General features: G+C 34.5%; 1 protein-coding gene and 3 non-coding genes across 4 annotated transcripts; all 4 read right to left on the bottom strand.

The window, feature by feature from the left end:
• Positions 1-17,366: 17,366 nt before the first annotated feature.
• LOC117685989 (uncharacterized) lies at positions 17,367-55,420 on the bottom strand. Its single transcript, XM_066087434.1, has 6 exons — positions 55,085-55,420; positions 50,645-50,699; positions 47,647-47,760; positions 46,419-46,532; positions 26,712-26,939; positions 17,367-17,581 (listed from the first exon to the last, which is right to left on the bottom strand). The coding sequence occupies exons 1-6, from the start codon at positions 55,394-55,396 to the stop codon at positions 17,367-17,369; spliced, it is 1,038 nt and encodes a 345-aa protein (XP_065943506.1). The 5' UTR covers positions 55,397-55,420.
• Positions 51,006-51,078, bottom strand: Trnat-ggu (transfer RNA threonine (anticodon GGU)). The gene has a single exon. It is a non-coding gene; the product is annotated as a tRNA-Thr (tRNA).
• Positions 51,265-51,337, bottom strand: Trnat-ggu (transfer RNA threonine (anticodon GGU)). Its single transcript has one exon. It is a non-coding gene; the product is annotated as a tRNA-Thr (tRNA).
• Trnat-ggu (transfer RNA threonine (anticodon GGU)) lies at positions 51,524-51,596 on the bottom strand. The gene has a single exon. It is a non-coding gene; the product is annotated as a tRNA-Thr (tRNA).
• Positions 55,421-72,089: the final 16,669 nt, after the last annotated feature.

Below are 72,089 nucleotides of genomic sequence, written 5' to 3'. Positions count from 1 at the left end.
CTTTCATTACGTATACATGTATGATATGTAAAGGTACACTTGACCTTCAAATAACATCTAGCTACTATAATTACGGTACTACTATTGAAACGAACAAGAATCAACATATTTTTACCCTTTTATTGTATATATATATGCGTCAAAAATGTAGAAATACATGTAAAAATTAAACATTTTTCATGAAATTCTTATATATATATCCATCTCCAGCGTAACCCTGGTGTGTTTTAATTTTATTTAAATTAAAGGTAGGTATATCATACTTGCAGGTCCTACTGTTTATCAAAAGGAGACTAGAAACCAGAATAGATAAGATATTCACTAAATATGATTGTTAACTTCCATTTCATGGAAACAAAAAAAACACATGCAGGATGGCATGTCTAGTTGTGAATAAAAATGCTACAAATCATCCAATTTACCAAAAAAGAGCAATTTCTTAGCATCAGTGATGATTATTTCAAATATGTGTAAGAAATGACCCAAGAAAATTGCAACAAGTTTCATAATATTAGGTAAAATATTTCAAACTATAAATGCTTTTTCTGACAATCAAAATACGGGGAGTGTAATACATGTAAGAGTATTTCTAAGTGATTTGATGCTTTTATCATGGTAATATTATGTAGATGTATGTAGTACTGAATAAGGTTTCTTATTCAAGGAGGTTGAACAACAATTGATGTTTAAAAGATTAAGTTAATATGTTTTAATTACTAAAGGAGAGCCCCATGAATCTGTGTTAAATAGAGGAGTGGGGAAATGGTAGGTTCACTTAAATGGCTATATTTTTCTTAAACCTCAATGGAATTGGCAATATGATGCATATTTTTCTCAGAATTGCATAAGCTTTCTAATTTCATCTTTTCATAGAATTTTAGTGTAAATTAAAGAGAGCAAGTCAGACAGTTTTGAATAATAATGGGAGTAACTCCCTCCTAAATTATTATTTTTTTTTAAATAAAATATGTTTTAAGATATTAATTGTTCCTCTTGAGTTGGGAATTGTAACTTATTTTAAAAAAGTGTTCATCCCACAGGTACTTAATTAATACTAAGGAAGTTTTTGTCCCATGCTTTTCCTTTATGAAAAAAGTCATTGCCCCATGCCTGTTAAATGAACTGGGTCCCATCATTGTGATAAATTTAAGGTTCTCAAAAATTATAGCTAATACAGCCTCAAAATATTAGATTTGCTCATCTGACTTATATTGGAATCATTATTATATGATTGACATTTATTAGTCAAGATTGCAGTTTTAAAATATTTACTGAATGGCGGATCAGAGGCTAGAACCCATTAATTTCTTAAATAACATTTATTTATCATGCAGTTGTATTATGTTGGTCTCAGTGGTACTTTTATGAATATTGTGAGGTTATACTACAAACACTTAAATGTTTATTCAATAGTTATGTTACATATTAAATTTTTCCTAATACTCTACTCAACAATGCTCAATGAGCTTAAATAAAGCTCTGAATACATACCAGGTACATGTATTTTTAACCAGTGAACCCTAATGTTCAACAATCTCTCTCTCTCTCTCTCTCTCTCTCTCTCTCTCTCTCCTAATGAATGATTTTGGTTTGTTTCAAAGTTAATTATGAACATAATTATATATACGGGGTATGTTCTAGCTCTTTCTCTCTCTCTCTCTCTCTCTCTCTCTCTCTCTCTCTCTCTCTCTCTGAAAGTTTTTGGCCATAGGTTTTAAAGGATTAATTCTGATTTTTAACTTGCAGTTACCTATATATGTAGTACTTAATTATTTCTGATCGACTTCTTCTATTCATTGACAAGATGTTTTAGTAACTAAAAGCCTTGTATTTATGTTACTCATTATTTACTGAAGTTGTTGTCTTTCTGGGCAGTCATATGGTATATCATGTACATAAATTGTTGTTTGACAATACACGTATTAAAATGTACATGTAGTAGTGTGACAAGGACTATTCATAAAAGCACAATGTCTATTCTAGATGATGTAGATATACTAGCTGGCAACCTATGAAAATATGCCCCCATGTACTTCATGTATATATTAACTCATTTTATTAGCAAACAGCCGTTAGAACATGAACTAAGATGGCAAATGGATATATCCACATTAAATACTCCTAAATTAAGAACATACAAACTATCAAAGGGAAATGTTTGCCTAGAAAATAACATCTCAATGAACATTTCTAAACATATTGTTAGCTAGATCAACAATGGCACAGTTTCGGTGTGGGGTATATAGTCCTAATACTACCCCTGAAAATAGAGACTGCACAATTTCAGGGTGAACTTGTCTAGACTCAGAGTGCACATGAAAACTCTGTAGACAAAATACATGTAGAGGACACATTCCAATTTCTTCTAAAATGAACTTAGATTACAATCTCAGAAAAAACTATATCAAATTGTTATTTTTCCAAATAATCTCTCTAATTTCTCTAGTTTCTAAATTCAAACTCTCATTTGTAATTTTCCAAGACAAGCTGCAAATTTTATTCATTCTGCATTTTAATTAAGACAAATGAAGTTCTTGCCCATGCATAAAATCATAACTTAGTGTTAACAGTGACTTATCATAGGTCCAATGGGCAGGTGTTTGATTTATGTAATTGTATACTACTCAGTTGTAAAAGATACACATGTCACAATAATGAATGATTTACTTACTTACATATAACTTAAATCATTCAACGGACTTATATAAAAATTGGTAAGACTATCTTAGATGACCAGCTCATTCAATTAAGTTATTCAAGTTTTTACAATCATCATATGGTATATGATATATATTACATCAAATTAATAATTTTTGGTAAAAATATGCTTTGCATAAAGACATTTATAATTGATAATTTTATACACATGTATAATATTTTTGGAAGAATATAAGTTGACATATTAGTTTACTTTGTAATAGGAGTAGTAAAATAATTTGACTATAACGACAGAAACGGGTGCTGGAAAAAGTCTCCACCCTCCCCCCCCCCCCCCCAAATGAGAGAATGCAACAGTGCACAGTCTATAATAGACATGATGCCAGACTATATAATGTTTTTTAAAATGTTGCCAATTGTACTAATGACAAAATTGAAATATGGATCTGTTCATATTACTTATAAATATTTCCTTAAAATGAAAACAATACAAGTGTAGTTACAAAACTGTATTTAAACTTTATCAATATAGATCAATGCATATATAGTTTTGTGAATGCAATGATTTGTATTACATTGACTATATATGATAATCTACTCTTTCAACATTTTATTACTTGCACATTCATTTTATTTATAATATCATTTTAATAACTTTTAAATATTGTGTTGAAGTCAATTACAAATAAGCTTTACATGTGCCAGCTGTGTACATGTAGCATTAAAAGTCTTTGTTGTGTTCATTATGAATTTCTCATAGATAAGTCAACTGACCAAGGAGACACATTCTGTGTATACCTAATTACTATCCCATTGTCCTAAAGCATCTACCAATTCACATGGCAGTATCTACAGGTGTCAGTCTGTGTATATTAATTAGCACCCTATTGTTCTACAAAGAATGGAGATATACACGTGTAAGACACGTGCGAGCAGATACCAGATTGAACAGAAACACGTGACACAGGTGAACTCGCTGTAGGCTAAAATTGGATGAAGAAAATAATTAAGAACATACATGTACTTACTGCTCATGATAGCAAAATTATTCCCCTCGTTTGTCTTCACTCCACTTCCGAGTTTTGGAAACTGGCTGTGAACCAGTTTATCAAGTTGCATGATAAAATGGAAATTTGGCACATACAAGGAGTGAATTGTGAATCTTTATATTAATTTTGGATTGTTTTTCATCCATTTTTAAGGTTCTGCGTTCTTATTTTTTTTTTTTTACTGGAAGTTCAGAAGCGAGATATTTTTACCGAACACTTATCATTAAGGTCTTCCGTCTCTACGAAATCAAACACGGTTTTTATTACGTGAATGTAAACATTATTAACCAACTTTTATTCGTTACTATCAATATTAATGAATTTTTGAATTAATTATTCAGATAGCTTTTGGAATAAGATATTTATGTGGATCAATGCGACATATATCATTTTAAGTAAATTGGTAGTTTTCTTGCCAGTGAGACACCAGCGTCCCTGGTTTTGCTAAGCCCGTTACAATGCCATCCCGAAACGAAGATTATTATATTCACATTTTGCCAATCAATACAAATTTGCGTAAGTTTTAAAACACTGTTAATTATCGGGCTTCTTAACATGTATTAAACGGGTTGCCACAAATTTGGGCTGATCATTCAATTAAATTATTTCGTGTAAAACCAAGTTAAATGCAATACATGCATGATTTTGAGAATCATTTTCAAGAATGAACAAGTGCTTCGGCTATAATAAAAAAAATATAATTGGTTTCTAATTAGAACATATAAAGGATAACGAATTTCAAAGCTAATGCTAAGCTGAGTATCAAACCGGCAGTGACAAAACGCGTATCATTGACCGGACGGACCCCCTTGAAAATTTAAATTTACATAAAAAAAATATCGAAAATATGCCTCTGACCTCCTGGCAAACTAAAATGCCACTCCGAACCCCCCCCCCCCCCACCTCCCCAAGGAAAAAAAGCTGGATCGGTGCATTCCATGTCAGGCGGTGATATACATAAATGTCCCTGGTAGTACTATAAAACATCAAAAAGTAATTATTCAAATTTTGAATAAAGAACCATAACAAGGGGTGAAATACTCTATATTTTTAAGAATATATTATTCCGAAGAAAAAATTAGCTTTACTTTTATTGATTTTCAGTTTTTTTCCTTTTTAAAAAGATAGCCTTACCTTATATTTAAAAAAAAATGCACGTACAATTAAAGCGCGAGTGGCGCAGTGGCTGCGCGGAGGGCGATATAAGTAGCACTATTGTATTGACGTGGGATCAAATCACGCTCGCGGCACTGATTTTTCTCCAAAATTTCTTCATGACTAATACAAGTTTATAATTGAGAGCAAAATTAATCACAACTTGAGAGAAAACAAAAATCTAGACAAAAACACTGACTTGTGTGCTGTGTACACAATGACCTTCTCGATATACATGTACATGCATAACGACATGAATATTAAATATACACAGATAAACAAAGCAAATATATAGGAATTGGTGAATAATATATTTACTTATTCAGCATCACAAATAAAGCTCTATGAAATGGAGTATTTATGGCATGAATGCTAGCAGTTTGATATTATAGAAAATTATTTGTTGTACTTACATAATATAACTATAATTAAGGCGACATATTTAACATTATTTTATTAATTTGCTTATTCAACATGCGGAAGAGAGGTTATGAGATCAACAGGAAGTAATTACCTTAAAAAGCATTACAAAATAAATTCGATTTTGCAGTCAAAAATTTAAAAAATTGATATAGCTCTGATGTTTTGACGTATCTAGTTATTTAAAGTATTGTAGCTTTAGAAATTTGTATCCGTAATTATTTTGTTACAATCAAGTTTCTTTTTAAAGGATTTTGGCTATTCTCGTCGGCTTTTTTACCGATGATTACGATATCTTAAATGCTTGCATGGACAGATTGATGTTCATTATTCAGTTGTTGATTACATAATCTCCCTTCACACACGATTGACCTGAGACGATGGCACAGGTAAAATAACGAAGCTACTGCTCCAGACACGTGTGTGTCTGGGGTATGTATACACATGGTACACGAGTCTGGTGAACAAAGAGGAGGTTTCACACCTCTAGACTAGTAAATTGATTTGTGTATAATTAGCTACTCGATTATTGACAGCTAAAACAGAAATCAAATTAGACTGTGTAAAATAAGCATTCATTAGCTAATACACGGGTATAGTCCGTCAATCAGTGGTCAAAGAATCATGCATGAGACTATCAAAAAGAAACTAATGTTCAAAATATGCCTTAATTGTTACTTATCTTTTAAAAAATGACAAAACTCACAATTCAGCAATTTAAACCTTGTTTAAAAAATGCAATCAAGTAATAATGAAGTAATAATTTCGGAAGTAATTACGTCCCTGGTCTTAATTTCTTGTCCAATAAAGAACACCTTTCTTTCGAGCGCTATAGTCAGCAATTTAACTCCAAATAGCTTAATTAAATTGTTATACTGACACTGAATCATTATTAAAACTGAAAGAAACTTTAACATATCTTGACAAAGGATGTAAATAAGTGTAAAATAAAATTCCATTATCGTATTTTCAAAGAAGTTACGAGACACACTTCATCATGCGGCCATCTTGGACTTTCTCCTTGATCCGTTAATAATCCCTCGATTGTTTGTTAAAATGTGCATGCTATTTTGATTGTTATAAGTCCGAAATCAATATTAAAATGAATAATCGGGCAATATTGATGTAATTTTTGGGCAGGTAGCATCGTTTTTGACCCCCCCCCCCCCAAAAAAAAAATTAAAAAACGATGCTACCTGCCTGAAATTACATCTCAGACTAATCCAAAAAATCTTGACAAGCAAACAAAAAAAAAGGGGGACATTGAAAATCTTCTATATCTTTATCCGTGGGGGAGGGCGGGAGCTGGCGTGGTATATATCTGTTACTTCAATTTCACTCTTAATTTCCTTAATTAATACTTACATACTCCCCCAAAAATGAGAGGGGGGGGGAGGCTCCATGATAATTAAATTTTTTATATGTAAACATGGTAAATGCAAGCCCCCCCCCCCCCCCCCCCCCGACTGATGCTTCGTGCCTGAATTTTATGTCTCATACGAGGAATAGACCCCCACGTCACCTTTTACAAAACATATGAATTTATCAATATCATTATTAATGTCATGAAAAAACATCCGAAAAATGTTTGAAAAATAGGTTTCTTATAACAATAGTGCCTTGATTGATTGTCAATTTGCTACATAGAATACACATGTGATGCAAAATGTGTCACAATTATTTGACTAAATTCATGAAGCAAACGTTAACAAGTTTCCGAATTCGGCATTTTTGTTCGATAAAATATGGGTTTAAACTCAAACAACAGTATATTTAGTCATTCAGTGTTGATAAGGAAATTCAAAAAAAAAAAATGTTCAGATATCGAAAAAGCAACGCAAGAAAGCAAACAGTTATCATACGATATTCTTGTTTCTCATAATTATTATAGTAGTTGACCCCGTGACGCCACAGTTCATCCCGCGCCAAATCGGCTTGATTAAAAATCGTTCTGAAGGTGTGAAATCGTGTTTTCCCCAAATATCTCGAAAAGTACTTATGCGACCGCAGTAAAATTTTCAGGATGTTTTTACACATAGATCTCCATTATATCAAAAATTGACCGCACTATACATGTAGGTAGTCTAGATACCGTTTGTCCCTGGTATACTTTAAAGCAGTACTTAAGCAAGCAAATAATGAGAGAGAGAGAGAGAGAGAGAGAGAGAGAGAGAGATAGAGAGAGAGAGAGAGAGAGAGAGAGAGATATTTCAAAAAATGAAACATTTGGAAAATGATTAATTCATTTATAATTTAATTTATAGGGAAATAATATTGTAACCAGTAAATTGAATTTTAAACAAAAATTTCACTTTTGTGTTATCCTAGAACAGTACATCGCGGATTTAATTACAGGTAACAAGTCTTAAACATCCGGGGATATAATTACATGTATATACAATACGAACCACCGAGGGGTAAGAATATTAATCAAGGTGACAGTCTGGCAATTTATAATTACGTGTTGATGTTTGCAACATTGCCACCTTTGGTCTTCTGTACTATGTATGTGCATGTATTTTTAAAATACACTTATTTGATCTACTGTTTGCAGGTAATATACACAAGTACAGAAACTCGCTCAAGCTGAGCTCGGTGCAACCAACCTATAGAAATAGCGTTTGTGAAATTTATTAAACTTAGCGACAATTTGAAGTCTTGTTACCTTCTTACATGTATCAAAACAACAACAATCACATTGAAAAAAAAAACCAAACAGTCTCACTTTAATGACTTAATTAAACTACAAAACTTGATACAGTTATTTTAGCATGATTTTGAAGTCAATATAAAACATTTTTTTTCCCAAATGTTATATTTTACTCTCTTTTATTTAAAAAAAATCCGTTCAATGGGTAACAATGCGGCGTAGACAATCGCCGTTATTGACGATGTGGTGATGTGGTTCTTGTTCTGTGCACCTGACTCCATGAAACATGATATGAGATTGTCTTAGTATTCCGAATTCTTTTAAAGGGGGGGGGGGGGGGTATTTAACAATCGGGTTCGTAATTCAACATAATTATTACACTCCAAGATGGAAACTAGGAACATCACTGGGAACATTAGTCTGATCATCAGAGTTGAGAAATGAATACATGAAGTTTATGAGCATTAGATATGAAAAAACGTCATCATTGGGTAAACATTTGGTTGCTTACAATCTGCATAAGGTATTTTTTAAGCGTTGCATTAGTACTGCACAGCAACAAAGGTCATTCTTATCTGCTGAGGTAAAGAACCGCACCTGTTAAACGCTCACCATCTATACATCATTGTGCCAAATATTCATCTCTTTTCGGGATGGATTTTTTATACACTGATTTTAGGTGGGAAGTGTCTATGGTAATTACAGGAAAGAGCTATATAATATGTAATGAAATTATAAGTTCTTAAGAGATAGATAACAAGAAAGTCTAATTAGATGGATTAAAAATGAAGAACCAAATAATAACTATTAATTGAGGATTAGAATCTGCATTTTATAGCAAACATGCACCTACAGTATTTTGGAAAATCAACACAATACATTCTCTCATGCCTTTAAAAGATTAATATCAGATGAAAACATGAAATGTTTGTACAGTTCTTGATCCAATCAATTACTATGAGACAGAGTTTAATGTTATGTGCAAATTAAGGTGAAATAACAAAAGAAAATAATTTATTATGAGAAATCATGAGAAAAATATCTGTGATATATGGGAACATTTATCCTATGTGAAAAATCATGGGATATATCCCATTTTCTTTATTTTGTGGGATATTTTGTCCTATATGGGAGAATTAATCCCACCTTTTAACAATTATGGGATTTTTTCTCCCACATGGGACAATTTATCCCACAGTACTTTTTCTCCCATGGGATTTTGGTGGGGTTTGAGATGGGATGAAAAATCCCACCAAAATCCCATGGGATTTTGATATTTGAGAGACAATTATAAGAAAACTAGAGCAATGTGTACATTCATGCTGACATGATAGGATCAAAGTAAAATGTCCCACTAAGATATATAAACAAAAGTAAGCTATGTCCAACGGAAATGGTAGCGAAAAGCCCGGACCTTGTCATGTCCGGACTTAAATGTCGCACTGTTTTTAATCTTCCAAGTGGAGCAGAACCCCACCCCGTTAATCATTATTTGAAGAAACTTGAATTTTCACTACCAAAGGATGCTTACCCACAAGTTCACCGTTTCAATTGATTTTGGAAATAAAGGGTTTTATTAAAGTCTCAATACATGCCTATTAAAAACTTAAATAAAATTTTTTATTTAAATGAAATTACACTCAAATATTTTTCAAAATTTTGTACCGAATTGAAATTGATAACTTAAATCTCTACGACAGAACCATTCCTCTTGGTTCCTCTTATCTCCGTGTTTGCTTCGAACTTCTTCTCTGTAAACACGGCGGCAAGGACCTCTGGGGTGATTGACAAGACGGTGTCTTTTACTTCAATGAGATTGCTGAAAGATATCACCAATTCAACAAGCATTCTGAGAGTATTGCATAAGCAATACACGTCCCCTACCGGTTTGTAGAAATTTGTGAAAACAATGCACTGTTATGCATAATATCATTTCTGACCGTCTCAACAGACCAACCCGATAACGAACCCGATTGTAATAATACAAAAAACAAAAAAAACCTGCCGATTAAATTTACAACACAATGCTTCACACTATTTTAAAGAACTTATTTGTTTGTTATAAACAATAAAAGGAATGGTCCAAGTAATGCACGATATCATTACTGACAACATACTTTCCTCGTTTATTTGATACACACCGAGCCCGATAACGAACCCGAACATTAAAAAAATTGGAATATAAACAATTATTTTTCTCAAAAATATGTCAACCAGACGCTACAAAAGTGTAAACTTGATCTGTAGTTTGATATTTTGAAGCTGCTCAGCAAGTTTCATATCATTCGTCAAACGCATAAAGAAAAAAAAACAGTGGAAAACTGAAGTGGGACAGACAGACGGACGGACGGACTGACGGACGGACGGACCGACAGACAGACGGACTGACGGACGCAGAAGAAAGCTATAGTCCCCTCCGGTGAAAACCGGTAGGGGACTAATAAATTATGTTGAACAAAATCTTTGAATAGTGTGTTTAATAAATGCAAGGTAATTTTGATGGGAAGCTTCCTCCCTGGTTAAGCAAATTATGTAAATATATAACAATAAGTAATCATAACTTTATGGTGTATTTACTGGTGTTTTGTTGTTGTTTTTTTTTTGGTTGCTGATGGGTTTTTTCAAATATTCATAACGATCCAAAAGTATTAATCACAATTGTTGTTTTTCTCCATCAATATTAATACGGAATGATTGGAAAGATTTTACCTCTCAAAGGAGACGGACTCGACCAGTCCCTCAAACGCCTCCACCTCGTCGTCTTCAAAGGTCACCAGCTGCAGATAAAATAGGTTGTGATGTATAACGAATAACCTTTTAAAATTACATTGTTCTTTTTCAACCGCATTTATTGTGCTTAAGATTTGGAGTTATACATGTATTTGAATATTAAAAGATGAATAAGGTATATTACCTCAAACACAGTTGATGGTGTCGAATTGTAACATCGGTGACCAGCAAAATCATTTGGTCGGATGCAAACAATATTGAACACCTCTCCAACTGGGGCGTTTGGGGATTTGGCGATCCCTCCCCAGAGGGTAAGACGGGCTGTTCTCCTTTCATACCCCAGCTGGAGGTCCTGCCTCTCTGTAGACGTCGTTGTGTAAGACATCTCTGCAATCTGCAAAGATAAAATTAAAAATGATAATTAAAACATTCAGTCTTAAAGAAATTGCAATGGCGTCAGAACCGGAGAAGAGAAGGGACTAGGAGAACTTATCCACTCCTCTCTTTTGTTGCAAGGTAGACATTTTCATAATTCATGTAAATGAAAGCAATTATTTTGTAGAAGCAGGTTAAAGAGGAGTCACACTAGTCCCTTAAGATTTTCAAAATATAGTTAAATCGTTTTCCTTCTGCGAAAAAAAAAACAAATTAAGAAATTTGGGGTCTTACATGTAATTATCAACTTTTTGGAAACTCGTGGTTTTTCTTTACATTAGCCTGATTTATGCGGCACTTGTCCTCCTCCTCATAAACAGAAACCGTCTGTGTTGCTGCATCCATCTGACGTAGAGACCGTTATGGTGAAGGGTATCTCACACGTCCTGTTGAGGGTCCAGGCTGTGTTTGTTCTACATCAACAGAACTTTGCTTTGGCTGATTTTTCTACATGTTAATAAAAACCAATATAATAACATTCTTAATCAACTAAGAAACCTAAAAAATGTACAATTACATACTATAGCTAACATGATTTAAGAACCTCTTTTATTAATATCTTTGTTGCAAATTGCTGATTAAAATGTAAAACAGGTATTACCTCTGCTGGCAAGCCATGGCTCCGGTAAAGATACCTGTTGTCGGAGTTGGGTACATATACCTCAACTCCGACAGTTGCCCCCGTCACGACATGCAGCTCGTGTGCCTATATGAATTTATTACACGTGTAATATAAATATGCAGTCTTAAATAACTTTGGTTGATATGTTTTAAAAGTAATTGTCTTAATATACTACTTAAAATTACAAACCATGGTGAATAAAGTGTTTTTCTCCTACGTAGCGTTTTGGTGATGAGAGACTGCTTCAGTCTCACAAACCCCGACTTCACCTTCAGTGGTTTTAGGGACACCATCCCTTTCTTAGAAACCTTTTCCTAAAAAAGGGTACATATATGAATTGTAATGCATTTGTGTATTTATAATGACAAACTTTACGCAGTTCATTGGAAAAGGAAGGGGGTGATAAATGAATACTAACGATTTGAAATATTACATCAATATATTACAACATGTTATGAAAAAATTATATATGCACGATGGTTTGAATAGATATATTTATTTATTTCAAGAGATCTATATCAATGGCAACAATTTGAGAAATCTTTATAGAAAATTTGTTTGAAAATCTAGGCAAAAAAATAAACAAAAATTGCCGTTTAACAGGAAGTTGACATCCGAATGGTACAAACATGAATCCTACCATATGACATGTCTTAACAAATAGTGGTAAAATTTTAAGCATCTGCTATGAATTGTTGCTGAGAAAAATGTAACAAATTGTTTTTGTTTTTGTCACAGACTGCCACAAAAGGGTAAATTAATATCACCCCATGTCCTTTGTAGATGGGTTATGAATATCTATAATGACATGGTATCTTAAAATAATGTAAGTGTTGATGTAGTGGGGTACCTTAACTAATCCAGTTTTTTGTCAGTTTCGTTTTGATTAGAACCTCGTCCTAGACCATTAATCTACTACCCCAGTGGAATTTCACTATCCCACATTCATAAAATTAAATTATTCCAAACAAGGATTTTTCAACGAAAAACATCTCAAATCTAAGCATTTAGTACAAAACATTTTAATTGATTTATTCATACCGTGCCATCAACAAGTGAGCCTATTTCTGCTGTTAAACCTTTACCATCTGCTCTTTTGTCAGCTTCTTAAGCTGCAGCTGCTTGAGCACGGAACACTCTTTACACTCAGTGAATGTTGTTCGCTGAAAGAAATGAAAAAAAATATATAAATTAAAAATATTGTAATTTTTCTAAAACTGCGATAAAACTTTATTTAATTTCAATATATCAGATTAAGAAACAGGTAAAAGATACAATTTATTAAATACAACAAATATATATGTCAAGGGTTTGATTTTCTCATTCATAATCAAAATTTTGATGTTTCATTTCAAGAAAACAACTGAAATAAATTATTCAATTCTAAATATTTAATCATTTACCTCAGAAGCCTTCATGTCTGGACAGCGTTCTTTCCATATTCGCTGAAAATGTCGTAAGGAAAATGGATTACTGTACTCATCATGATAGTCTTTGTATGCATTTTTCAGCGTCATACAGGAGTCTTATTGTGGCTTTGTCAGGTATTTGCTCCCCCTGTTTAGTTCCCAGAGATGAAAGGTAATTTGCCAGGTCTAAAACCATTTAAAGTAAAAAAAGTAAAAAAATTCTTCGCATTTATCTTTAATGATCGTGCGCGTGATATAAATACAAAATATCTAGGTATTATGATACTGCAAGTATTCAAAATGCGCCATAACCCAAAAGGTTTGTTTAATTATTCAAGAATCGCATATATCGAATATTGCCGAAGAGAGCCATTATGTGTGGATCTACTAGCGATTTGTAGTTATCTAATTCACAAGCTGTACGTCCCTGTATGTGATATACTTAATTAAAATGAATATAAACGTTTTTTAGTATGCCAATTTTTACTTGCGCAACAATGTTAAGGACGTTGTTAAAATACGGCCGGTAAACGATATTTTTTAAATCATCGCAAAAATACTTTGACCTGGAGAATTTCTTAAAATCTGTGTTACATTTATTGAAAACGATGTTATACATTATTTTTTATGCATTTTTGCTTATGTCCATACTTCATACCAAATCTAGAGGTATAACCATACTTCATCTTATTTATTATAATCCTGTTTTCTTGTATGTCTGAATTCATCATAAACTTTAAAGACTTCTCTGCATTACCTTGTCAATAAGAGCAAGACATAATGTTTGAGAGAATTCAAATTAAGAATTTACTGTGAATGATTGTGCGGTTAAAATTTTAAATTATTAAGCTGAATTTATCTTGATTGTTTTAATTTTTTTAGCACGGTGAACTAATACATAAGAACATCGCAAGCTGAATTTATGCATCCTACTTCCACGGATTGGAGTTACGCGTCTTTAAAGCTATCGTTTGAGATGTGGAACAACCCAAAATGGTTTTTGTTTGCAAAATGATGAGTAACTAATCCTGGATTTATTTTCATTAAAATACTTCTGATGTAATTCCTTCAGGCTGCATAGCAGATTTGTTTGCGTCTTATATCTAGTAATGTCTAAAACCTTTACAAACAAGTAATTTTTGACCCATATTCGGCATCAGCTGATCACAGAATACTTGTGTATCGGTTTTCTGACTCCTCAGGAAGGATCCAAGAAGGATACTATGACGATGGGGAGCATGGAGCGGGCAGGCGCTTACTATACTATATGAAAACAAATCAAATGCAGGGTATAGCGGTGGTCATTACACCACGGGGCGGTCACACGCAACTGGGTCCCGAGAGATTCAATATTATGGAGGAACATGTGTGCGATGTTGCTAACTTACTGGATCACCTATAATAATAGGTTTCAAATAAATACAATCCTTGCGAATATTTATATCGGAATAAAAAATACTTCATATTTTTCTCGTACAATGTATTTATTTACACGTGTGAACATTATACCAAATTTCAAATGAACAGTTAGTCCACCTAAATTTTTTTGCGGATTTATTATGTTCAACTAATTTATTCCTTTTTAACTGCGCATATGAAACATCCGGTTTGTGTTTATGGACACTGAAATTGCAAAAGTTGACGTTTACCTTCAATCGCATCTTCCCGGGCCTATTCGGCAGGATCGGAAAAACACTTCGAATGTATTAACATCACCGGATGTTAGAATTTTATACAAAATGGAGTCGCTTCCCATTAAATTAAGTATCGGCTAGACAGTGTTGTATGTTGCTTCTATGTAATATGTTAGGGTATATCATTTATTTTAATGAAGTCTTGCTCACATCTCAACAGATTGTAAAATGTGTTGTATTTATATCAAGTTTTATAAAAAGGGGGGTTGTCATAGACGCCTAGGTAATACATTCGAGGTGGTTTTTTTCGAGCTTGCCGGAAAGGCCCAAGAAGTTGCGATTGGTTTACCTTTTGTCATAGTTATTTTGAGCATGTCTATAGAAAGGTATTCTATCTTCTTCCAACTTTCTCTTCTTTCGCCCTCTTTGACAGTACTGTTTACCCAAAATTTGATTTGTTTGAATTACTTTATTGTGTTCCACGTTTGCGATTTTAATTGCAAGTTAAAAAGAATCTGTTGATAGGCTCATGTCGGACGTTAAGATACTTTCTGTAAACTGAGTATTACATGATATTATATCATATTTTAAGGCAATTAAATACACTGCAGGTTTTGAAAACCAAATGAATGAATTTAATAACAGATTGGAACTATGGCAACATTTATTTACATGAAACTCTCTCTCATAAGTTGTTTTTAATTTATATCATTCATTTAAAACTTTTTTGTTTTTTCATCATGAATATTGTTCTTGTGTATGAAATAAGTAAGTTTATTCTTTAAAAAAAAGATCGGAGTAACATTCCTCCGAACGACATTTAAAGATTTTCTTGGACAAAGCTAAGCGACGGGTTAACGGCTTTCTCAACCATTATATCATTGTAACATGTATATCAATCATTTTATCTGGTGTTTTATCCGAGTTCTAATCAATCACCATTCCACAGTTCATTTGTCAATATAAATAAAATGTTCTATCGTTAAAATGACAGATGCCCTACGTACCCGGTTCTACGATAGAATTCGTCCCTTATACTCGCTTCGTAGCAAATAAAAAATTATATCGCACTGTCTTAAATACATACAATGTTGCTCTTTTATAATCCCATATTACCACATTAACTGTTTTTGCAACGAAATCACTGCCACTTTTAACATCACGTTTAAAATTCGCTGTTTATGGTCACCATGTTAATGATACAATCCGAGACATTTCGAGTACGATTTCCGACAAAATGGCAGGCAGATTCAAACGTATTTTTACAAAATGCCTTGGTACGACTCATTTAATAGATATTTTGTGGATTAAGCTACATATGCATGTTCATAAAGGTTTGTAATGTATAAAAATTTGTTTTTCCCATGCAAATTTAGTTTTAATTTTTAATTTAATATCGACGCGAAGCTTCGCGGCTGCTACTGCAGTGTCCGGAAATATCCGTCCCCGGTTTTAATTTTAGTTTTTATTTGTTTGTGTCCGCCCAGTCTATCCGCACAACGTTATTTTTACAGTTGGCGTGTTTTGTCCCCCCATGGAGTAAGTTCTGTTGCCATGTCTTCTTTTTGTGTATTAAATGATCGAATACTCTTTAAATATTGTGTACGCTGTGTGTAGTTTGTAAACATTCTGTATATTTTGCATATTTTGGCATTTCTATCAGCTTTATTTGTAAATGGGTCATCGTAAATATGGCGAACAATTTCAGTCATTTTTATGTATAAACGCAGCAAATGGTTTAGAGTAATTTGTCATTGTTTTTATCCTAAAAGTCTGTTAACGATTCCTAACTACAGATTTAATAAGACTAGTCAATATTGTCAGTATTTTATTGTAAAATTGTGTATTGATTTTGTCTAAATGTGTGTTATCTTATTTGTATTTTTTTACTCTCTTCCGAGAGGTTTCTGCTAAAATAAAGCATAAAACAGTACAGGGGTTGTAGGGACAACAGTGATGAAAAAGAAATATGGCGGACAGTGCCTGTTTACTAGCGGTGTTCAGCTTTAAAAAGCTTCAGGTTAGCGACGGGTTGTACCGAATTCAAAATTGTTTATATTTTTAGTTTACAGAATTTTAAATGTTATATTATCTGCACGGGTCAATCAAAATAAGTTCTGGTTTCAAAATGTCTTCAATGATTTCAAATCGAATAGACTCCATTAGAAAAAAATTATATAATTGCGCCCATATAATTTATTATTTTGTTGTGTAAATAATTACCATGCCCTAATTAATGTTCTATTAAAAGAAAACAAAATACACCATAAATGCAATTTATTGACACCACAGTAATTAAACAGAATTAAACCAATAGGTACTGATCAAAGTTATTTAAAAAATGTTGAATTAAATATAAAGGTACATTAACAAGCTTCACAGTTAAATCCAATGTAAGTTGCATTATAAATAAGTCAGACATGTAACATTAAAAGCAAAAACATATAGAGGTATAAATAGGGCAACAGCTGTAGAATTTGAACTTGAAGCGATTTGAAAAGTCACATTAAATAAGAACAGATAATCAATTCCTCAGGATACGCAAACATATACATATATCTGAAGTCAGCAACATTTCAGCTTAGTCATCAGCTTGAATGAATATTAGCCAGGGACGCCAAACACGTCAACCTCACAAAGAACGAGATGACTGGTTGTCTTGGAGATCTTAACGAATCTTCCCTGTAGTAATGTCGGACAGTCGATGACGACCAGCTGTGACGCGGTACCGAGACCAGCAAAGAAACCACAGGTAGTGTTGACGTCTGATTCTGTCAGCCCTACAGTGACGGTAACATCATGCAGCCAGTGTGAAATATCTGAATAAAAGTCAAATTACAGGTGTAAACTAGATTCTGTAATCTTTTGTCTTGTATGGTCATAAAAATAAGCACAATATAATTATATATAAATATAACACAGGAAAAACCTTACCGAAGTGTTTCCCCTAGATTAAACTTCCCTGTACTTGTTTTAATTTTTATTGTTTTGCATAATTAACTCATACAAAAAGGCTCATATTGAGCAAAATATGATTATTTTGTTTTTAACGTAAAAAGAAAAGGTTGAAATTTTCTGTGATAATTTTTCAAGAAAAATGTGATCAATAAGAATGATTTAAGTTTGACGAGATCTTGCTTTGGCGATTCTAATATTGTTACGGGTCACAATTACAATGACTGTACCTTATATTGACAAATAAATTTGTTGAAAGTCAATATATGTTAAGCAGCTTAATTGTAGGATGTGGCAGGAATAAGTATGCTAATTCATTTTCTTCAGCGGGTTAATTTTTTTTCTGCAATGATGGCTACCTTAAGAACCCGCATGAATCTCAAAAAAGATTTTATATTATGACACAAACATATTTACATCTATCTTTTAACAAATTAATAAATTGATTGTAAAAAGTCTGACGTCATCTTGATTGTTTTGTGCAGTCCGTGGTATTACGTAGGTTGCTGTACATGTAGGTTTCGACCAATCGATGAACATGTGCGTGTAAATTTCAATATTGTTGTTTCTATAGAGTTATGAATTTACTATTAGTTTTAATATAGGGAAAAATACTTGGTGGATGTAAATATATTATTATCGTTGTAAATCCTTGATATTACGTGCTACTTTCAACTATCTTGATGACTACGGAAAACTTTATAATGTCGTAGACTTTTGTTACTCTAAGCAGTCTAATTGAGGCCCCACTATGCATTTGCCCTATAGTAATCACTCTATCATATTCTCTGCGGTGACTTTACGTCAAGTTTCTATGTGAAAGCTCACTGCATAATCCTCGTCTTGACTTATTTTCTCCTCTTTAAGTTACTTCCTGTATACTACACCAATAAATAATCCATGTTTATTACAAAGAAACGAAATGCACGAACTGGATTGCTTAAGTCAAGGGTTAAGGTCAAGGCAAATCTTCTCTTAAATGATGTTTGATATTTTAGATATTATATGTAATGTTTTCTATGACAATCGTAGGAAACAACCTAGACGTAACGCTTTTAGATTTCAATAATTTACAAAAGCAAAGATCTGAATAGCTCACATTATTATAACTACTTTGTAATAACAGCCTTATAACCTATAACTAATAGCATATAATTTATAAATTAGGATATCGTGCTAAACCTGATATTATTTCCACTTTATGAATCTAACTGTATGTTTGCTACAAACCCACCGCCATTTAAAAGTTCTTATATATTATGACAATGTGTTGAAATTCTACTAAGAAATTTTTACTTTTTTTACTTGCATTGCGTAGTAGCCAATAAATTTATTATCAGTAACTTTACACTAAACAATCGCGCAAGAGTGATTTCTGTATACAAATGTGTAAACTGTCTGCAGAACAAACAGTTATGGATAATTCCCCTCCAAATATTGCCAAATAAAAAGGCTGTGGAACTGACTTGAAATTGATTTATGTTTATAACATTTATCAAAGCTCAGGGGCTTTATCCACCCCCTCTTTATCAACTATTTACAAATTATTGAACTGTCTTGTATATGGTTTAATCCTTATCCCTTAACCATATAATTTTTTGATATCCCTTACCCATATATATTCCCGTTGATCATGTCAAGACGCAATTCAGACATATCCCCTTAACCTGGGGTCATCACCTCACCCTTCACCCACCCTCCAACAAACTCAAAAAGACTAAGTATCTTGAAAACATGCATTCTTCATCAATTATATTTTTTTTCTGGTTTTATGGCATATCAAATACTATGTATATCATGATCCTGTGAATGGTTTTGACCCTCATGAAACGGAAAAAAGGCTGACTATCTTTAAAACTGTTGAGATTCATCTTACCGCCTACACTGTAGCCATATATATTCATGTGTTTTTATGTCGGGGGCATCAAATGGTGTAATCCCGAGGAGTTGCCAAATAGAAAATGATAAAATATTTTAATGATTATGAAGATCCACATGTCTATTAATCCATTTTTACTTATATTTCAATATTGATTCTTCAGATTGACAATGATTAAAATGAATCCCACCACATGACATACCTAATCAAAAAATTAAAATTTCAAGCATTAAATTACGGGGAAAATGGAACATAAATGTGTTATAGACAGACAAACACAAATACATTCAAACACACAGACAGACGAGTATATGACGTATACTCCCAATCTCATTTGAAGCGGGGGTATGACAATTCCAATCCTATTCCAAGAGATGGTTTTGCAACTGAAATATATTTTGTTTTTGAAGAAAAAAACCCTACAGTATTGATTATACCCAACCTAACACCAGAGTAAACACCATCTGAACCCTGGGCTTACATTTGAGGTTTTCCTTTGATTTACTATAGGTTTACTTCTTAAGAATTTGTGTCCACTTTGGGTTTACTCGGGATTTGCGATTGGGGTCAACTAAACGGGGTGTTGCTAAAACGCGGAACGGAAAACGGAACGGAACAGAAAACGGAAAATCTTATCTAATGTTATTTACTTTATAGATTTGTGTATCATGCTAAAACAAATATCCTTTGTCTAATATTTAATTTTTTTGAAAGATTATCAATCCGAGATTATTTATTCAAGAATAATTATTTCCCCAAAATCAACAGTACATGCATTGACCACAATACCCTGTCCTAAAATATCATCGATTCACATTTTGCTGCATAGCTCGATATTTTTATGTACCTCAGGGTTCAAGCGATGTTCTTTCAGAAGCATGAACATTTTTCACGATTTCTTCTTTAAAACGTCCTTTCTAGCTCATTAGGTTCAATACACAGCTGAAAATAAAGAAGTCTACAGGGTTTTGCATTTCAACTGACCCGAATGATAACGTTGAAAAATTGTGCGAGGTATTCTGAATGACCTACGAATGGAGAAAAGATGTCAACATTTCCCATTATAAATCTCCGTAAGAAATCTGTTTTCGATCCTCTGAATTTTTCCGATTAAAAAAAATGATAATGTGTCAATGAAGTTTTCTTGGATATTTCCCGTTTCATCTGAATTAATTGCATCTTTCACAGGTATGTATATTTTGGTTTTAAAAATCGTCCAAATGTGTTGTATAACTATTAATATTTTGGGATCAGCACACCATAGTCCCTATTTATAAACGGAAAATAAAACCAGGCAACGTCTAGATCTCTATATTCAGATCTTATGTATATAGCTGCAGGAATGAACAACTGTCAAGTAATGCAAACGTATTAAAAAATTGCACCGCTTAAAATACTAATTTCACTAAGTACCGGGTATTATTAACGGTACAAAATGTAGAAAACGCACGCCGATATTAGAGGAAAAATAAAACATAACATAAAATCCACAACGATATTGGTCCAATTAAAAGATGACACTTTGTGGTAAAATGATATTTACAATAGCGGGACATGTTTGCAAATAGAAGATACAACAAGACTTCGTAAAGATGATCATGGATTTCGTCAGTGGTACATGTACTTTTATATAAACACTTTGAAAATAGTAAGATTTTATATAATACGAACAATTTAGATATCCATGTACTCTCTTGTATTCCTACGCCAGAGTTTAACTTCGTTCAACCAAAAGCTCGGCTGTCTCCGTAAATCTTCGACAAACATAGAGGCTCTCTTGCTTGGCGGAGATTAACGGAGACAGCTAAGCGTCTGGTTGAACGAGACTGGAGTTCAATATCAATATTGCTTTGATCCATACACTTTTTAGAATTGTTTCGATTGTTAATACATAGTTTGAAATCTATCTTTAAATATTACACAACATGATTCATTTGGGGTTTCTCTTAATTCTTGTCTGAAAAGTCTAATTATTAAAAAAGTGCGTAATTTAAATAAAAACTAGAAACTAATTGCCACGCAAGATAAGTTGATTTTAAAATAAATGATAATCGATTAAGTCAACTCCCGTCAGTACTTTGATTTATCTTACTATCCTACTGCCTGTAATTCCCGCCCCTTGTACATGTATATTATGAATACACATGTACCGTCTGCTTTCTGATCGGGGTTTACTTTTTGTGTCCACTATGGGTTTACTTTTGGTTTACTCTAGTAAACCCGGAGTAATCTCAGAAAGTAACCCCAGGGTTTAGTTGGGGTTTACCTTCTGTTTGGTTTGGTCTGATCGATACTGTAGGATGGGAATAAAGGTGTATCATTCTAACCGTATATAGTCAATAAATATAACTTGAGTATATGTTATTGACCCCCCCTTAAAAAATTCTGGAACTCTACCAGACACCAACGATCGTATCTGGATAAATCATTTATAAATTCTTTAAAGTTAGAAAATTTGATATTGTTTATATTTTTTTTTAAAGAAAAATTGTCATTTTTACCAGTTAATATTAAAACCACCATTTATATTTCATTAGAATTTTGACCATTATGTTAAATATGAATGTTCGGATTTTTTGTTGTTTGTTGTTGTTGTTGTTTTTTTTTTTTTTGGTTTTTAGCTCACCTGAGCTGAAAGCTCAAGTGAGCTTTTCTAATCACCTTTTGTCCGTCGTCCGTCTGTCCGTCCGTCCGTCTTTTCACATTTTAAACTTCTTCTCTAAAACCACTTTGTCAATTATAACCAAAGTTGGCACAAAGCATCCCTTTAGAAAGGTGATTATAAATTGCAGAAATGAAAGACCGATCTTTATTTAAAACGGAGAAAATCTTCTTCTTGAACTATTGAAGCAAATTCAACGTAATTTTGCAAAAATAATCCTTATGGAAAGGAAATCATAAATTGCAAAAAATTATTGGCGACCTCTGTTTCAATTTTGAGTAATTAACGAAAAAAAAAATAGAGATAATCGCTGTCAATCAGTTTATAATTTAATTCTGGTTGTAACGCGGCATTTGATTGGATACAAAAAATTAAGTTAAATTTGTATAACCTGGTTTGCACGTCACAAGACACGTCACAATGCACTAACGTCAAAAACGTACTAATCCGCTTGACGTTACGTTTGAATTTTGAACAGATTAATATCATTTTTAAAGGTAAACGGACTCAATTTGTACAGCAAATTACAGAAAATTAAATTATAAGAAATGAACTCAATGTCTACCCAAGTTATACGAGTATAACCTGGGTTGGGGCAATTTACGCTTTTTTTATAATCCGCTTCGCGGATTATAAAGCGTAAATTGCCCCAACCCAGGTTATACTCGTATAACTTGGGTAGACATTGACTTCATTTCTTAAATAACTTCGGGTTCGGTATTCCATATCGAAATCGAAAGTTCATTGTGTAAGGCAGCCAAGTTTGAATGTTGACGCATGGTAAACGGGTCAAACTGACAAAGATGTATTTGCTTGTTGTGCAACAGTTTACATGCGAAGGAATACTTGAAACATGCTAAATATATTTGTGCCAATTTAGTGAAGTCAGTTGAGATTCAATCTTTCGATGCGTTGACCATTTCACTCCTGACCGTGGTTTTACGTTGTTTTGAATTTCGTTTATGCTTTTTAACTTGAGAGGAAATATTGCCTGTATTTTGGGATTTTATGTAAATCAAATATAGACTTCGGTAAATCAGACAGTTAATATTTCACCTGCGCAAAATTAGCATAATTTGATGCACGAACAGCATATCATATTATAAATACTATACATTTTATTGGTAATTCGGTACTATCTCTACGTTATGGTTGATTATAATACAACGTGTTTGGTTAAGATGCTCTGCATTTTCAGACTAAACGGAGATTGTTTTTGCTGCTAGAAATATATAGGTATATATATATTATGAAAAATAAATTGTGCTCTTTCTTTGTTTTAGTGCATGTTTCTTCTGTTTTAATTGTTTATTTACAATTTTCTCTTTACTAATCATTTTCAGCTGAGTCAAGTTTCGAATTATAAGCAAGATACAGAGCTTTGCTCCCAGAACTAAGGTCATGCTTTTATTCATTCTGAATAGGAAATACCAAGTTTAAAAATCTTAAGTTGAATGTAATTAACTCATGTGAACAAAAAATTGACTCAAACCAAGCAGAATTGTGAGTTCTGTATCTTTCTTATAATTCTATGATTGATGCTGAAATTTTGATTTATCAATAGAAATGTCTCACTAAACGTTAAATACTTGTACAGAAAAAATTAAAAGGATAATATGCTATAACAACTTTTTGGAGCCACCTTCTTATGCGATGATTCTACACCAACTTTGGTGGTTATTCAGACACAATTAAATTAAAACAATCTCTTTAAAACAGTTTAAAACATTTCTGTTACGGGGATAAATCTATTATCGCTATTCTTAAGAAAAAATTACAGCGGAAAATCATCTTGATTTGTAGCCATTTTTTGATGTGATCTTGAATAAAGATGAAAATAAAGTGTGGGCCTTAGTAAAATAGAGCGATATGCCTGTCAATACATTGCAGTCTGAGGCTCATTGAGGGGTTGGGGTTGGGTTAGACCTTATCAGAAATCTTGACAAGCAAAAAAAAAAAGAATTTGAGTGTGGCTATGTCTAACTTTGCAAAAAAAAAAAGGTGTGTGTGTGTGTGTGGGGGGGGGGGGGGGAAAGAACCCCTTACCCCTCCACCCAGTTCCGACGCCTATGCATTGATTATACATGTAATAGCTCTTTAACATATTACATGACAACATTTTTCATTCGAGTTTATTCATCGATCTTATTCATCGATCAAGTGAGTAAGGTTATAAAACATAGCACGAGTACACGCCTTGTAAACAACAATCGTTTATAATGTGGAAGACCAATTAAATATTTGAATGTTTTTAATTGAGCACCTTGAGGTACACTTTTCCTCTTTCACATATAGGAATCTTTTTTAATAAAATACAATAACTAGCAAGTACAATGTAGTTGAAGATGAATATGTACCTATGTGCATATTCTCATATATAATTTGATTTTTTTATAAAGTGAGGGGGCAGAACTGAAATAAAGAGAATTGGAAGTTAAGAGTGTACCTCTACCAAAATGTTGTTTTCTATCTTGCATAGGATCTTATTTTTGGTAAAAAAAAAAAAGGGGGGGTTTAATGTCATATAATTGAGTGTAGGAAAACTAGACACGATCTCGTTGCGAGCAACGAGGAGGTCTTCCGTCCGATTTTCAGAACGTGATATGACGTCATGGACTTTAACTTTCGACAACTAAACATGATTTCGAAATAGGAGTTGAGTACTAATGCTTTTCTGTAATGTTTTTATAAGTTCTCTTACGTTGCTTTTTTAAATACTTGCATTTCTTCCAATAAAGATAGAAAAGATTAAACTTTTTTACCTCTGGCCCCTAAAAACCCTTGTTAGGTAATGCATGAGAAAATCAGGATATATAAACGTATTATACTTAATTTTGCTTTTATATCCTATTACAAAACATCTCTCAGTAAACGACTATATAGATATCAGACTTTAGGATCATCTTGATCCTTAATTTGAAGAGTCGTTCCCTTTTTCTTGATAGCAAATGAAAGGTCTTTAAATTTTAAACATAGTCTTTGGAAATTCCTTACTGCTCATGAAATATATGTGAAAAAATGTTTTAGGGGCTGATCCATTATCGTCCCTAGTTTGAGGGGCCAGCCTCTTTTTCTTGAGTTCAAACAAAAGATCTTGTAACTTAAAATATTTTTTATTCTACATGTCTTAACAACATATTTGCGAGAAAAGAGATAAACTAAGAAAACCAAGCAAAATTACAACACTTTTTTATCTCAATTTTCGAGCCCTATCGAGCTCCGGCGTTTTTTGTGGTAGGCTAACTTGAATGCTTTTGTGCTTTCAAACAATTTTTTGTCTATCATCCCTGAAATTTTGAAATCGATATCGTTTGTAGTCTATGAGAACACTCTTGGACAAACCAACACCCTAAAAATCCTTAAAATGACAATATCTCAAGAACGGATATGACGTCATCAACCAAAACAAATTCCGATAAGGTTCAGGACATAGGTAGTAAGATCTGAAAATTTCGTGCAAATCGGTCGAACCATTTCTGAGATATCGCGTGCACAAAAAGTGTTAAGAAAAAAAAAGAAGAAGAAGAAAAAGAATCCGAAGAATAACAATAAGGTCTTCCGTTGGAAACGGAAGACCTTAATAAGTGTAAAATTTGGATACAGTTTATTTATGGTATTCTTTTTTTGTTTTTCTACTGAGGTGCCATATGGCACAATATCCTTTGAACACCTATATAAAGCCATTGTTACTCAGGTGAGCGATGTCGCCCCATGGGCCTCTTGTTTTTATTTGTGTGTTTAAAAAAGAAAATTTATCTTGAGGGAACTAATGTCATTTTAACTATTATTTACTTATCAATATGACAATTTTTCAAAAGGTTTTTGTGCATCTAACCGATATCCCATTTCATAATTCCAAAGAAAACTCAGTTCTTTGAGTTTTTGGAACCATTTCTTTTGTAAAAAAAAAAAGACCCACCTTTTTTACCCTAAGGGTTAAAATAAAATTTCAATGACCTTATACATCAACAGGACGCCTCCAATTATATTCCAGGAGTTGGTTTGGCCTATGCATAAACTAGTTAATTTATTGAAACCACATTTTTTTGAAAACAAAATAAACGTCACTTTTCGGCATTTAATTAACCCCTTGGCCGAAAATTAAATTTCCGAAACCTTATTGCACATCTATAGGACACCCTAATCATGATTAACATAGATACTGTGTAAAATAAAAGAGGAATTTAAAGAGTTTTGGATATAACAAAATAGTAAATCAATATTTTGGGGGCTTCATTCGATCGAAGCTATGAACCAATTAACTAGAATTTAAACAACATTTTCCTCTACATTTGCTATACTTCGATTCTGTAATGTTGTTGTTAGATACGCTTACCTGTGTTTAACTGTCTATTTATTTGTTAAGTATTCTGACAGTTGTGATGTTATACATATATAAAGTTTGGATATAAAAACAAACAAGCCTTGCAATGTTGTTTCTTTTTAAACTTACCTATTCCGTATCGGTCTATTCCGCTATTGAGTATTCTGACAGATGTGATGGAGTACACAGCCAGTAGATCCACCCTCCACCAAGGACTTGTGTCACCAAAAAGTGTGAATGTACACTTGTCTACATAAACGTCAGTTCCTCTGTTGCCATCCACTGCATACGTGGCGTTATGGTCAAGATTTGTTGATGACTGTTCGGCAGGTTTACCTAATGCGATGTTCGGCAGAACTGTCAACGAAATAACAATAAATAATAATATTTGCGTGATAAAGATATGGGGATATAATTAACTACAATAGAGAAATATCTGTGATAGTTGTTCTTAAGTTATTAAACTGAACTGTAAATGTAATATTTAAGCAATTTACTGCCGCAATGGGTCCATATATTAAATAGTAAGATGACGACTGTTCGGCAGGTTTAACTAATGCGATGGTCGGTAGAACTATCGACACTAATACAGAGAAAAATGTCGATGTCTAGTGATTACGTAACGAAAATACAATACAATTTAAATATGGAATGAAGAAACAGTTTGTTAATCAAAAATGAAGCCGATCTGCAAAATTTTGTTTCATTTCATTTCTTTGGAGATATTCAGCTATAGACTTAATATGAAGTCTTTCATAAATGACTTCATATTAAATATGATTTTAGACATTATTATTAAAATACACATACAAAATTATTTAGCATCAACACTATGTCAACATCTATTCTACAATTTACTGGCATTAGAGTGAAAACTTTATGAATCTGGGTTTTTTTAATGGAGGGTAATTGTGTTCAAATATCCAGATATGTCAACTTGTAAATCCGAATATGCAATCATGTTGGTGTGTGAGCCTGAGTATGAATGAGTGTAATTTTGATCGTGTCACCTATAAAACACAGGAATAAACACTTTAGAGTTGACCGCGCAGGCCTTCAATCGAATGTTTCCTACAGATGCTTAATTGCAGCTGTAAAATGCTGTCTGTTATTTACATGAATACACACTTTCTATCTGTAGTCTCTGCATTTGTATATCAGTTTTCCGAAATAGCATGGCTGACATGTTACAAATCAACAAATGTAAAGTCTACAAGTTTGTCGAATATTGACATGATCATATTTGGAAACAGTGACGTCAACAATAGGAGGTTAGGTGCAGGTAAAGGCATGCTGTTATCGCCGGAATGGGGACAGAATAAATAAAATAAATTATATATTACGTGGGCCTATAATTGGTATTATCTCTGAATAACATCCTTTCTTGGGAAGTATGATTTTTCGGAAAAACAAATTATGAGCTTGTTGTACATTTTGACAAGAGAATGTATAAAAAAAATGCGAGTAAAGAATTCGATCGGCTTCAGATATCTTCTAAGAACTAGAAAAAACTGCATAAAATGACTTTGTTTTAATATACATGTATATAGATAAAAAAACATGCAACACATTGTTAAAGTCTAGACCTAGGTTGAATTAAGAAAATATCTCCAAAAGCTTCTAATCGCTACCACAAAGTTCGGACAAGACCCCTCCCCCTCGAAAAATTACACGGAGTCGGCCAACTAGTTAATTAAATAACTTAGTTGCAAAGTACTCGACAAGGAAAACAAAATATTTAAAGACATTGGTTTTAAATTTTGATTACTATGAGAAATAATAAGCAAACCCCCTCTTTGAAAAATAAATAAAAATTCCAAAGTTAAGGTTAACTGTCGTGATATTAAAAATGTGTATGAATTATTTTTAAAAATTATTCATTTTGCATTGTTAGCAATACATAGGGAAAACGCGTATTTTGCTGGTGAATATTGACCTTTTTTTTTTATTTCAAGCAATTATTACGGGAAAAGAGTATGACGTTCTGAATGTCAGTTCGATACAGACTCACTTATTGATGTTTTTTGATAAAAAAATTTCCAGAGAGCTATTATAATACAACTTTACAGCCACTTGTGAACATGAACTGTTTACCATAAAGCAGCTACTTAATTTTGAAAAATATCGTCAAAACAGTATATATTTTAAAATATCTTATAATTACAAGAATAGAATTCCTGGGTCCCCCGCCGGTCAAGCTGTCTAGTATCGAGTCCATCGACCAAGGCTGATTTTGGAACTTGACCAAGGTATTAGTGGTATAAACATTTAGTATAAATTTAATGAAAATCCGTCAAAATTTGTAGGCATGAGAGCGCTTACAAGGTCAATTTTTGGATAAAACGGAGTCATTATTGCGGTCAAAGTCCCATAACTCCAACAAAAAGTATCGACCAATGCTGATTTTCGAACTTGACCAAGGTAATAGTGGTATAAACATTTGGGATAAATCTAATGAAAATCCGTCAAAATTTGTAGGCATGAGAGCGCTTACAAGGTCAATTTTTGGATAAAACAGAGTCATTATTGCGGTCAAAGTCTCATAACTCCAACAAAAAGTATCAACCAATGCTGATTTTCGAACTTGACCAAGGTAATAGTAGTATATGCATTTGGTATAAATTTAATGAAAATCCGTCAAAATTTGTAGGCATGAGAGCGCTTACAAGGTCAATTTTTGGATAAAACAGAGTCATTATTGCGGTCAAAGTCCCATAACTCCAACAAAAAGTATCGACCAATGCTGATTTTCGAAGTTGACCAAGGTAATAGTGGTATAAACATTTGGTATAAATCTAATGAAAATCCGTCAAAATTTGTAGGCATGAGAGCGCTTACAAGGTCAATTTTTGGATAAAACAGAGTCATTATTGCGGTCAAAGTCTCATAACTCCAACAAAAAGTATCGACCAATGCTGATTTTCGAACTTGACCAAGGTAATAGTGGTATATACATTTGGTATAAATTTAATGGAAATCCGTCAAAATTTGTAGGCATGAGAGCGCTTACAAAAAAGTGTGACGGACGGACACACGGACGCACGGACGCACGGACACACGGACGCACGGACGCACGGACGGACGCCCGGCATTTCTATGTCCCCGCACCGCGTTGCGGCGGGGGACAAAAACTCTACCAGTTCATATACGCTCTAATTCATCTGACCAACCCCGTTCCATACTTTTAGAAATCCAATTTCCGAAGAAAACAAAATCATCATTACAGAAACGTAAACATACTAGTAGTAGTTTACCCTGAATTTGAGCTTTAATTAACTAATATAAAACTTTTATAAAACCCTGACTCTTTTTTTTTTTTTTTTACAGTTTTAGATTCTTTTATTATCTATCTTTCACTTGCACAATAAAATCATTTTGATATTTAAAAAAGTATAAATACATGTGTAGTTACATAACGTTTTCAGCGAAAATTTACCAAGTCTTTGCAAGTCATTTAGTTTTAACTAATTCAGAAAAATAACAAAAAAAAAAACAATAAAAGAAAAACTGTCAATGTAACAGCAAACCGGGTTTTGATTGTGTGTGAACAGTATCCATAATCCATTTGTCCATACTGAATTGATACAAACTACCTATCCAGAAAAATGGGGTACTCTATATGCAACGTTTTTGCCAAAAGTGACCAAGTTAAACAGCTGATATTTTTTTTTTATAATCCCAGCAATTTGCATACCTCTGATATATGTTTAAAAAGAACAACTTGCTATCTTAATCAAAGAACTGAAAGTACTGGTAGACGGAGGAGGCATTTCGGGGGAAATTAAACTAATAAAAATTTATATGATTTTTTTGATTTAAGGAAAAACAGCGCGCATACTGCTTATCATGTTGGAATATTTGCGAAGCGGTTTATTATTATGGCAGTTTAAGGTCGCGAGGATATTTTTCAGGTTGACATCAGAGTAAGGTAGATAAAATTAAAAAAAATAGTGTTGTTCTCTTATTTTAACCTTATAAGCTTGTTATATTACTACTTTTTGCATCACAAAACAACATGGGAAACTGTACATGTTATTAAATGCATACAATCGAACTTAAAAAATACAATGCAAACTATTTATGTACACATTTCTTTTCTTGTGTATATTTAGTTTAAGTCGATATTATTTCCTGTGTATAGTGATTTGCAAACCAAAGGTAGAAAACGCCATAGCCTAGAGGTTTCCACACCTGTTCAAGACAAAAGATAACCTCTAAATTGCAAACTACTTTGTCTAACTGTACAACACACCCCCCCCCCCTCTCCTTTTTAATCTTACAGAAGGGGTTTCTTCATTAATGAGTGTCGTCGATCTATATGTTCTCTTATTATGATCGTGATGAGAGAGAGAAAGAGAGCGTTTAAGGCGTAATTTTACGTACGTTCATTTGAAATATACTTATATAATATATTCATAAAATTATTATCCACAAAAGAATATAGTATAATGTGATTTAATCCAGCATGCAGTTTCAGTCCGAGTCCACGTTTTACCCCTGTTAATCAAATCAACACGCGAGGTGCACCAAGTGTTCCTTCAAAGATAAGGGAAAACAGTTTCGTTCTAATAGTTTTCATTTCAAGTAAGGAGAACAGAAGTATGCCAAACAATAAAGTATTCTACACTGTTTGTGATGTTTGATTTCAAGTAAAGAGAAAGGAAGCATGCCTAACAATGAAGTACAGGTATTATACACTGTTTGTGATGTTTGATTTCAAGTAAAGGGAAAGGAAGCATGCCTAAGAATGAAGTATATGTATTCTACACTCTTTGTGATGTTTGATTTCTAGCAAAGAGAAAAAAGTATTTATAACAATGAAGTACATGTATTATACATGTATTATACACTGTTTGTGATGTTTGATCTAAAGATTGATATAATGTGTTTGTATACTTCTTTTTTCTTAACAGAACTCTCTCTCTCTCTCTCTCTCTCTCTCTCTCTCTCTCTCTCTCTCTCTCTCTCGTTCGTTAAGACTATGGACACAATAAACATATGTACTTTATTTTGCTATTTATTTTGAATTTACAGAGAACTCAAGTTCAGTTATATGGTACCAGTTTTAATGATATTTATAACGGCTATTGTTTGCATCATATAAAAGATTTTTTTGTCAATTCTATCCTTTTTTTCACGCGTGATCAGCTTGTAAAATACACTGACTTCCCAAATCACTTTCCGGGGGGGGGGGGGGGGGCTGTAAAGAGAGATACGTCTCCACGGGAGATTAATTGATAATATGCGAACGATATACGACAGAGACAAAGAAGCACACCATGTTTATTCATCGAATCTTATAATTATTCATTATTTCGTCCACCGCTAGCTGGTGCTTAAGGAATCCTCATTATTTGACGTCACGGGCAAGCCAATCACAATATACGGAGGCTGTTAATCAGCTTCCGTATAAAAAACTGTACGAGGAGTTATCCTGTACGAGAAGTTATCGATACAATAAGGATACCTTTATGGCAGCCTCTCCCCCGCCCGCCGTTTTCACTTTTTTAATAACCGGAAAACCGAGTTAAAAATTTTCTCTCAAAATTCTTAGAACACAGTAGAAGCAATTGAGCTACATGGGACCTCACGGCGGTCTCCGCACCCCATGCCGATCAAAACATGTCATCCCGTTATGAAACCTCTTGATCCGTCTCATTTCTAGACAGGAGTACACATTAACATTTGTTATATAATTGATTATTTCCTAGCTTTCTGATTAGCTCATATCCAACTTTATCGAAAAAACAAAACGTTATTTCACCTGCACGTAACCAAGAAGGTCAATATAACATTTCATTTTCTCTACATTGGACTAAATAAGATAGCCAAATGAAACATCGCATTTCTAAATTTGTTCTGCTTTGGCTTTAAACTAAAACTTTGCTTGATGACATTCAATTAATATATGTCTGTATCAATTTGTCGATGAATTATATAAAAAAATAATTATTGCTCGTTTTTTTTCGATTAACACGATGATTTAGCTACCCGAGAAGTACAATATTCACCTTGCCTCCGGATCGGTGAATATCGTACTCGGGCTCGGTGAATATTGTACTTCTCGGATAGCTTAATCATCGTATTGACCTAAAAAAACAGCAAAATATAATATTCAAGTTTACATGTCAATTTTTTTTAAAGAAATAAGATATTAAAGATTTCTTTTTAACCATTCGTACAGTACCATGATAATTATATTACAGAAATCAGCACATTCGTCATATCGAAACGAATTTTATATACATGAACCTCTTCTTGTTTGGTTCCGTTTTAATTATACCCCAAATATTTTCTAAAAATAATGCCGGTATTTTCAATAGAAAAATTGTCGTTCATTAATAACGTAGTGCAAAAGTTTAGCTGAATATCATGTTTTTCGTCCATTCTGGCATTCTCGTCCTTTTCCCCGCAACAAGGCAAATGCCATGTACGGTTATGTCAAAATTCGACAAACTTGTAGACTTTACATTTTTCAACTTGTATCACGTCTGATGTGCTATTGCCAAGCATGAAGTTTCAAATGCAGAAACTACGGATTAAATGTGTGCAGAGTTAAAGGTTTAATTAACTAATGAAAACAATAAAGCTGTGAAATGTGCATCATGCGAAGGAACAGAGTCAAATCTTACATGTGTTTATGTCCGAGTTTTATAGGTTACACGATTAGAATTATACACATTCATACTCAGGTTCACACACCAACACGATTGCATATTCGGATTTACAAGATTACATGTCTGGATTTTTGAACACGATTACCCTCCATATTATTTTAACAAAGCCCGGGTTATAATAAAATGTGTTCAGTTAAATACATGTGAACTTATAATAAAAATTATGCATGACAGTTAATTAAGGAAACAATTGAACATAATTGATATATAGTTTGAAGTTTTAGATCAAATGATTGAAAAAAATTATAGAGCGAATAATATCCGTAGAGGTCAAAGTAAGGGTCAAATTAGTCTCAAGTAATTAAATTCATGTGTTGACAAGATTTGCGTTAAAACAATTTAATTGCCGTCTGTGTTGTTGATTACAGTGTGTTGTTGATTACGTTCTACTTTCCCAATTTTTTGTGCGTTTAGAGTGCGCTCACCCTGCGTTCACTAGCGCTCCGCTCCGTTCGCGCTCACCGTTTACAAGACGCTCACATTGGGTTCACTGTGCGTTCACTTATCGTTTGGTCCTTTTCATTTATTTTCAATCGGAACTCCAAAATGATAGGATCGGTCTTTGCTAGTCACAGCAAATGAGAAAAGAACCCGAGCGAAAAGGTGGAAACTTACATTAGACATAAAACATAATTTTAAGAAGAATTTAGTCCTTGAGAATTTAAAGTACACATTTCTGAGCAGGCAGTGTCCGTTTTTAGTTATTTTTTATGACTTCAAAAATTGATACCGTTTTATGTTTTTTTTAATATATGTTTGAAGAAATATGATGCGAATAATTGATAAGAAAAAAGGTAGGAATGTTTTCTTTAAGTAATACATTCCCTGAAAATGGTTTTCTCGGGGTGTCAGCTTCAACTGTCACCCTCCCAAACAGGCATTATTTTCATGATTTTTGTCGATTTGAAAATGGCGTAAATATGTAAGTAGGCAGTTCCTGTGAAAATTTTAAGTTACACAATACATCGATTAATTACTACACAAATATATTTATTGATTCATTTAAAAACTTCAGTCGTTTAAAACAGAAGAATTCAATCAACGAACGATTCGATACGTTTATAAAGAAAATTATAAAAAAAGAAACGGGCGTCGTATTTTTGTACTTTTCACGATTCATTTAATTCCTCTGATGTCCGAATACAAACGTATCCATTTTCGACAATAAACTGAACAGATCAACTTTAAAAAATGTAAGCTTACTAAAGATCCGTGTAATTTTTTAGGTTAGCAATAAATCCAAACGATTTTTCTGTAAATGCAATTTGTTTAAAGTGATTTATAAAGTAGTTATAATTTTCTCAAATCGTGTTTACATATTTCGCCGAACAACTCAGCCGATTACCGTTAAACTCATTTAATTACTATAAATTAGGGAACAAATTATGTAAATGTGGGTTGAAAAATACAGAAAAGTTCTTTTACTGCTTTATTTGTTATAATACATATATCTAATGTAATCGGTTATATGTTCATTCACGTAATGGTTTACACTCCGCGTACGATTTAATATTCCCGATGCACATATATTTAAGTTACCTCGTTCAAAAGAGTATTAAACATTTTTATTATTACATTACTCGATTATTTTTTGATAAAATTATTATTGTCTTAAATTTGGTTTCATTTAACTATTTTATTTCTAAACATAAATGGTATCATGGTATAAGATATAGTAGTATAAACATTATTGTCTGACGTCAGGCATATCTAAGGTTAAAGAGTTGCATTCTCCGAAACAGTGCAGGCAATGGGAGCGAGCAAATATATCAATATTGTTCATGAAAAAAGGAACCAATGCATGTTTAATGTGTCAACATTTACATTAGCAATCGGTGAAAATGTTATATAGGATGTAATTGGCAACAGTGAGCAAGAATTTTCAAGTAAAAGGGCTGTACACCATGAACTTGTGTATATGGTGTTATCCTGATTTAAAAATGGATTGCCATATGGCAGGGGTTTCAACGGAACAAGTTGTTACACATTACGGTACATGTACAAAGCAAGTATAATTGATGTTGGATTAACATCACTAACAACGAATCATCAGTTTGAATTCAACCAATATGTATTCATGTAGCTGGAGTATTTACTGGAGGAACGAATTTGCCGAAGCGTGGTGTGACTCGATTTTCGATCAATCTCGCGAGTTCATTCATCTTTAAAAGGTGTACTAAATGCGCATTAAGCAATTACAACTCAAGTGTGTATAAATGTATATATTAATTCAAAACATTTCTTCTGAACATTTGATGCAAAGTATGATTTAATAATATAGTTGTAAAAAAAAAACTAGAGCAGCGCTCGTGGCAAAGACACGAGTAGGTCTTCCGTTGTTGCTGCGAGTTGAAAATATATGTGATATGGTGTCAAACGATTATAATGACTAAACTTTCAGTTCTTTTTTGTTATAAAAACGTGTTGTGATTGAATGCCTGTATATAAAACGTGTTTTTAAAAGGAAGAACATTTTTTTAGGAAAACTATTTGTCGAACACAGTTTATGTAATCGTAACAAACACTCTTTAAAAAATTAGATGTTTATTGGCGAGTTAAATTTTCAGAGGGTAGCATGCGTTGTTAAAAACAGTATGTACTCATGATTCATTTCAGGAATTGTGATTTTTAAAAACCGAACCCGCCTACAAAACACGTAACCTTTTCTCTTAAATAACTTCTTTATTTAAATATTTCTAAATTTTTGAAGACTATGTGCAATTTAGAATTGTTGCGTGCTGACAAAATTTACAGACCCTGAAACGTACTACTACTGAGGTGTTTTACATTACTTAAAACTGTTTGTGATTGGTAAAACTCTCTTGTAGGTATTTTCATGAAAAAAAATGTAGAAGAAATGATATACAATGTACTTTTTACGATTGAATTAATTTTTAACAATTAGAAGAAAGGTATGTATTACATAAAAAAGACGACTAGTTACAAAATACATGTACATGTATATATAACGTTTTTATACGATGTTTCAGTACTAGTACAATATTTAAATTCGCCATTTATATAAAATATTAAATACAGTTAGCAAAACATGATTTCTATTGGAAAAAACCTAAATCAACTTTAACTTGCACGATCATGTTTTGATAAGCATGTAATTGCATGGACCCTGAGGTCAAGCCGGATGCTATGGGAAAATTCAACCTGCGCATGAGCTATCCTGGTTCCTGTGCGTAATGTTTAGCTAAGGGAACCAGGCTAGCACATCTTTATCTGAACCTGGATAGGGATTCCATGCCATATGCACATATAAGTTCAAAGGCGCTATAATTGTAAAGTTGTCGGTAAACAGTACAGCAACAAAGTATTCCTTTTAAGAAATAATCAGCATTTGATATAAACTGTCAGTATTATGAAATAAGGTAATGTTGTGCCGAAACTACAACATGCATCAAATAGCATAATTTGCAATGTTTTGTTGTTTTCCGAATACACATGTAGCTTAATTTTACTTTTATAATAGGCGAGGCTAGAGTACTTCCCGATTAAAATTTTATTAAGCATTTAAGTATGATTGAATGATTATGGGACTGTATATATTAGATGATTGAATAATTATGTCACGGTATAAAGTTTAAATCTCAAGAAAAATGCATTAAAATATGATATTAATTTACACAAAGCTTTGAACTGTAAACTTTAAAATCAGGAAAATAATTGTTGATCAAAATCGTGACCATGCCCCTTTAATATGCAGTCAGTTTCTACTAGGTGTCAGCAGAAGAAGAAACAAGAGGCCAATGGGCAACATCGCTCACATGAGGAACAAAAGGTATGAAAAAATCAGCTTAATGGAGTCATAATATAAACTATCTAGACAATGTACAATAATACATGTAGATCCTGTATAAAAAAAATCACTTTTCCCCCTGGGTATTCTTATGTTTATAATCATTAGTCCCTTTTCTAACAGGATGATTTTATAGTCATATCATATGTTGAGTATTGCAGTTCTCAAAAAGATCCTTAACAATAGTTAATATATGGGATATAAACCTACATCAAACCCTGAACCTTCTTGTGAAGCCAAAGAATTGCCCTGGGGCCAAAGTCTTAACAATTATAAAGAATCATCTGGCCGATTAGTTTCTGAAAAGAAGATTTCTAAAGATTTACTCTATATATTCATATGTTAAACTTCAACCCCCCCCCCCCATTGTGGCCCCACCATACCCCTGGGGGTCATGATTTTTACAACTTTGTATCTACACTACCTGAGGATGCTTCCACACAAGTTTCAGCTTTCCTGGCTGATTAGTTTCTGAGAAGAAGATTTTTAAAGATTTAATTTATATATTCCTATGTAAAACTTCGACCCCCCATTGTGGCCCCATCCTACCCCCCGGGAGTTATGATTTCAACAACTTTGAATCTACACTACCTGAGGGTGCTTTCACACAACTTTCAGCTTTCCTGATATTATGGTTCATGAGAAGAAGAATTTTAAAGATTTACTCTATATATTCATGTGTTAAACTTCAACCCCCTTTTGTGGCCCCACCCTACCCCCGGGGGTCATGATTTTCACAACTTTGAATCTACACTACCTGAGGATGCTTCCGCACAAGTTTCAGCTTTCCTGGCTGATTAGTTTTTGAGAAGAAGATTTTTAAAGATTTACTCTATATATTCATATGTTAAACTTCAACCCCCTTTTGTGGCCCCACCCTACCCCCGGGGGTCATGATTTTCACAACTTTGAATCTACACTACCTGAGGATACTTCCACACAAGTTTCAGCTTTCCTGGCAGATTAGTTTCCGAGAAGAAGATTTTTAAGATTTACTCTTTATTCCTATGTAAAACTTAGACCCCATTGTGGCCCCATCCTACTCCCGGGGGTTATGATTTTCACAACATTGAATCTACACTACCTGAGGATGCTTTCACACAATATTCAGCTTTCCTGATCTTATGGTTCATGAGAATAAGATTTTTAAAGATTTACTCTATATATTCCTATGTAAAACTTCGACCCCCCCCCCCATTGTGGCCCCACCCTACCCCCGGGGGTCATGATTTTCACAACTTTGAATCTACACTACCAGAGGATACTGTCACATAAGTTTGAGCTTTCCTGGCTGATTAGTTTCTGAGAAGAAGATTTTTAAAGATGTACTCTATATATTCCTTTGTTAATCTTCAACCCCCCCCCCATTGTGGCCCCACCCTACCCCTGGGGGTCACGATGTTCACAACTTTGTATCTACACTACCTGAATATGCTTCCACACAAGTTTCAGTTTTCCTGGCTGATTAGTTTCTGAGAAGAAGATTTTTAAAGATTTACTCTATATATTCCTATGTAAAACTTCGACCCCCATTGTGGCCCCACCCTACCCCTGGGGGTCATGATTATCACAACTTTGAATCTACACTACCTGAGGATGCATCCACACAAGTTTCAGCTTCCTGATCTTATGGTTCATGAGAACAAGATTTTTGAAAATTTCTCAAAAATTTCCATAAATTCCTAATTATCTCCCTTTGCAAAAGGGCGTGGTCTTTAATTTTCACAACTTTTAATCCCCTTAGGCTAAGGATGCTTTGTGCCAAGTTTGGTTAAAATTGGTTAAAGAATTACTCTTTATATTCCTATGTAAATCTTCGACCCCTATTGTGGCCCCACCCTACCCCCCGGGGGGGTCACGATTTTAACAACTTTGAATCTACACTACCTGAAGTTGCTTCCACACAAGTTTCAGCTTTCCTGGCCGATTAGTTTCTGAGAAGAAGATATTTAAAGATTACTTTTTATTCCTATGTAAAACTTCGACCCCATTGTGGCCCCATCCTACTCCCGGGGGTTATGATTTTCACAACATTGAATCTACACTACCTGAGGATGCTTTCACACAATTTTCAGCTTTCCCGATCTTATGGTTCATGAAAAGAAGATTTTTAAAGATTTATTCCATATATTTCTTTGTAAAACTTCGACCCCCATTGTGGCCCCACCCTACCCCTGGGGTCACGATTTTCACAACTTTGAATCTACACTACCTGAGGATGAATCCACACAAGTTTCAGCTTTCCTGATCTTATGGTTCATGAGAACAAGATTTTTGAAAATTTCTCGATAATATTCATAAATTCCTAATTATCTCCCTTTGCAAAAGGGCGTGGTCTTTAATTTTCACAACTTTGAATCCCCTTAGGCTAAGGATGCTTTGTGCCAAGTTTGGTTAAAATTAGTTAAAGAATTACTCTTAATATTCCTATGTAAAACTTCGATCCCCTATTGTGGCCCCACCCTACCCCCCAGGGGGTCACGATTTTCACAACTTTGAATCTACACTACCTGAAGTTGCTTCCACACAAGTTTCAGCTTTCCTGGCTGATTAGTGTCTGAGAAGAAGATTTTTATAGATTTACTCTTTATATTCCTATGTAAAACTTCGACCCCCCATTGTGGCCCCACCCTACCCCCGGGGGTCATGATTTTCACAACTTTGAATCTACACTACCTGAGGATTCATCCACACAAGTTTCAGCTTTCCTGGCTGACTAGTTTTTGAGTTGAAGATTTTTAAAGATTTACTCTATATATTCCTTTGTTAAACTTCGACCCCCCATTGTGGCTCCACCTTACCCCCGGGGATCATGAATTTCACCATTTTGAATCTACACTACATGAGGATGCTTTCACACAAGTTTCAGCTTTCCTGGCTCATTAGTTTCTGAGAAGAAGATTTTAAAAGATTTACTCTGTATATTCCTATGTAAAACTTCGACCCCCCATTGTGGCCCCACCCTACCCCCGGGGGTCACGATTTTCACAGCTTTAAATCTACACTACCTGAAGTTGCTTCCACACAAGTTTCAGCTTTCCTGGCTGATTAGTGTCTGAGAAGAAGATTTTTAAAGATTTACTCTTTATATTCCTATGTAAAACTTCGACCCCCCATTGTGGCCCCACCCTACCCCCGGGGGTCATGATTTTCACAACTTTGAATCTACACTACCTGAGGATGCATCCACACAAGTTTCAGCTTCCTGATCTTATGGTTCATGAGAACAAGATTTTTGAAAATTTCTCAAAATTTTTCATAAATTCCTAATTATCTCCCTTTGCAAAAGGGCGTGGTCTTCAATTTTCACAACTTTGAATTCCCTTAGGCTAAGGATGCTTTGTGCCAAGTTTGGTTAAAATTGGTTAAAGAATTACTCTTTATATTCCTATGTAAATCTTCGACCCCTATTGTGGCCCCACCCTACCCCCCGGGGGGTCACGATTTTCACAACTTTGAATCTACACTACCTGAATATTCCTATGTAAAACTTCGACCCCATTGTGGCCCCATCCTACTCCCGGGGGTTATGATTTTCACAACATTGAATCTACACTACCTGAGGATGCTTTCACACAATTTTCAGCTTTCCCGATCTTATGGTTCATGAAAAGAAGATTTTTAAAGATTTGCTCTGTATATTCCTATGTAAAACTTCGACCCCCCATTGTGGCCCCACCCTACCCCCGGGGGTCACGATTTTCACAACTTTAAATCTACACTACCTGAAGTTGCTTCCACACAAGTTTCAGCTTTCCTGGCTGATTAGTGTCTGAGAAGAAGATTTTTAAAGATTTACTCATTATATTCCTATGTAAAACTTCGACCCCCCATTGTGGCCCCACCCTACCCCCGGGGGTCATGATTTTCACAACTTTGAATCTACACTACCTGAGGATGCATCCACACAAGTTTCAGCTTCCTGATCTTATGGTTCATGAGAACAAGATTTTTGAAAATTTCTCAAAATTTTTCATAAATTCCTAATTATCTCCCTTTGCAAAAGGGCGTGGTCTTCAATTTTCACAACTTTGAATTCCCTTAGGCTAAGGATGCTTTGTGCCAAGTTTGGTTAAAATTGGTTAAAGAATTACTCTTTATATTCCTATGTAAATCTTCGACCCCTATTGTGGCCCCACCCTACCCCCCGGGGGGTCACGATTTTCACAACTTTGAATCTACACTACCTGAATATTCCTATGTAAAACTTCGACCCCATTGTGGCCCCATCCTACTCCCGGGGGTTATGATTTTCACAACATTGAATCTACACTACCTGAGGATGCTTTCACACAATTTTCAGCTTTCCCGATCTTATGGTTCATGAAAAGAAGATTTTTAAAGATTTATTCTATATATTTCTTTGTAAAACTTCGACCCCCATTGTGGCCCCACCCTTCCCCTGGGGTCACGATTTTCACAACTTTGAATCTACACTACCTGAGGATGCATCCACACAAGTTTCAGCTTTCCTGATCTTATGGTTCATGAGAACAAGATTTTTGAAAATTTCTCGATAATATTCATAAATTCCTAATTATCTCCCTTTGCAAAAGGGCGTGGTCTTTAATTTTCACAACTTTGAATCCCCTTAGGCTAAGGATGCTTTGTGCCAAGTTTGGTTAAAATTAGTTAAAGAATTACTCTTAATATTCCTATGTAAAACTTCGATCCCCCATTGTGGCCCCACCCTACCCCCCAGGGGGTCACGATTTTCACAACTTTGAATCTACACTACCTGAAGTTGCTTCCACACAAGTTTCAGCTTTCCTGGCTGATTAGTGTCTGAGAAGAAGATTTTTATAGATTTACTCTTTATATTCCTATGTAAAACTTCGACCCCCCATTGTGGCCCCACCCTACCCCCGGGGGTCATGATTTTCACAACTTTGAATCTACACTACCTGAGGATGCATCCACACAAGTTTCAGCTTTCCTGGCTGACTAGTTTTTGAGTTGAAGATTTTTAAAGATTTACTCTATATATTCCTTTGTTAAACTTCGACCCCCCATTGTGGCTCCACCTTACCCCCGGGGATCATGAATTTCACCATTTTGAATCTACACTACCTGAGGATGCTTTCACACAAGTTTCAGCTTTCCTGGCTGATTAGTTTCTGAGAAGAAGATTTTTAAAGATTTACTCTGTATATTCCTATGTAAAACTTCGACCCCCCATTGTGGCCCCACCCTACCCCCGGGGGTCACGATTTTCACAACTTTGAATCTACACTACCTGAGGATGCATCCACACAAGTTTCAGCTTCCTGATCTTATGGTTCATGAGAACAAGATTTTTGAAAATTTCTCAAAATTTTTCATAAATTCCTAATTATCTCCCTTTGCAAAAGGGCGTGGTCTTCAATTTTCACAACTTTGAATTCCCTTAGGCTAAGGATGCTTTGTGCCAAGTTTGGTTAAAATTGGTTAAAGAATTACTCTTTATATTCCTATGTAAATCTTCGACCCCTATTGTGGCCCCACCCTACCCCCCGGGGGGTCACGATTTTCACAACTTTGAATCTACACTACCTGAATATTCCTATGTAAAACTTCGACCCCATTGTGGCCCCATCCTACTCCCGGGGGTTATGATTTTCACAACTTTGAATCTACACTACCTGAGGATGCTTTCACACAAGTTTCAGCTTTCCCGATCTTATGGTTCATGAAAAGAAGATTTTTAAAGATTTACTCTGTATATTCCTATGTAAAACTTCGACCCCCCATTGTGGCCCCACCCTACCCCCGGGGGTCACGATTTTCACAACTTTAAATCTACACTACCTGAAGTTGCTTCCACAAAAGTTTCAGCTTTCCTGGCTGATTAGTGTCTGAGAAGAAGATTTTTAAAGATTTACTCATTATATTCCTATGTAAAACTTCGACCCCCCATTGTGGCCCCACCCTACCCCCGGGGGTCATGATTATCACAACTTTGAATCTACACTACCTGAGGATGCATCCACACAAGTTTCAGCTTCCTGATCTTATGGTTCATGAGAACAAGATTTTTGAAAATTTCTCAAAATTTTTCATAAATTCCTAATTATCTCCCTTTGCAAAAGGGCGTGGTCTTCAATTTTCACAACTTTGAATTCCCTTAGGCTAAGGATGCTTTGTGCCAAGTTTGGTTAAAATTGGTTAAAGAATTACTCTTTATATTCCTATGTAAATCTTCGACCCCTATTGTGGCCCCACCCTACCCCCCGGGGGGTCACGATTTTCACAACTTTGAATCTACACTACCTGAATATTCCTATGTAAAACTTCGACCCCATTGTGGCCCCATCCTACTCCCGGGGGTTATGATTTTCACAACATTGAATCTACACTACCTGAGGATGCTTTCACACAATTTTCAGCTTTCCCGATCTTATGGTTCATGAAAAGAAGATTTTTAAAGATTTATTCTATATATTTCTTTGTAAAACTTCGACCCCCATTGTGGCCCCACCCTACCCCTGGGGTCACGATTTTCACAACTTTGAATCTACACTACCTGAGGATGCATCCACACAAGTTTCAGCTTTCCTGATCTTATGGTTCATGAGAACAAGATTTTTGAAAATTTCTCGATAATATTCATAAATTCCTAATTATCTCCCTTTGCAAAAGGGCGTGGTCTTTAATTTTCACAACTTTGAATCCCCTTAGGCTAAGGATGCTTTGTGCCAAGTTTGGTTAAAATTAGTTAAAGAATTACTCTTAATATTCCTATGTAAAACTTCGATCCCCCATTGTGGCCCCACCCTACCCCCCAGGGGGTCACGATTTTCACAACTTTGAATCTACACTACCTGAAGTTGCTTCCACACAAGTTTCAGCTTTCCTGGCTGATTAGTGTCTGAGAAGAAGATTTTTATAGATTTACTCTTTATATTCCTATGTAAAACTTCGACCCCCCATTGTGGTCCCACCCTACCCCCGGGGGTCATGATTTTCACAACTTTGAATCTACACTACCTGAGGATGCATCCACACAAGTTTCAGCTTTCCTGGCTGACTAGTTTTTGAGAAGAAGATTTTTAAAGATTTACTCTATATATTCCTTTGTTAAACTTCGACCCCCCATTGTGGCTCCACCCTACCCCCGGGGATCATGAATTTCACCATTTTGAATCTACACTACCTGAGGATGCTTTCACACAAGTTTCAGCTTTCCTGGCTGATTAGTTTCTGAGAAGAAGATTTTTAAAGATTTACTCTGTATATTCCTATGTAAAACTTCGACCCCCCATTGTGGCCCCATCCTACCCCCGGGAATCACGATTTTCACAACTTTAAATCTACACTACCTGAAGTTGCTTCCACAAAAGTTTCAGCTTTCCTGGCTGATTAGTGTCTGAGAAGAAGATTTTTAAAGATTTACTCTTTATATTCCTATGTAAAACTTCGACCCCCCATTGTGGCCCCACCCTACCCCCGGGGGTCATGATTTTCACAACTTTGAATCTACACTACCTGGGGATGCATCCACACAAGTTTCAGCTTTCCTGACTGATTAGTTTGTGTGAAGAAGATTTTTAAAGATTTACTCTGTATATTCCTATGTAAAACTTCGACCCCCCATTGTGGCCCCACCCTACCCCCGGGAATCACGTTTTTCACAACTTTGAATCTACACTACCTGAAGTTGCTTCCACACAAGTTTCAGCTTTCCTGGCTGATAAGTGTCTGAGAAGAAGATTTTTAAAGATTGACTTTATATATTCCTATGTAAAACTTCGACCCCCATTGTGGCCCCACCCTACCCCCGGGGGTCATGATTTTCACAACTTTGAATCTACACTACCTGAGGATGCATCCACACAAGTTTCAGTTTTCCTGGCTGATTAGTTTCTGAGAATAAGATTTTTAAAGATTTACTCTAAATATTCCTGTGTTAAACTTCGACCCCCCATATTGGCCCCACCCTACCCCCGGGGATCATGAATTTCACAATTTTTAATCTACACTACCTGAGAATGCTTTCACACAAGTTTCAGCTTTCCTGGTCTTATGGTTAATGAGAAGAAGATTTTTGAAAATTTCTCGAAAATTTTCATGAATTCCTAATTATCTCCGTTTGCAAAAGTGCGTGGTCCTTAATTTTCACAACTTTGAATCCCCTTAGGCTTAGGATGCTTTGTGCCAAGTTTGGTTAAAATTGGCCCAGTGGTTCTTGAGAAGATGTTAAAAATGTGAAAAGTATACAGACAGACGGACAGACAGACAGACAGACAGACAGACGGACGACAGACAAAATGTGATCAGAATAGCTCACTGAGCTAAAAACATTTAATACGTGTGTGTATAAAATCATACTATATCAGCATTTTACCCTGACTTGGATTATTAACCTTAAACCCGGAGGTCATAAAATGTTAAAAATTATGTTAAAAAGTTTTGTTGTCTTTCTTAATATACAGTCAGTTTCTACTCAGTGTCAGCACGTGAAAAGAAGAGTTTTTAACATTATGTGCAACGATACTAAACTAGCATTTTTGCATGGACCTAGAGGTGAAACCCATAAATTTGAACAAATGAAAGTTACAATTTTTGTAGAGATATGAATGCATTATTTTAAGTAGATTTTCTTAGATACGCAGAGAAAAAGTAAAATATTATAAATGGTCAAACTTAGCAAATTTGGTCCTGCCCATAGGCAATCAAAGCAAAGAGTCATAAAATGTACAATTTATGATGCAACATGCCACATTTTAATAGAAACGGCCAAAGTAAATTTTTTACAAAGTTATAAACGGGCAAATGTTATCGCACGACGAGCGTCGCATTAACACGGACGATGACGGTGAAATACTAATTCTAATAAGTAATCAAAGTGCCTCAAGTGACCTGAAATTGAAAATACCTGATGTACTCTACAACACTTCCTTCTATTTGAATGTTTGAAAATAAGGTATAATTACAAATACGTCAAAATCAAATAAAGCTTATGAATTTGTAAACCTTTTAAAAATTAGATCTGACTTCTTCTTTACAGAGAATATAAACGTCAAGCATGCCTGTATTGATATAAAAATGAAACTATATCCAACAAAAATAATCTACAAATAACAGTTTCTGTCTTTATACGTATAGAAAAGATAAAGATGTAATAACATGTTGGTATTTAAAAGTACGAACACTGTAAAGATAAGTATCGATTTAGAGAGATAATGACAAACATGAGAGAGGAAGGCAGATACACAGAAATAGCAATCAGAGTAGATAAACATCAACTTAAATTAAGAGAGTCGGAAAGAAACACAGAAAAAGAGGAGCAAGGCATACATATTTATATTGATAGAGGGAAAAGAGAAATATACATTAATATTGATAGAGGGAGGAAGAATAATATACATTTACCTTCATTACAGAGTGCCCCTGTGAATCCACCAGCGCATGTACACGTGAAAGATCCATCGCTGTTGCTGCATGTTCCTCCGTTTTGACAAGGATTGTCAAGACATTCATTGATATCTAAAAGTTATGATTTTTACCTGTTATATCATCCATAATAAATACTAGAAAAACAATATAACATCAAAATTTACAATAAAAAAATACAACACAGCAACACCAATTAAAACATTAAAATGCATGTAATAGTCCTCGTATTTAAAGCTGACATGAATTCATAAATACGCATCATTTCTCTTTTATCTCCGACTACCGCCATATTAGTTGTGTCTCATCGATACACACCCCCTATATAACTGCATTCAGGCATTTCATACATCCGAACCTTGGACGAAAAGACGTGTAGAAAAACGTATTGAACAAACATAATATGACAACCACTAAACTTGCAAGGCATATCTAAGCAAACAACGAAGTAGACAGACTGAAACCAAGGTACAGATACTTAAAAAATCCTCGATAATTGTAGACCGCTTCCTGTGTTGTTTCTGTTTAAACATCGCATATGCGCAAACCACACAGTATGGCAGATCGAGCAATATCAATAACAGGATGGATTTTAGAAACTGAGCTTTTTGTAGAAATCGATGGATCGATGTTACGTGTTACTTTCATGGATTTACTATTATTTAGCTACTGAGTTGGATATAGTTCCGCCAGGATTTTCAAAAAGACGCATACGTTATGCATTCGTATGAACGGCAGACATGTTCGATATGCATAAGGGAGCGCAATCTGTGCAAAATGATACCTGGAAAATTCTTTTGAAGAATAAATAAAACTTGTATTTTATTGATTGTTGTTTCCTTTATTCTTTATCACAAACATTTTACTACGATGTGTAGTTCATGCATTTACAAGTCCGTGCAACCTACATGCCTCGATCGGAAAGCAACCAACCGTAACTTTCTCAACTACTGTAGATAACCCAGTGGCAGTAGAGGAGCGATCGAAACTAATATGGCGAACAAATGATTTATGCATTCATGTCAGCTTTAATGTATAACAATTTTGCAAAGGAGAATTTGGTTTTAAGTTGGATTTCAAAAATTATCCTTATTTTAACGGAAGGAACATTTTAACAATTGCTGCCTCCACAACTATAGACATGCTTATTTTACATTTGATTTTAAAAAAACAAACGTGAAAATTTACGCATTTTATTGTCGTTTACCTTCATCACAAACTATCCCGGTCCATCCGGCGTCACATGTACAGTTGAATGAGCCGGGTGTGTTCGTACATGTGGCTCCGTTAAGACATGGGTCATTCTGGCACTCATCAGTATCTTGAAATGTATAAATGTTAAAATTAACTGGACGTGATTCATTATAATCATTTTGTCACTTTTAAAAGAAAAAAATAAATAAATCAAGAGGCCCATGGGGCCACATCGCTCACCTGAGAAACAATGGGCGTTAAAAGATATTGTGCCATATATAGCCCATCGGTAAAATAACAAAAAAAAAACATTGTAATGTATTGGAATTTTACACTTATTTTTGCATACACGTAATTTTTTACATTGTGCTTTCAATGAATACCATTTTTACATAGAATAAGAAAATCCTACGCAAGAAATAAAACTTAACATTTGGTAAGGGTTCACCGTTAACTTCATATTCCCCATTTTTTTGTTCTGCTCCCCCCCCCCCCCCCCCCCCACCACTTTATAAAGCGATCAGAATATACGAGATGCAAATGTGACCATTTCTTCCTCAACTACTTACTAGTTATTGCATTTTTTAAAAAAATATAATATAATAGTTATTGTATTTCATTTTTAAAAAATCCTATAGATGTAAAGAAGAAAATTGTACATCAATTCACTCATTTCCTCAAATTAAAAACATTTAAAAATTTAATTTGTCTTTTCTATTATAATTAAATGACTGTTGTTTACCTCGAGTAAACTCGTGTGACTTCATTCACACTTGATTGATGAATACATTGGAATGAAAAATGTTTTCACGTGACATAAAAAGAACTACAGTATTGACAGGCACATCACTCTAATTTACTGAGGCCCATCTATTATTTTCGTCTTATTTCATAAAAAACAAATGGTTACAAACCAGGATAATTTTTCGCAGTAATATTTTCTTAAGAATAACGATAATTCCTTTATCCCCGCAACAAAAATGTGTCAGAACTATGGAAACTGTTTTAATGGTGTCGTTTTTATTTACTCGTGTCTGAAAAACTATCAAAAATATTGTAGATTTTACATTATTCATTGTATAAAGATGGGCCCCAAAGAGAAGTTATATACACAGCATATCAACCTTTATTTTTTTTGTACAAGTATTTACTATACTATAATTCATATAAAATGTCTTATGATCAACCAAAATATCAGCGTCAATCGTAGAATATTAAGCAAGATACAGAGCTCACAATTCTGAGTCATTTTGATTACATGAGTTGTTTACATTCAGTTTAAGATTTTTAACTTGGTATTTCCTATTCAGCATTTAAAATGGGAAAAAAAGAATGGCCTCAGAACTGGAGAAAATGCTAAGCATCTCAACAAAACATATTGCATTAGTCTTCCATTACACAAAAGAGCATATCGATTTATCGATAGAATGAATTGTAGTTTAGTACTTTTTAATACTTCAGATTTTGCTTAAATTTGCGCAGGTAAACAGTTAGCTGTCTGATTTACCGAAGTTTAATTTGATACGTAAAAATCACAAAATACAGGCGAGAGTTCCCAGGTTACATATCATAAATAATGAAAACGGAACGAAAATCAAAAAAGCTAACACCACCGTCATATGTGAAAACTGTCAACGCATTAAAATATTTAGCCTCAATTTACTTTACAAAATCGACACTAATGTATTTTGCATGTTTCAAAGATTCCTTTCGTACGCGAACTGTTGCTCAACAATATCAAACAAATACATCATTTTCAGATCGACCATTTTCGCTTTATTGTCAAGGCTGCTTTGAACAAAGAACCTCGTTTTAGAAGTATTGAATACGAGTCTTGGTAAAATTGATAAGCAAAACCGGGCCGGGGCAAAAAAAGCCGGGGTAGATCGGCAATCGTCAATTTCAAAATACGCTTTGTTTTGCAGTAATATATACAGCGAAAACCAATATACTGGTTCTTAAAATTTCCTGAAAATTTAAATGAGATTGGCAGCTTAATAACTGCCAATCATTTGTTTTGCCCCGGGCCAACTGCCATTTTTTGTTTTGCCCCGGCCCGGTTTTGCCTACCCATTTTAGCAAGACTTATGAATACCGAACCTGAAGCTATAAACTGATTGCAACACGCCCTTTCTTTATTTTTTTCACATAACTCAGATTTGAAACAGAACTAGACCATAATTTTTGCAATTTATATTTTCCTTTCCATAAGGAGTATTTATGCTAAATTACATTAAATTTGACTCAGTAGTTCTTGAGAAGAAGTTTTTAAAAAATATACCCCCCTTTTTCTACAGTTTCCAGTTTTGAATAAAGCTCGGTCTTTTATTTCTGCAATTTATATTTGTCTTTCCCTAAGGATGCTTTGTTTTAAATTTGGTTGAAATTGGCCAAACGGTTTTAAATGAAATTCAAAATGTAAAAAGTTTACAGACGAACGATGGACAAAATGTGATCAGAATAGTTTCGAGTTTTGAATAAAGATCGGTCTTTTATTTCTGCAATTGATATTTGTCTTTCCCTAAGGATGCTTTGTTTTGAATTTGGTTGAAATTGGTCAAACGGTTTTAGAATGAACTTCAAAATGTAAAAAGTTAACAAACGAACGATGGACAAAATGTGATCAGAATAACTCAGTTGAGTTTCGGCTCAGGTGAGCTAAAAAAGTATGACTGGTAAATCTTATAAATTAAGACGTTTTGCTTATAAACTAAAAAATGCTAGAACCAGATTAACACCTATGGCATTTCTATAATATGCTTCTATAATACTGGTATATCAAAATGAAAGAGAGGTGAAATGTAAATTATATATACACCTGACACTAATATAAACCGCTAAACCTTGTCTTACCAGAAACAACAACCCCGATAGTTTATTATTGAGCTAAGATATATCTTAACCATATGAAATAAAGACACATAGTTTTTTTTATGGTCTTGTTACTTAACTATAGTAAGATAAACACATCACTTTTATTATGGTATTGTTACTTTGTGGCATCCACTTACTGATTTTGCATATTCCTTGAGCTCTTAAGAATAATCCATCCGGGCAGTCTTTGCTCTGTAAAAATAGAAACAATGTCAACACAATAAACATAGATATATAAACGAATGAAATACTAATTAATTAATCAAAATTTAATGACAGGTTAACGTTTAATCACTGTTTTTTGAAGTAATTGTTATCAAATATATCACTGAGATATATTACAGTTATTTGTCATATACATGTAAATTGAGTTTAGATATTAAAACTGATTCATGTCAGGTAAACAAACTTTGCAGACAGCAATTGTTTTGGTTACATATTGTTTGGATGTCTTTAAAAAAAAAAAGTATTATAAATGTCACAGGTGGTGAAAAGTCAAGTCTCAACCAGGACTCGAACCCAGGGCCTCTGGCGTACCGTGCCAGCGCTCTGACCACTGAGCTATTGAGACCCGATATATTGACTGACAGTCACACACCTGTGAACCCGGTGACATACTCCCCCTCTTGGTAGAAATTCGTCCTCGAATTTACGATTAGAACTCTACGAGTGAAGGAAATGTTGTGAAACATGTTCCTAGGGAGTGACCGTGGGTTTTGTACGTTGGGCGCCAAATGTCACAGGTGGTGAAAAGTCAAGTCTCAACCGGGACTCGAACCCAGGGCCTCTGGCGTACCGTGCCAGCGCTCTAACCACTGAGCTATTGAGACCCGATATATTGACTGACAGTCACACACCTGTGAACCCGGTGACATACTCCCCCTCTTGGTAGAAATTCGTCCTCGAATTTACGATTAGAACTCTACGAGTGAAGGAAATGTTGTGAAACATGTTCCTAGGGAGTGACCGTGAGTTTTGTACGTTGGGCGCCAAATGTCACAGGTGGTGAAAAGTCAAGTCTCAACCGGGATTCGAACCCAGGGCCTCTGGCGTACCGTGCCAGCGCTCTAACCACTGAGCTATTGAGACCCGATATATTGACTGACAGTCACACACCTGTGAACCCGGTGACATAAAACTTGATTTTAGAGAGTAAAAGGAGAAAGATAACAGTGTATAATGTAGTTGGCCTATGTATTGTACTACAATTGAACTACATCCGCGACACACCCTGCTGTGGCTAAAAGTTTAGACACCTTTTTATGTCAGGATGCTGTTATCATGTGTATTTTGTTCTGAAAACATATAACGTTCCTACTACAGCAACTGACACAAAAAGTAGGATTTAATAATCAAGTATAATGATTGAGAAAGTCGTTAAAACAGTATAAATGAATGAAACTACAACTTAATACTCTGTTAAATGCTTTCTTATTGTACAAAACATTTATCAAACACCCCAAATTTAATTCTATGAACGATTTAAAGAAAATATTTTCAGTCTAGCACCACAATAGATGTCATTTCAGCTGTAATCATTTAATTTTTTGAGGGGGCTTCAACTCCATAGGATCCCACTGCTTAAGCGAATGACTGAATTGTATCGCGCAAATGATGAATAAATTTCATAGCTTAGCATTAATTACATTAAATCAAACAATGCGGTTGTAAATGTGTAAGATCTGTCTTGATTAAAAAATATCACGAATAATTAATGTTAATGTCATTTTTGCGTATGACAACATCACAAATTGAATTTGTACGCCATGATTAAAAAACCTTGATCCAGTCGTCGACCCTTTACAGAACTTCCGTTGAGCTCTGATACATGTAACACATCGGATACTTTAACCTCATGGTATATTAAGAAATCATACAAAATGGCATAGCTTCTTATCGTTTTATGAACTGGTTCGACAGTCTTGAATGTTTATAATTGGTTTAGGCTCTTTGTGTGGTTGTGTGAAAGTACAAAAAAGGAAATGAGACGTTAATGATCCCGTTTTAGCTTGTATCATTGAGTTTAGTTCAAACACCTAGATAATATATTGTCCTTATTTCATATATATATATATATATATATATATATATATATATATATATATATATATATATATATAGAGAGAGAATATACTATTATATATAAAATTATTTACGAATAGCGGTAGTCATAAATGCCTCCACCAGAAAGACCCGCGAAAGTGAAATTGTCCCTGGTCGATTTTAACTTGAAACAAACAATGAAAATTCAGGAGCGGTTCATGAGCTTGTAATATAGAGCCACCCCCTTTTTTTTAAATACCAGAATTACAAGCAAAGCTCAAGTATGTTAAGCCCAGTATGGACTACATTCACTTAGCGATCGCTCTACGAACAATAATGATATACTGAATTTTAGTTTAAATATAAATTTGAGTTTAACAAACTAATAACATTTGATTGCTTTATTTTAAAAAAATAATAACATTTATCGCCAATAGGATCAAACAGGATTTATGACAATTCAATATACCCTTTAGTACTTTAAAATGTTTAAAAAGTAACATTTCAAATCAGGTTACATTCTTATTTTCATTATTATGGACACAAGGTCACACCGAAAATTCTGATTCTTTAATTTTCCACTCCCCATTCTCTATTCCCTTTCAAAAATGTTTAACACGGAAAAATAAAATACTATAAAAAATTTCAGCACATTTCAGGACATTTTTTCTTTCACTACCAAATAGATATAAAGATAAAAAAATAAAACATATTTAGATGTGCATTGTCGCTGAAAATTCTAATTTCATTTTTTTCTATCCGACGTTTGCTTTTTTAAAAGTTTTTGAGAGAGAGGTCTGCAATAAAATGACGATTTTTATTAAGTCAGAATTTCTTTCCTCAGATTTAATTCCTCTTATGACTGAAATTATTTTATTTCTTAATTATATTTTAAAACAAGAGAAAAGCTGTCAATGTGACAGCAAACCGGGTTTTCTTTTACGTGAACTGTATCCATAATCCTATCAACACGTATCCAGTGAAATGGAGTACCCTATATGCAACATTTTGCCAAAAAATGACTAAGTTCAAAAGCTAGTATTTTTTCATAAATTATCGGAAATCAAAATCCTAGCAATATGCACACCTCTGATATATGTACAATTGATCTGCAAAAGAACAACTTCCTATCTTGAGAACTGTAGGAGGAGTTATCCGTACAATGAGGGTACCCTATATGCAATATTTTGCCAAAAAATGACTAAGTTCAAAAGCTAGTATTTTTTTCATAAACTATCAGAAATCAAAATCCTAGCAATATGCACACGTCTAATATATGAACAATTAATCTGCAAAAGAACAACTTCCTATCTTTAGAACTGTAGGAGGAGTTATCCGTACAATGAGGGTACCCTATATGCAACATTTTGCCAAAAAAAGGACTAAGTTCAAAAGCTAGTATTTTTTTCATAAATTATCGGAAATCAAAATCCTAGCAATATGTACACCTCTGATATATGTACAATTGATCTGCAAAAGAACAACTTCCTATCTTGAGAACTGTAGGAGGAGTTATCCGTACAATGAGGGTACCCTATATGCAATATTTTGCCAAAAAATGACTAAGTTCAAAAGCTAGTATTTTTTGCATAAATTATCAGAAATCAAAATCCTAGCAATATGCACACGTCTAATATATGAACAATTAATCTGCAAAAGAACAACTTCCTATCTTTAGAACTGTAGGAGGAGTTATCCGTACAATGAGGGTACCCTATATGCAATATTTTGCCAAAAAATGACTAAGTTCAAAAGCTGTTATTTTTTTCATAAATTATCAAAAATCAAAATCCTAGCAATATGCACACCTCTGATATATATATACAATTGATCTGCAAAAGAACAACTTCCTATCTTGAGAACTGTAGGAGAAGTTATCCGTAGAATGAGGGTACCCTATATGCAATATTTTTCCAAAACATGACTAAGTTCAAAAGCTGGTATTTTTTTCATAAATTATCAGAAATAAAAACCCTAGCAATATGCACACCTCTGATATATGTACAATTGATCTGCAAAAGAACAACTTTTTATCTTAAAAACTGTAGGAGGAGTTATCCGTACAATGAGGGTACCCTATATGCAAAATTTTGCCAAAAAATGACTAAGTTCAAAACCTGGTATATTTTCGATAAATTATCGGAAATCAAAATCCTTGCAATATGCACACCTCTGATATATGTACAATTGATCTGCAAAAGAACAACTTCCTATCTTGAAAACTGTAGGAGGATTTATCCGTACAATGAGGGTACCCTTTTGGCAGCCGCCCGCCCGCCCGCCCGCCATTTTTACCATTTTAATAATCGGATTTTTCCGTTGGAAAACCCGGTTAATAAAAACGTTCAAAATATTTCTGAAGATTTTTATGTTGAATGCTTTTTTTTTAATTTAATGGCTTAGACAATAAGTTTTCAGCAGATTTTTAACATATAGATACAAACTACGCCAAATTCAAATAATGTGAGTAAGGTGTACTTAATCTCAAAAATTATCTATCTATGTTCTAAAACCCTTAATATAATTGTACTTACAGCTGTGTTTTCATAAGCCTCACACTGTGTAATGGTGTTTGAAAGGTTAGCATGTCCATAACGGAATCGGCAGGTGTATAAACCATCAAGAAAGCAAAAGTCCACAGCGTTACAAAGTAAATTCATGCCACAACGCAATGCACACTCTATAAGAGACTTTATTTCCAGGGTGTGTACAGCAAAAACACCTTCATCCATGCTCTCGGACACATAGCCTTGCTTGATAAAGTCCGAAGTTAAAGGTAACAGTTGTCCATAACTATACATCAAGATAAAACAAAGTAAATATGAACTCGCTGCAAAGACGTTCATTGTGCAACCTCTTATTTCGTCATAGTTTTGAACGATATTTGACATGAACATAGAATTTATACAAAAGTTTGATCAATCATTATTCCAGATCAACCAATCCGTACACATTTATCATTTTCATAATAACATGATGATAAACAACTCATGATATGGAAGGGATGGTACACCGACTTAATATTGATTTGTTGTTTTAAAAATCAATTTTATTCTCTAGATTTTAAAAGCAAGAAAAACATAGCAGTTACAATCATAAGTCTTTGATGCATGTTATAAGATATTTTATTAAGTTATTGATGAATTATTTCCGGAGATAATATAATCAGTATCCTAAATCTAAATTGAAATTTCTATATACAAGTTAATCAAAAATAGACGCATAATAAACATATTACATGGTACATGCAAATGTATTGTAGTGAAGTTATTGAAGAGTAAAGGTTTTTCATTTTTCTAGACTTTTTTTTCTTTAATCAGGGTCGCAGATTCTTTAAATTATCTTTTTGAAAACTCTGATTATGAAAAAAGCATCACTGATATATTGATTGTTTCAACACATCGTTATTTTGTAATGATGAATAATTGATACACGTATACTTTAAAATTTTAGCGACTATGAGAATATTTTTATTCTAATTTTGCAGTATCTCTCCCAAATTTATCACACAAAAAACAATTGAATAAATCTAATAATGTAAAATATAATATAACAGGGACTAAGAAACGATTTGAGCTCAAAATTTTCAATTTTGGTTTTCCAATTTTAATGTTTAGAATTGTTCATATGGGTATTTTTAATGCCTTGTCAAAATTTCAAAGTCATTCATTGAGTTTTAAGCAAGATATATGGATCTGGAAATCTGTGTTATGTAAACAAAACTCGATCTAGTCTTGCTATTGTTTACATATTTGTTTTATTGGTATAAGTTTCAATCAAATGTTGCTTTCTTTTGTTGATAATAATATTTATAAACACATTGAATCAGTTAACCTTGTTTGCCATGAGTCATTTTGTAAAAAAAAAAATGGTAATTCCACATCTTTCATTATTTGTAAACAAATATAAGACTCGAGCTTTGTTTATATAACAATGAATTTTTACTTCATTATCTCTCTTCTAACTTGACTACGAACATTTACAGTTTGGTCATCCATTCAAAGTGTGTATGTAAACCATTTTATAACATTTTATACATTAAAATCGAAACTAAAATGTTGATCTAAAATCGTGTTTATGTCCTTTAAAACCTGTGCAGACCTTTACCTTTTTAATCTTTCGTTAAAAGAAGCTTTCCAAGTTGTAAGTTAAAAAAATGCATCAAATAATGGTCCATATTCAAACTTGCATGGTTGATTAAACTTATTAAATAACTCATAACTATCTTCAAATAAAAGAGTGATTTTTATTATCAGGATGCTACGGCAAGTGTAAGATTTAAGACTCAATTCGTGTAGTACTTTTTTTGTAACATCCAGATAATTCTTTCATTGCAGTTATCTGCATCTTAATTGAGTTATTTTATTGATCATGATTAACAGTAAATGTAACATCATGAAATAAATATTTTATCTTAAAAACGTGTTGTTGACATTGAAATTTTGAAAATAATTTCTTTGCGAATTATCATTTATTTCGATTGCTCTTAAATGAATTTTATATTTATTTAAAAATGAATATTTGAAAGACAAACAATTTCAGATAATTCTGAACAAAAGTTGAATGGGTCATTTTTACGCTTTTGGTCTTTATTTTTTTGTTTTTACTGTCCGTCGTCGAGTTATAAGCGAGATACCCAGCTCACATATCTGTGTTATGTTAACAAAGCTCGGCCCATGTTTTTGTTAACTTTGCAGTTTGAATTGGAGGACCAAACACCATCATTATGTTAAATAACATATAATCCGGGTTTGCAGAGTGTGACCCGTAAGGTTCTGTGTTTATATTTTGGTCTGTCATTCTCCGCCTGTTTTCCGGTTTAATAAATGCTGCGTTAATACCTGTGTGTTTGTTGCTGTGTTGGATATACATTAACTGGCAACGGTCATTTACGAACCCAAGCTATTGTTCATGCATGTTCAACTCTCCTAGAAGCGGACAGCAACAGCGTTTCACCCCGGACACTCAGGTATTGTCGTATTTTGTACAACACCGTGAACAACATGGCGAATAGGGCGCCAAACAGTGGTGCTTGACAAAAGTAGAAACTGTTAACTACTTCGAAAACTGGAGACAAAATTTATTATACACTCTCTCCCTGGACACTAATTTCTTACCATATCTAGAGAACGGTGCATCTTGGGGGAAGAAAACCCGCGCTAACCCCCAAAGAAAATTCGTGGACGACGATGAAAATGTCCCCGAGGCCAATCGCAAGATCCGCGCACAGAAAGTCAGGACACTCGAACCCATGCTCGGTCAGATAGCAAATTATACACCTGTTATTTCGAGGAGCACCATAATAAATAATTCTACGACACTTAGGAACATATGGCAGATTATTCGCCTACACTATGGATTTCAGTCCACTGGTGCCCATTTGCTGGGACTTTACAAACATCCAACTACAGCCAAACGAAAGACCTGAGGACTTATTTCAGAGACTCAGTGGCGTTCACTGAAGATAACCTCTTGAAAACTTAACTGGGTATCACACACACTGGCCAAGAAATCCAAGAGGATGAAGAACTGACCCCTACACTGGAGAACTTTATTGTACTCACTTGGCTTACCCTCATCCATCCCGATCTTCCAAGATTAGTGAAACAAAGGTATGGGGCCGAATTAAGATCACGTCCACTAGCTACATTGAAGCCTAATTTCCTAAGCCCTTGATTCGCTACTAGAAAAACTACGAACCACAGAGGATACCAGAGGTATGCGCACTCAGTTTTCGTCAGTGACAAAAAACTCATCACTGCAAGTCCAGAAATCATCCCCTTTGTGTAAAGCTTCTGGTCGTCCTTACAATCACTACCTTAGTAATTGTTCATACCTACCCCAAAGTGACAAAATATACTTTGCCAAGGCAAGACAGATAATGGGTACAGACAATAACCAGTGCAGTGATGAAGAGGAAATTTCATTCCCCCAGGATGCCTCTGTTTCCAGGGTACAAATCCGCCAATCGCCATGTTACATATTCGCCCTAGCACTATAACACATGGATCACAACAGAGGCTGCCATCTTGGAACTACTTTATTATTATGTATTAATGCGCAAGACATAAACAACATATAGAACCGAGCATGTAAACATTCCGGATATAACACTCCACACATTGATGCATTTCTGGCACATCATTCTGTTCGTATTACCATTGACAGTGGCGCAACTGGTGACATGATTCGATCGGATGTTGCCGACAACCTACAAGCAGTAGTCACCCCTTTTTCACAATATGCCCACCAGGCCGATGGATTATCACCAATCGACAATCCTCGGCTGATTCCGCTACGCTCCATACAAACCTCGGATGTGATTGTTGTAGGAATATGCATCGAATCGATGCATTTCTCCGCCGGAAACTGCCTTTTTACTCAGTTGATTTACGAGTAAAGATGGCTGCATCCAGTATACAATGTGATTTTGATGAAGCTCTGGAGTTTGCAAAAGAATGTGTAAATATCAACTTCGAACTGAAGGAAAAACAGATACAGACATTAAAATCATTATACGAGGGCATGATACAATGGCAGTTTTACCCACTGGGTTTGGTTAAAGTATTATATTTCAGCTCCTTCCCTTCCTGTTTCAGAGGAAAGTCGGTCAACAGCAACCCATGATTAGTTTGATAGTCACGCCTTTAAATTCTATCATGCAGGATCAAGTTCGATCGCTATCAAAACTTGGTATCAATGCCTGTTATCTTAATATTGAAGGAACAGGTCTTAAAACCTTCGATGCAGTCAAAAGGTAGGTGTTGATTTGTACCAGAGACTGGTTGTACAATGAACCAAAGTTATCAAGTTTACATTAGCCTAATAAATTTCTATATCGATAGTTATTATTATACCTGAGACGATCTACAGAAAAACCTTCGTGCATAAAACATATTTATTCATAGTTTTATAAATTTATAAGAAATATATGCAGGTCCAGAACAATCACAAGATTTAGCTGCATAGCTTGATTTACCTACATAGCTTTATTTACCTACCTAAAGTAGGTTTTTTAGCTACTCAATCATACTTTTGTTTTAATTGGGCATAAGTACTAAAAGTCGCACTCGGGTGAAGCTATATTTTTCAATAATTTGACTTATAGCAGTTGTCAAGTTTATACTTAACAATTAATAATGTTATAATTTCTTCAAAACTTCAAATGTTTAAATAACCTTTATTTGCAATTTGTCTATTGCATGTATGATTGATTTCGTGTAATTAATTCTGGATGGGCAATTTTTTCTATTTTTGGGTCGGGTAAAACTTAGCGTATTATGTAACTTCCGCCCAGCATCTCTGTGCACATGGTTTGACGAGAACAATAAACGAATCATAACACTTAGTGACTTGGTCAGGAGAACAAGTTCTTACTGTAGCTGGTCATCAAATCGAGTCAAGTCGCAGATACTGATTTTGATTATTTACTGACATTGATTAGTGAATATATAAAATTAATGTATGGTTGTTATGTAATTACTTATAAACGTTGTATAGTTTACAGTTCTTAATATGTTGAAGAACCAACATTGAAGAAAAATCTTCATCAGTATCAAAGATTTGATTCGATTCGATGACAAAGCCAGCTACAATAATCAATATATATTAGGGAGGGTATCGAACCCTCGTACATAGTCATCGAACTGAACTACTTACAAAGATCTCTCTCTCTCTCTCTCTCTCTCTCTCTCTCTCTCTCTTAATTAGATCACATAATCACCAATAAAGCTGATATGGTGTATTCGAGCACATTTCCTGTTACCCCCCAGGAAAAGGAGTGGGTTCGATTCCCGCTATCAACAGAAAATAGGTGATACCTGTACAAGCTAATGGTTAACTTTTATCAAACAAAGCACTTGTTCTTATAGCTATCTGTGTCATTTTCTCTAAGTAGCACTTTGAATGTTTTAGAAGCAATTAATTCTATCGTTTTGTATACAGCTCTGACTATGCGGGGCCACTAGGCTATCTGCCCGCTTTGCACCAGCTTGTTCCATTATGCCTAGGGAGGGAATCGAACCCTCGTACATAGTCATTGAACTGTACTACTTACAAACAAAGATCTCTCTCACTCTTTTTCTCTGAATTAGATTTCGTAATCATCAATAAAGCTGATATGATGTATTTGAGCACATTTTATGTTATCAACCAGGAAAAGGAGTGGGTTTAATTCCTACTATCAACAGAAAAAAGAATACATGTGCAATCTAATGGTTAACTTTTATCAAGCACAACACTTCTTCTATTTGTGTCATTTTCTCTAAGAAGCACTATAAATGTTTTTGAATCAATTTATTCTATCATAATTATAATTACAGCTCTGACTATGCGGGGCCACTAGGCTCTCTGCCTGCTTTGCACCAGCTTTCTGTTCCATAATGCCTAGGGAGGGAATCAAACCCTCGTGCATAGTCATTGAACTGTACTACTTAAAAACAAAAAATAAACGGTTTAAAGGTTATTAAGCTGATAATCCTTCAGCATATGGAGAAAACCATCTCAGTAGTGTACCTGAAGGGGTGGATACTGAACTTATAGCTTAATGCATTAAATTTCATCCTGTTTCTACTTTCAGGTAACTGTACTCAAGATATAAATCAAGATAAAAGAGAGGAATTTAAAGATAAAAATACCAAAGCAAAGTGATTAAGAATATAGATTTTTAAATGATAAATTCATAACAATGGCTTTCCTACAGGGGGTGTAAGTTCAAAATAATACGATTATCCTCTAAACTAATGGTCATCACTTTTTTGTATCAATGTAACTTGGATAAATTAGGATATAAATACTGATCTATTAAGACTAAGGGGGTTTACTTAGTGGTTAACAATACTGATTTTTCAATGATAAAATGAAAATTATGGGTTTTCTGCTGGGGGTTTAATTTCGAAATAAAGGGATTTTTCCTGAAGGTAAAGGTGTTTATTACTTTGTATTGATGTGATATAGGATAAATCAGGGAACAAATATTGATCCCAAAAGATTTAGGGAGTTTCTTAAGTGATTAACTATACCGATTTTCAACAATAAATTGAAAATTATGGATTGTCTCAGGGGGTATAATTTCTAAATGAAAGAATTTTTCCTGAAACTAATGCTGATTATTTCTTCGTATTTATGTAGTAAATGAGAAATGAGGGTGTAAGTCTTAATCCCAAAAGTTTTTGGGGGGTCTACTAAGCGTTTAACTATATCCATTTTTGAACGTTAAACTGAAGAATATGGGTTCTGTCCTGGGGATGTAATTTCTTAATTAAATGATTTTTGATTTAACTAATGTTGTTTAATTCTTAGTATTATTGTAATTAAGGATAAATGAGGGTTTAGGTAACTATTCTGAAACATTTATGGGGTCTCTTAAGCGTTTCAGTATACCCATTTGTTAATGCTAAAATAGAAAACAATTTTATAATAAAATGATTTTGCCTTCAACTATTGCTGTTTATTTTTTTGTATTCATGTAATGAAGAATAAATACGGGTGTAGGTATTCATAACAAAAGATTTAGGGAGTTTCCTAAATGATTTACTACACTGATTTTTTAACGATAAAATGAAAATTATGGGTTTTCTCTAAAAGTGTTATTTCTCAATAAAAGAATTTTTCCTGAAACAAAAGCTGATTATTTCTTTGTATTAATGCACTGAAGGAGAATTAAAGGGTGTAAGTCATAATCTCAAAAGTTTTAAGAGGTCTACTAAGCGTTAAACTATATCCATTTTTTAACGTTAAAATGAAGAATATGGGTTTCTTCATGGGGATGTAATTTCTTAATAAAAAGATTTTTCATTTGACTAATTCTGTTTATTTCTTTGTATTCATGTAATTAAGGTTATATAAGGGAGTAAGTATTCATACCAAAAGATTTAGGGAGTCTCTTAAACGTTTAATTATATCAGTTTGTTAACTTAAAACGAAGAATATGGGCTCCTTCATGGGGGTGTAATTTCTAAAAAAAAAAAAAAAGATTTTGCCTTAAATTAATGCAGTTTATTTGTTTGATTCGATGACCAAGCCAGCTACAATAATCAATATCTATTCAACAGGTCCAGTACTATCTCTTGATTTATCTATATAACTTAAATAACCTAACTACTATAGCTTTTATATATGTGGTTTTATCTAGCAATTATCAATAGCTTAAAAAGCTTTATATCTAATTCAAGTTATCAGCTAAATCAAGATATTATTCTCAATATTCTGGACCTGTTCAATTCATAATTCAATTCATATTTAAAATATTACCTAAGAAATCCTCCACTGTGTTTTGGTAGTTCCCATTTTTTGCCTTTTGTTTTGTAAATGAGTGTAGCCTTCTGGCAGAAGACGCACATAACAAACAGGAACTTAATGGAATAAGTTTTAGCGGAGTCTCCATAAGAATAACAAAAAAAATGTGACTTCGGTAAAAGTAAAAGTGAAACCGAAACTAGGTTAAAAGTAGTTCCTTTCCCAACATTCAAAGCGTGCTATGGATGCCATAGCATGACGTCCGAGGTTAATGTCGAGTGCGCGAGACATCCGAGTAGTTCCGAGTGGGATTATCACCGCTCCATGTATCTGGTGATACTCGACTTACCTTTAATCATGATGGGCAAGAGTTAATATTTAAAAGACTAGTTGTTGGCAATCTGGACACACCCATTTTGGCTGGAATTCCAATGACATTACAATTAAACCCGCCCGACAGGAAGTCAGAATTAGTGACAAGTGTGTATTCCGGTATGGCACGAAAACTCGGTAAGGACGTCACTCCATTCGGCTCACACAAGTACTTCGAGCTCCAGTGGCACACACCACAACTCTGTGGCCGGGAGAATATATTGAGGTCAACCTTCCCGACAATATGACTAGTCCGGTTGAGTACAACACATTTTCGCTGGAGCCCACATCATGCCAGAGTTCTACAACAAATTGGCCCCCTCCTTCATCTATAGAGAGTGTAGCAGGAAAAGTACGGATTGCAAATTTGTCAGATGATCCTTGTACCATTAAAAGAAACCAGCACTTGTGTCTAGTGAGATCCACTTTCTCCCCGGATGTTTCTCCACATGAAAGCACTACGCCTGACCCAAAGCTCAACACAAAAGACAGCAAAAAATCAACCACACATTCTGCTGCAGTCAATCTTGAACCTCATAGTACCCTTTCTCCCGAAATGAAAGCACAGTTCAAACAGACTCTCGACACATACGATGAGGTGTTTAATCCGGATTTTAAAGGTTACAATTGTGCCAGTGGTCCACTCAAGGCTGCTGTTAATATGGCGCCAGTCCAACCTCCTCAAAGAAAGGGACGCTTACCTCAATACAATAAACAACTTCTTTCAACACCTCAGGACAAATTTGACGAGTTGGAGGCATGTGGTGTCTTCACTAAGCCAGACGTTGTGAAAGTCAATGTCGAGTAAGTAAACCCATTAGTCCTTGTCAAATGTTGGGGGATACAGCAAGCCCCAGCCATCGCTTATGCCTGACGTAGATTCGACTCACCGACAAATTGCTCAGTGGAGATATATTGCAATTACAAACATTACACAGGCATTCTATCAAATCCCTCTGGCAAAAGAGTCCATGAAGTACTGCGGTGTGGTAACCCCCTTTCGTGGCTTCAGAGTTTACGCTCGTTCAGCAATGGGTATGCCTGGCTCAGGGACCATTTTAGAGGAGCTGACCTGTAGAGTTCTGGGTGACTTAGTCCAGGAAGGTGTAGTTGCTAAGTTAGCGGATGATCTGTACTGTGGTGGATCTACCCCTATAGACCTCCTTAATAATTCCACAAGGACTCTTCAAGCTCTACAGAGAAATGGCCTTAACTTATCTGCATCAAAAACCATGATCACTCCAAAGGAAACCACAATCTTGGGGTGGATATGGCGTGAAGGCACCCTTCGTGCAAGCTCTCACCGAATTGCTGCGTTAGTCAACTGTCAAGCCCCATCTACTGTCACTGGCATGAGGTCATTTATTGGTCAAAGTCCTTGGAGTGTCTTAAAAGGATGCTCACAGGTCATTTCTCCTTAAGATACCGCCACTTCTGGCAAGGAATCTAATGACAAAATTCAGTGGACTGACGATCTCCATAACCACTTTGAAAAGGCCATGAAAAATATCTCATCCAATCAGACAATTACTCTACCGCAAGCTTCAGACCAGGCGACCATTTCACTAACAATTCTTAGATTGTAAACGTACGAGTACACTTACGATTTCCGGACGTGCACGTATCCGAGCGTTTCACTAAACCTATCGTAAACGTAGCACTTACGATTTGCGAGACACGTCCAACTTTGCAGAACTCTTCTGTCAAATTTTTCATCGTATGATTTTTTTTCTCTGTAAATGTAAATATCTGACAATAACTTTTTTTCCATTGATATACAGCTCAGTTAAAATTTAGATAAAATTTAATAAACATTTTTATAATTGCTTAGTGACAACATAGTGAATGAAGATATCAATTAAATCATGGGCACTGTGTATTAATTTTAATATTGTAATGTTTTGAATGTATGCATTATACACACACTCTCTCTCTCTCTCTCTCTCTCTCTCTCTCTCTCTCTCTTTACTGCATACCTAATCATCGAGCGAACATTGTCATTGTGTAATTTAATAAAAAAAAAAAAGGGTCAAAAAATTAAAAGTATATAGATTTTTTGGTGAGTAATGTCTATGTACAATGTATCGTAGTAGTTGACACTAACACATTTCTGTGACTGCATGTTGTATTTTTCCTCCATGTGTACATTTAATGGAAGATATAACGGCAGATAACTCTAAATATACATAGTTTAAGTCGGACTCGGTCTTCAGTAAATTTGTTCACCTGTGTGCAAGCTGACAGTGCATGGCTCCTGTGGGTGTCCAGCTCAGCGTCCTCTCTGACAAGATCTATGAGGCGGAAAAGAAATTCCCTTGGTAGACGATACCGCTCGATCACCTCCGTGTCATTCAGAAAGTCTAAGGGGTTTGTCCTATCTCGAAAAACACGTTCTCTTCCTATTAATTTTCTCTGCTCGTCGTCTGCTAATAAAAACACGGCGGCCAATTTTATTTGTTTACGTGCACGTAAATCAATTTACGAGTGTCTCTGACTGCTCGTAGACTTAAGAGCAACTTCCATCGTAACTCGCAACCAGCAACTTTTAGTGAAACGCACTTACGTGCTACGTTCACGTTAACGTACGGTCGCCAGTTGTGGATAGTCACCGACGGTGTTCTGCGTAGTGGAAGACTTGGGGCTTCACTCTACATAAAACGCAATGACAAAATTTACCTCTCTGGATTTTTCAGTGCTAAGCTCCGAGCTAATCAGCATACATGGCTGCCCTGTGAGGTCGAATCACTTTCAATATCAGCAGCTGTAAAGCATTTTAGTCCACACATTGTACAGTCGTCACTAAACGCCTGTGTTCTCAACGATAGTAAGCCATGTGTGCAGGCCTTCGAGAAAATGTGCCATGGCGAATTTTCTTCAAGCCCACGTGTATCAACATTCCTGTCAACTGTGACCAGGTTTTAAGTATCTTTTGCGCCATGTGTCTGGTGCGGCTATATTACCAACAGATTTCAGCAGTCGAAATGCTCCCGCTTGTGATGATCCCTCATGCTAAATATGTTCCTTTGTTAACACTACCGCCAAGTCAGTTGTTCAACGAGTAACCACTGAGGATATAGAGGAGGGGAGAGCCAAAATGCCATTTACCACAAGAACCTCGTGGCTTGCCATCCAACAAAACTGTCCTTCAGACATAATATTCTATTCCACCCAACACAGGAGTGCATTATCTTTCCTCGCAGCGTTCTCGGCGGCCTCCTTACTTCTATACACATTTCATTTAACAATCCATCTCCTAATCAACTAATAAAAGTGGTAAATCGGTTCTTCTTATGGGCAAAGCTATTAACAATACCTCCGACAAGTGTCATCAGTGCACTGCATTGAAAAGAACACCTACATTTCAACCAGAACACTCTTTAAGTCAACCACCTGACAAAGTTGGCTATCTGTTTGCAGTTGATGCCCTTAAGCGAGAACGCCAACTCGTACTGGTTCTGCGTGAGTACATAACTTCCTATACACGGACGTTACTCATTGAAAATGAGCGCCGTGAAACACTTCGGGAAGGGCTTCTCATTTTGTGTTCAGAGCTACTACCGGTAGATGGCCCATTTGCTGTAAATCGGACATACCCTGCACCTGGATTTATGCATAAGTCAACGAAAAACTCTTAGCCAAGCATCGCATATCCATTGAAGTGGGACGTATAAAGATCATCATGAAAACCCCGTAGCAGAGCGAGCAATACAGGAACTAGAAACGGAAATCTTGCGTTATGATCCAATGTGTCGCACAGTTACTCCATTGTCTTTGTGTTTAATTACCGCTCGACTGAATACACGAATTAGAAGTAGAGGGCTCTTTGCCAAGAAGATGTAGACCCATCGTGACCAGTTCTCGCATGATCAGATCCCTGTGGACGTTGAGCTCATTAAGCTCGATAATCACCCGCACAGTCAGGCCTTTAAACAACCCGGAAAGAGCAGTGCCCCTGGATGTTGGAGCAAAATTGGTGACTTGGTGAACGTATATTGTGACCGTAATAAATCAAAAACCAGAGACAGGTACATGTATATCGTAATATCTTGCGATGACGACTGGCGACACATTAGTAAGTTTAGTGGCTCCCAGCTCCGACGAACAGCTTATCGTGTTAAAGACAGTGATTGCTACTTAGTATCATCGCAGGAAATACGTCAAGACAGTGTTTCGATCAACCTACCCTCTATCGATGAGTGTGATGAGTCGCCTCGTGAATCGATGGACTTGGAAAACAACTGAACCAATCCAACATACCACTCACTACCACCAATACCTACTATTCTCTCCATTTCATCCCTCATCACCTGCAGATAAACTCACAGAACCACTTAGCTGCAGGTCTGTAGCTCCCGGTCTGAAAAAAATTCGGATGGACGACCTGGGAGCTACAGTGCCTACCATAGTATAAAACTGCAATTTACGGCGCAAAACAATTGCAGTCTGTCACTCTCCGCCTGTTTTCCGGTTTAATAAATGCTGCGTTAATACCTGTGTGTTTGTTGCTGAGTTGGATATACATTAACTGGCGCATGACACACGCCTTTTTTACTTAACACATAATTATGAACTCTGTATCTTGCTTTTTACTTTACGGCTGACTCTCAAACTTTGGTTGATCTTTAGAAATACATTTCTAAAGTATTGTAAACAATAAAAACAGAAAAAACTAGTAGGCTAATTGTTCGAGAACAATTAGAGGTCTTTCCACCTAATATTTTAATGAATTGCTAGATTGCTCTATAAGATTTACAAAACATTACTATACCTATGATATATGTTGTACTATAAAATGGGAAAACCACAAGGCCATTAATTGATAAATGGTTTTAAAAGAGATTTTTTATTTTTATTATTATCAAGCCATTTTTTTTTTAAATTCCATGTTGTATATAACGGTAAAGATTTATCTAATTACTTTTCTGAATTTTTTTCCACTTACTATGAACAAAACTGAGCCAAGTGAATATTCTTTACACAATCGTATAAACAGTAAAGCTAACAATAGAAGAGAGTGTTCTACAGGCTAGCTGTCTTTGTACAAAATGAATAACAAGTTCCACCTGAATAACCACAGGACTTGATGTGATACCTGGCTGACCCAATTGAATACCTTATTGCGCAATCCAGCAAGCTATTGAAACCTTTACTATGATTCTGTATTTCAAATGATATGAAAATTCATTAATTAAAAGACTTCTAAATGACGTTGACCTTTGACCTTTATGTCATTTTGTTTGGCCAAGGTAGACGCTTCTATTCCAAGTGGTCCGAAATCTGTACGACAAATAATAAAAAAGTTGGAAATGATTTTATAGAAAATTAAAAACTTTCAGGGGGAATAACTACTAGAAGAGGGCCTCAGATCCTTTCGGTATGAATAGATTGAAGAACCCTCTAAGTATACTGAATACATTGGTAAAAATTCCAAGTCTTCATCTCTTATGGTTTCAGAGGAGTAGCGATAACAAGCATTTCGTACAATAGGGGCTATAACTCTGTAATTATTCAAAGGTGTGAGCCAAGGGGCTATATTTTAAAATGTCTTAAGATGTCCTACTACATCCATAAAAATGTTTTTCTCTACCACCCTAAACAAAAGAGATATAAAAACTCGTTAATTAACAGCTTCTCAAATGACCTTGACCTTTGACCTTTATGTCATTTTGTTTGGCCAAGGTAGACTCTTCCATCCCAAGTGGTCCGAAGTCTCTATGATAAATAATAAAAAAGTTAGAAGTGATTTTATGGAAATTTAAATACTTTCAGGGGCAATAACTACTACAAGGGGGCCTCAAATCCTTTTGGTATGAATAGATTGAAGAACCATCTAAGTGTAATGAAGACATTGGTAAAAGTTCCAAATCCGTATCTCTTATGGTTTCAGAGGAGTAGCGATAACAAGCATTTTCTTCTCAAAGGGCAATAACTCTGTAAGTTCTGGGAGTTCTTTGACACAGGGTCAATTGGTACCATAACTTTTAATGAGCAATTACATAAAGTTTAAATTGTTTGGATAACTCTTATAATAAAAAAGTCACCCCGAGCTAAATAGAAAAAAAGAAGAAGAAGAAGAAGAAGAAAAAAAACCATAAAGAAAACAAGAGGTCTTTCACCTGAAAGGTGGAAAGACCTAATTCCTGACCATGCCCCTTTAAAGCAAAACTCTAATAATGTTGATATACATGGAACGTTGCATAATGAAGTCATTGCTTTATGAAAAAAAATATATTCTGCAAAATGTGAGATGTATTTTGATTTTTGTATAGGTAATGGTTTATAGTCAATAAAGAAACGTGATAGCTTCATTTACCATTCAGGGACATTATGACTTTCAACCCTTTCCATGCTTCATTGGTTATTTAATTTTATTGATATACAGGGAATGGTGGTTTATGAAATAAACATTTTATACAGAAAACAAACGGTCTTACTAAACATTCAGAGAAATCTTTTACTACAATTTTTTTAAACCGGTCACTAATGTTGAAATGAAGGCAGTATGAAAAGGTGGGTTTATATTAAGGTGGCTCATAACACATAATATTTTCTCAAATCAGCAGAAAAGTGCTTAATTATGATAAATATCATAATAAGAAGATATTTCAGTCAAATAGGCAAAAAATGAGAAATACTTGATGAAACATTGCATTTTTGATAATTTAATTCGGTAAACATGAGCAAAAGCTCCAGGTGGATTCGAAATCATGATTTGCGGTTTAGAAGCCCAATACTTTAACCACTGAGCTACGACCCAATCTAACAGTATAAATAGTTTTACTAAACATTTAAATCGCCATCGTATGGATTAGTGTCTTAAAAAGTACAAGTCTGGGTGTGGTGAAGTACCCTAACACATTAATCTGGGTTTAAAAAATGTTGAGATTTTGTGTTCTGTAACAGGATAAGGAGGTTCATGTAGCGCCATTGCAGAAAAAATACCTAACGCCGGTTATGTAATTATTTTCTGCAATGATCGCTACCTTCATAACCCGAATAAATTATCAAAGATAGCAGTTTATTGTTTATATTAACATCTTTCTTTTTGCTAATTGATAATTTGATTAGGAAAAGTAAGTAAAATTCACTATAACACTGTTATTGTAGGTTAGTACGTTAGCTAATAGCTAACAGCCAAATCATCTTCTGTTAGACTTTCAGTCTGACATCGTTATGATTATTTCGTGTAGTCTGTGATTGTTTTTTTAGGTCGTTGAAGATTTGGACTAGTCAATAAACGGGGCGTGTCGATATCTGTCCTCTCAGTTTCTTGTCAGTTTTAGCCGCTGTAGATTTCGACCAATCGATAAACGGGGCGTGTAGATTTCAGTCTAGCTGTTTCTATAGAGCTATGAATAACTACAAGTTTCCGTAAGAAATAGATGGAGTATTACTTGGTAGGTGTAAATATATCTCATTAAGCTTTCAATTGCAAACTCTTTAAAGGTTCTTATACGAGTTAAACAACTTCTCACAGCTGTAAAACTTACTGAAATAACTGATAGATCTTGTGCATTTTTACATGAATATCGATGCATGTCTTTTTAAAACACCAACTAATTAAAGAAAGACAAAAAGAAATCTTAATTTATGTCTGCCTGCACTTTACTGAGATGTCATTTTTATGGGCGTACTGTTAAATCGATCAATGTTGCTTTTTAGTGGATTTACAGAATCTTATTAATTTAATGGACAAGAGATTTTTTATGGAGAACAATTTTCCCCATCAACAAATGCATGTATATAAACTTGATTTGACTCTGTCACATGGTACTGTGTCTGACCTTCTTTTTTAAGGGCTTCATGTGTTTATTGCATACACTAAATCAATCTGGACAGTAGTTAAAAGGTCAGCAAGGCTCTCTTGTCAACCACTGTGACCAGTGGAAGGGGGCCCATAAACGGGTTGGTATGGTGTTGACTACTGATCCACCTCCTATCTTGATCTGGGAACTAGTATGCATCATTGGTCTTATTCTAGAATTGATTCTCTCTCCCATTCTGTCTTTTTCTCTGTCTCTCTCTGTCTCTCTCTCTCTCTCTCTCTCTCTCTCTCTCTCTCTCTCATTCGCATTTATCGAACATCTGGAAGGCAACACTGTATATTGTTACATAACAGTGAAATATCAAGATGATTGATACGGCGACCTGGAAAATACTGAAATGCTGCTTTAAAGGGGCATGGTCACGATTTTGGTCAAAGATAATTTTTTCAATTTTAATGTTTATAATGCTTCAGTAAGGCATTTTTAATAGGCAACCAAAATTTGAGTGTCATTTGTTGAGTTATAAGCGAGTTACAGAGCTTACTATTTCTCGCTATGTAAACAAAGCTTTTGTTTACATTTTGAATGTTGAAGTGAAACCTCCAGTTTTAGACCTTAAATGAATGTGTTAATCATTAGGAACTGTTCATTTATGCTTAAAATGAATAAGTACGAGGGTTGTTCGGAAATTATTGAGACATTTTCTCTTATTCTTTTAGTAAAAAAGATAAACTCTTGAAATTTCACCAAAACGTAAATCAGGATAGAGTTTATCAATGTGAAAAGTTTCTTGTCCATGGCATGAATAGATCTTTCCTGGTAAGCTGACCAACGTGCCTTCGTCCAGCGACCCGGCGCAACCGCAAACTTTTCGCAACGTCATTTTAACGCTTCTTATTGCTCCCGTGTTTTAAACATCTTACAAACGAACGGAAATAAGAATTATTCTTTATTCCTCATCTTTTGTTTTCATTTCAAGATGTCATCATTTACATTTACTCTCATTCTTGTTTTTTGGGGGAAAATAATCAAGTTATTTTAACCCGAAAGTCTAATCACTGTGAATGTCTCCTGCAGTCATTTGTATTTATATTTTAAAACCGTTGAAAACAGTTAGTGTGTCAAAAGTACTTGATAATTAATCCCTTTGGCCTAATCCTAGTTA

The sequence above is a fragment of the Magallana gigas genome, chromosome 1, assembly GCF_963853765.1.
Source record: "Magallana gigas chromosome 1, xbMagGiga1.1, whole genome shotgun sequence".
Taxonomy (NCBI): Eukaryota; Metazoa; Mollusca; class Bivalvia; order Ostreida; family Ostreidae; genus Magallana; species Magallana gigas.
The sequence above is the reverse complement of the archived record's forward strand: the minus strand, read 5'-3'. Positions and strand labels throughout refer to the sequence as shown.

Bases quoted from the DNA above. Each gene is read 5' to 3' on its own strand.
- LOC117685989 (XM_066087434.1), bottom strand. From the start codon at position 55,396: ATGAACGTCTTTGCAGCGAGTTCATATTTACTTTGTTTTATCTTGATG. The intron at 46,533-47,646 runs GTAAACGACAAT...CATAACTTTTAG, and splicing joins CGGGATAGTTTGTGATGAAG to ATATCAATGAATGTCTTGAC. The intron at 17,582-26,711 runs GTAAGTTTAAAA...ACTTTTATTCAG, and splicing joins AATAGACCGATACGGAATAG to ATATTTCACACTGGCTGCAT.